At 34.9% G+C, this 72089-nt stretch overlaps 2 protein-coding genes across 2 annotated transcripts; one reads left to right on the forward strand and one right to left on the reverse strand.

Annotated features, from left to right (window-relative positions):
• Nucleotides 1–18084: 18084 nt before the first annotated feature.
• LOC131637843 (pectinesterase 2-like) lies at nt 18085–21471 on the forward strand. Its single transcript, XM_058908415.1, has 2 exons — nt 18085–19024; nt 20482–21471. The coding sequence occupies exons 1-2, from the start codon at nt 18175–18177 to the stop codon at nt 21162–21164; spliced, it is 1533 nt and encodes a 510-aa protein (XP_058764398.1). The 5' UTR covers nt 18085–18174; the 3' UTR covers nt 21165–21471.
• A 2652-nt stretch (nt 21472–24123) lies between these two features.
• LOC131637850 (uncharacterized) lies at nt 24124–25216 on the reverse strand. The gene is made up of 2 exons (XM_058908421.1): nt 25083–25216; nt 24124–24970 (listed from the first exon to the last, which is right to left on the reverse strand). Exons 1-2 carry the CDS (start codon nt 25214–25216, stop codon nt 24124–24126), a joined length of 981 nt encoding a protein of 326 aa, XP_058764404.1.
• Nucleotides 25217–72089: the final 46873 nt, after the last annotated feature.

Below are 72089 nucleotides of genomic sequence, written 5' to 3' on the forward strand. Positions count from 1 at the left end.
CCTTTCATGACTTCTTCATTTTCTTTGTTGGTAACAATGCACTCTTCTGTAGTGAATCTGACATACATTCATTCATCACACAGTTGGCTGATGCTTATAAGGTTTGTGGCCAGTCCTTGCACAGTAGAACATTATGTAAGTTAGGAACACCCTGACATTCTATCATGCCAACAGCTTTGATTTCTCTTACATCTCCATCACCAAGAGTCACATAGTTGGATCCCTCAGGTTTGAGGTTTACTAGTGAGTTCGTGCTACCAGTCATATGGTTTGAGCAGCCACTGTCAAGGTACCAATCTTCTTTGGTGGGCATTCTTAGAGCGGTGTGTGCTATCAGAGCAACATTCTTAGCTATCCCAGATTGCTTCCTGTTACAAGTATCATGATCAAGTTTGACTTGTTGAGTTTGGTCTGGATATCTAAATAGTCTGAAACAGAATGTCTTTATGTGACCAAATATTCCACAGTGATGACACCTCCACTTCTGGAACCTTTTCTTTGAATGCCTCCTTCTTATGTTTCCTTGATTTTGTGACATTTGGATTGACATCTGGTTAGTCACACACTTCTTGGATTCTATCCTCCTGAGTCCAGAGATTAATTCCTCTTTAGCCACAAATCCCACTCCAGACATATCTCCTGATCTTTGTCCAGATTCCAGAATTTCTTCTAGAGTATCAGATCCATTGTTCAGCATTTTGAATGACTTGTCATTTGATCAAGTTTGTGGTTCAACATGCTTACTTCACTACTGAGGGAGTCTATGGTTGCAAGATGTTTAATCTTCTCAGTTTCTAGTTCTCTTATGATCACCTCTTGCTTCTCCACTTGTTTACAGACTTCAGCATTCTCCCTACACAATTTCTTGTACGAGGTAGCTAGTTCATCAAAGGTTAGCTCATCATCACTGGAATCATCATTAGATTCATATATTCTTGTTGAAAATGTGACATGCTTTGCAGTTTCCTTTTCTGAATATGAGTCTTCGTCAGACCAAGTAACAGTCAGTCCTTTCTTTTGCTCCTTGTGATAGGTAGGACATTCGGCTCTAATGTGTCAGAATCCTTCACATCCATGACATTGAACCCCTTTCCCTAGATAGAGCTTCTCCTCAGCTTTGAACCTTTTTCTTGAGTCATATGTCTAACTGATGTCATAGGTGTTAGAACAATATTTGTTCTGATCAATTATCTTAGTTTTGATGATAACAATAATATGAATTTTGCTTAAGATAATATGGTACTCTAATCCAATGCAATTTCCTTTTCAGAAAATATATAAAGAGTATGCATAATTCAGCGCTCAGAAGCTTTGTCTCAAGGGTTCAGCATGCAACATCAGAACATGGTCTGGCAAGACATCAGAAGATGGTCGAAGCAGAATCAGAACATGGGTCTATGGAAGCATCAGAAGAACATAAGATCAGAAGCACTGAAGTTCTGATGGTATCACGCTCAGAAGCACTTCAAGGTCAGAAGATCAGAAGATGCTTTGCACCGAGCTGTTTGACTCTGATGATATTCAAACGTTGTATTCACAAACATCAGATCAGAAGGAAGTACAAGTGGCAAGCTACGCTGACTGACAAAAGGAACGTTAAAAGCTATTAAAGGCAACGTCAGTAGACACAGCGTGAACAAGGCTCGAGGTAGTTGACAAAAGCGTATAACATTAAATGCGATGCTGTACGGAACACGCAAAGCATTAAATGCACTCAACGGTCATCTTCTCCAACGCCTATAAATATGAAGTTCTGATGAGAAGCAAGGTTAACGATTCTGAATAAAAACAACTCATATTAACTTGCTGAAACTCTGTTCTACTCAAAGCTCAGAATCTTCATCTTCATCAAAGCTCACTACATTGCTGTTGTAATATATTAGTGAGATTAAGCTTAAACGTTAAGAGAAATATCACAGTTTGTGATTATAGCTTTTAAGAAGCAATTGTAATACTCTTAGAATTGATTACATTAAGTTGTAAGGAACTAGAGTGATCGTGTGGATCAGAATACTCTAGGAAGTCTTAGAGGTTATCTAAGCAGGTTGTAACTAGAGTGATCGTGTGGATCAGAATACTCTAGAAAGTCTTAGAGGGTATCTAAGCAGTTGTTCCTGGAGTGATCAGTGTGTGATCAGAAGACTCTGGAAGACTTAGTTGCTGACTAAGTGGAGAACCATTGTAATCCGTGCGATTAGTGGATTAAATCCTCAGTTGAGGTAAATCATCTCTGCGGGGGTGGACTGGAGTAGTTTAGTTAACAACGAACCAGGATAAAAATAACTGTGCAATTTATTTTATCTGTCAAGTTTTTAAAGCTACACTTATTCAAACCCCCCCCTTTCTAAGTGTTTTTCTATCCTTCAATTGGCATCAGAGCGCCGGTTCTAAGGTGCAAGCACTTAACCGTGTTTAGAAAAGATTCAGGAAGAGAAAACGCTTCAGTAAAAGATGGCTGATGAAACTGCAAAGTCTACATCTACATCTGGCTCTGCTGAGCAACACAACGGTAACAATGGTTATACTAGACCGCCGGTATTTGATGGTGAAAACTTTGAATACTGGAAAGATAAACTGGAAAGTTACTTTCTTGGTCTAGATGGTGATCTATGGGATCTTCTGATGGATGGTTACAAACATCCAGTAAATGCCAGAGGCGTAAAGCTGACAAGGCAAGAAATGAATGATGATCAGAAGAAGCTTTTCAGGAATCATCATAAATGCAGAACTGTTTTGCTGAATGCTATCTCTCATGCTGAGTATGAGAAGATATCTAACAGGGAAACGGCCTATGACATATATGAGTCCTTGAAAATGACTCATGAAGGAAATGCTCAAGTCAAGGAGACTAAAGCTCTCGCTTTAATCCAAAAGTATGAAGCCTTCAAGATGGAGGATGATGAAGACATTGAAAAGATGTTTTCAAGATTTCAAACTCTTACTGCTGGATTGAGAGTTCTTGACAAGGGATACACCAAGGCTGATCACGTAAAGAAGATCATCAGAAGCTTACCCAAAAGATGGGGTCCTATGGTGACTGCATTCAAGATTGCAAAGAATCTGAATGAAGTTTCTCTGGAAGAGCTTATCAGTGCCTTGAGAAGCCATGAAATAGAGCTGGACGCAAATGAGCCTCAAAAGAAAGGTAAGTCTATTGCATTAAAATCCAATATCATGAAATGCACTAACGCTTTTCAGGCTAGAGAAGAAGATCCTGAAAAATCAGAATCTGAAGAAGAAGATGAACTGTCCTTGATCTCCAGAAGGCTAAATCAACTCTGGAAGAACAAGCAAAGGAAGTTCAGAGGCGTCAGAAGTTCAAAGAAATTTGAACGTGGAGAATCTTCTGATGACAGAAGATTTGACAAGAAGAAGGTCATGTGCTATGAATGCAATGAGCCTGGACACTTCAAGAATGAATGTCCAAAACTTCAGAAGGAAAATCCCAAGAAGAAGTTTCATAAGAAGAAAGGTCTTATGGCAACCTGGGATGAGTCAGAAGATGATTCAGACTCTGAAGATGAGCAGACTAACTGTGCGCTGATGGCGACAGAAGATGACGGATCAGAATCTACATCAGAATCAGATTCTGAGGAGGTATTTTCTGAACTTACTAGAGATGAGTTAGTTTCCGTTCTAACTGAACTTCTGGAATTCAAGTCTCAGATTAGTCTCAAATACAAAGAGCTGAAAAAGCTATTTGAATTTGAAACAAAGAAGCTTGAGTTGGAGAATTCTGAATTAAAAGAAAAACTTTTAAAATTATCCAATAATGTTGGATCTCCTTCTGATTCAGAAAAATCCACTCCTAGTCTAAACCATATTCTGAAAGAATATGATTTAAGTTTCAGGAAGTTCTTATCTAGAAGTATTGGCAGAAGTCAGCTAGCTTCTATGATATATGCTGTGTCTGGAAACAAAAGAGTCGGCATTGGTTTTGAGGGTGAAACCCCATACAAACTTGAACCTGTTGATGAAATGAAATTCACATACAGGCCATTGTATGATCAGTTCAAGTATGGCCACTCCCATGATATTAGGCACACTTCACATGCTCAAAGTTTTCACATAACACACACCAAAAAGCATGTGACACAACCTAGGAAATATCATGAAACTCACATTAAAAATTATCATGCTGTTCCTCCTATTGCTTACAATGTTAAACCCAAGTTCAATCAGAACTTGAGAAAATCTAACAAGAAAGGACCCAAGAAAATGTGGGTACCTAAGGATAAGATTATTCCTATTGCAGATATCCTTGGCTGCAAAAAGGACAAAGCACAACATGTCGTGGTACCTGGACTCTGGATGCTCACGACACATGACAGGAAGAAGGTCTATGTTCCAAAACCTGGTGCTTAAGTCTGGAGGAGAAGTCAAGTTTGGAGGAGATTAGAAGGGCAAGATAATTGGCTCTGGAACTATAAAGTCTGGTAACTCTCCTTCCATTTCTAATGTACTTCTTGTAGAAGGATTAACACATAACCTCTTATCTATCAGTCAATTGAGTGACAATGGTTATGATATAATCTTTAATCAAAAGTCTTGCAAGGCTGTAAATCAGAAGGATGGCTCAATCCTATTTACAGGCAAGAGGAAGAACAACATTTATAAGACAGATCTGCAAGATCTTATGAGTCAGAAGGTGACTTGTCTTATGTCTGTTTCTGAAGAGCAGTGGGTCTGGCACAGAAGATTAGGTCATGCTAGTTTGAGAAAGATTTCTCAGATTAACAAACTGGATCTTGTCAGAGGACTCCCTAATCTGAAATTCAAATCAGATGCTCTTTGTGAAGCATGTCAGAAGGGCAAGTTCTCCAAACCTGCATTCAAGTCCAAGAATGTTGTTTCTACCTCAAGGCCATTAGAACTCTTGCACATTGATCTGTTTGGCCCAGTCAAAACAGCATCTGTCAGAGGGAAGAAATATGGATTAGTCATCGTAGATGATTATAGCCGCTGGACGTGGGTAAAATTCTTGAAACACAAGGATGAGTCTCATTCAGTGTTCTTTGATTTCTGCATTCAGATTCAATCTGAAAAAGAGTGTAAAATCATAAAGGTCAGAAGTGATCATGGTGGTGAATTTGAGAACAGATCCTTTGAAGAATTCTTCAAAGAAAATGGTATTGCCCATGATTTCTCTTGTCCTAGAACTCCACAGCAAAATGGAGTTGTAGAACGAAAGAATAGGACTCTGCAAGAAATGGCCAGAACCATGATCAATGAAACCAATATGGCTAAGCATTTCTGGGCAGAAGCAATAAACACTGCATGCTATATTCAGAATAGAATCTCTATCAGACCTATTCTAAATAAGACTCCTTATGAATTGTGGAAGAATAAAAAGCCCAACATTTCATATTTCCATCCTTTTGGATGTGTATGCTTTATTCTGAACACTAAAGATCATCTTGGTAAATTTGATTCCAAAGCACAAAAATGTTTCCTTCTTGGATATTCTGAACGCTCAAAAGGCTACAGAGTATACAATACTGAAACATTGATTGTAGAAGAATCAATCAATATCAGGTTTGATGATAAGCTTGGTTCTGAAAAACCAAAGCAGTTTGATAATTTTGCAGATTGTGATATTGATATATCAGAAGTTGTTGAGCCAAGAAGCAACGCATCAGAAGCAGAGCTTCTCAGAAGCAAAGAATCTGAAGATCAAGTATCAGCTTCTCTGGAGAATCTAAGCATTTCTGAAGAACCATCTGTCAGAAGATCATCCAGACTCATCTCTGGTCATTCAGAAGATGTCATTCTTGGAAAGAAGGATGATCCAATCAGAACAAGAGCATTCCTTAAGAACAATGCAGACTGTCAATTAGGTCTTGTATCTTTGATCGAGCCAACTTCTGTTGATCATGCTCTAGAAGATCCAGACTGGATAATTGCTATGCAAGAAGAACTGAATCAGTTTACAAGGAATGATGTTTGGGATCTTGTTCCTAGACCAGATGGATTCAATATAAATCGGTACAAAATGGGTCTTCAGAAACAAGCCCAGAATGAGAAGATGAGAAGTTCTTATGTATGAGTATCTTCTGAAATGAAATTTCTTTTATAAGAAGTTCTGATTGAAATCAATTAGAAATTGTGATTCAGTTATTACTAACGTTTCAATGTCTAAGCTGATTCAGAATCTCTTTAAAAGCAAAACAGCTGTAACTGGCTATACAGATGGTAAACACGTGTTCACTATTCCTGGACAAGCGTGCGTGCAGTTGAGGGGACGTCTACTTAGGTAACTGTGCAAATCACGTCTTTTGTCATTATTATCTCTCCTCACGTCACGTAACATTAAATGCTTTTCATCATTTACTCTCTTTCAGTTTTCTTTTTATATTCTTCAAACGTTTCTTTTCCCTCTTATATTTCTCTCACTTTGCATTCAGTTTCTTTTTCGTTCTCTCTCTTTGCATTCATATCATAAACCCTAGCAGTTTCCAATATCTGCAACTTCATCATGAATCCATCGTCAAGCTCTGGGAATCAAGATAATGATCGGAAACAAAAGAGAAAGGCAACTGCTGAACCAGAAACCAAACCAAAAAGAGTAAGGATCACCTATGACCCTCTCAAAGTGAACCCGTTTGAAGCTATGATGTCTGGAAATTACTCTAGACGTGTGTATCAACCCCTTGACGGTACCCCTCAATCACCTCCCTCTTCACATACCTCCACCACCTCTTCCTCCTCATTCATCCTCTCAGAACCACCTTCTTCACCATCTGATATCTCCTCTCCTTCAACCCATCCATCAGATATTTCTTCATCTCTCTCACACCCTTTTCCCACCAGAACACCTAACCCCTATAGTGTTGTTTTTCCCGACTCCAGGTTCACTGTCAACCCTCCAACTCCTACCACTCAATCATTTCTGGAGCTTTTACATTCTGATGTAAATGGCTGGTTGGAGATTCTGGGTGCTGCTCACCTTAACCATCTGGATGAGTATGCTACAAGCAACCTTTGGGATACCTTTCGTCAGGATTTTCTGGTTAGGGCTACAGACACTCAGAGAAGGATCATGTCTGAAGCTCCTGGTATTCGTGGTCTTCGGTTGGAAGTTGGTGAAAGCAGCTATCACCATCTCATCAGGAACAGAAGTGTTCTTGAGAAGAAGATACCTGCAGATGAGTTGGAAGAAGAAAATCTCTGCAGAGACATCGTGGTGTGGAAACCATGGTTTCCTGTGCTGACTGGAGATTTTCAGTGGCTGTTTAACTGGTTCAGAATGAACCCTTCTGAAAAAGCACCTCACATGGTCTTTCCAGTAGTGGTCTATCCTGCTGAAGTTGCTGGTCCTACTCCTCCAACAAACCTAGCAGATATTCTTCAAGCGCTGGAAGTTGGAACTTCTGAGCTGCCTGAACCAGAATATGCTAAGGCTACTTCTGAGTCAGACTCAGATGAGGAAATGGAAGATGCACAAGCTGAAGATCTCCCAGAAGATCACCCTGCTGAGATTGCTGTCCCTTTTGGCAGAAATTCAGGTGCCTCTTCTTCTGGTGAAACCTCAGTTCTGATGGAGACCTTGGAAGCTCTTCATCAGAATCAAGCTATGCTGGCTTCTCGTTTGGACGCGCAAGAAGTAGCCAATGCTGAGTTTCGCTCCTTCATGGCAAGGCAAGCTACAAGCACTGACGGGATTCATGATGTTCTGGCGCGGATTTTGCGTAGGCTAGGATCTTAGTCCTTTGGTCTTTGTAGTTTTCTTTCCTTGTTGCATCTGTTTTCCTGCATTCCTCTCTTGTAATCCTTTTTGTTGATTATCAATGAAAAGTTTCTTTGCTTTTACATTCCAGTGATTTTATTTGTCGTTTTATTCATCTGAATCTTTTGAAATATTCTTTTTGATGTTATGACAAAAAGGGGGAGAAGATAAATGATAAATGATTTGATTAATCTATCAGTTGCTGGGTAAAGCTCCCACACATTTACTAACAAGAACTGCAATTTCTATATGGTTTAAGTGTTTTGCAGATATAAAGAAGTGAAGAGAATCTTCAAAGCAAACACAAGAAGCAAAACCATAAGAAGTGTTATTCTGTAAAAAGAATAAGCTCATGGAAACTGAAGCAAGCTAAGTGCTATCAAGCTTCAGAAATCAGAAATCAGAAGAATGAATCAGAAGCACTGATAATAGAATTTGATCCATATTTGTCTATTTGCTCTGACAAAATTCTATTTGCTCTGATACATTATTTTAGCCTATATGGCTCTGATACATATCATGTGTTCTAATATACATTTTATGTTCTGACTCGTTCATGCTGACTTTTGTCGTTTAGTTTTTTGTTCTGTAACATTTCAGGATGTAGAGATGCTCTGATGATGCTCTGGTACATTCAACAATGTTCTGATACAAATCTAGCATGAAGTGATGATTGGTAGAAATTCAAGTTATGAAGCTGTCCTAAATGGAAGCAGAAATCAGAAGCTGTGAATGTTCTGAAGATCAAAGAAATTCAAGTTCTGAAGCTGTCCTAGATGGAAGCAGAAATCAGAAGCTGTGAGTGTTCTAGGGATCTAAAGAAATTCTAGTTCTGAAGCTGTCCAATGGAAGCAGAAGTCAGAAGCTATGAATTCTCTGAAGACAGAAGCTTATGTGATCGTCTCTACCGAAATAATCAGGGAAGTCTTTTATTAAAGTTCTTCGAGTATTTATTTCAGGGGGAGATTATTTATCTCAGGGGGAGATTGTTAATCTCAGGGGGAGACATATTCATATGCTTATGCTATAGCTGTGTAATTTGTCTTTTGCCGTCTGCTCTTTCTGATCGCAAATTCATATCATTTATATATGTTTTTGTCATCATCAAAAAGGGGGAGATTGTTAGAACAAGATTTGTTCTGATCAATTATCTTAGTTTTGATGATAACAATAATATGAATTTTGCTTAAGATAATATGGTACTCTAATCCAATGCAATTTCCTTTTCAGGAAATATATAAAGAGTATGCATAATTCAGCGCTCAGAAGCTTTGTCTCAAGGGTTCAACATGCAACATCAGAACATGGTCTGGCAAGACATCAAAAGATGGTCGAAGCAGAATCAGAACATGGGTCTATGGAAGCATCAGAAGAACATAAGATCGGAAGCACTGAAGTTCTGATGGTATCACGCTCAGAAGCACTTCAAGATCAGAAGATCAGAAGATGCTTTGCACCGAGCTGTTTGACTCTGATGATATTCAAACGTTGTATTCACAAACATCAGATCAGAAGGAAGTACAAGTGGCAAGCTACGCTGACTGACAAAAGGAACGTTAAAAGCTATTAAAGGCAACGTCAGTAGACACAGCGTGAACAAGGCTCGAGGTAGTTGACAAAAGTGTATAACATTAAATGCGATGCTGTACGGAACACGCAAAGCATTAAATGCACTCAACGGTCATCTTCTCCAACGCCTATAAATATGAAGTTCTGATGAGAAGCAAGGTTAACGATTCTGAATAAAAACAACTCATATTAACTTGCTGAAACTCTGTTCTACTCAAAGCTCAGAATCTTCATCTTCATCAAAGCTCACTACATTGCTGTTGTAATATATTAGTGAGATTAAGCTTAAACGTTAAGAGAAATATCACAGTTTGTGATTATAGCTTTTAAGAAGCAATTGTAATACTCTTAGAATTGATTACATTAAGTTGTAAGGAACTAGAGTGATCGTGTGGATCAGAATACTCTAGGAAGTCTTAGAGGTTATCTAAGCAGGTTGTAACTAGAGTGATCGTGTGGATCAGAATACTCTAGAAAGTCTTAGAGGGTATCTAAGCAGTTGTTCCTGGAGTGATCGGTGTGTGATCAGAAGACTCTGGAAGACTTAGTTGCTGACTAAGTGGAGAACCATTGTAATCCGTGCGATTAGTGGATTAAATCCTCAGTTGAGGTAAATCATCTCTGCGGGGGTGGACTGGAGTAGTTTAGTTAACAACGAACCAGGATAAAAATAACTGTGCAATTTATTTTATCTGTCAAGTTTTTAAAGCTACACTTATTCAAACCCCCCCTTTCTAAGTGTTTTTCTATCCTTCAATAGGAAGTGTTCTTGACATTGGGTCTGGACTTCTGATCAACCCTTTTAATAAGTCTGTTAAATTGCTTTCCAAGCATGGCTATGACGTCTGATAAATTCTCATCACTTACACCATTGATTTCTTTTGAATTATCACCTGTGTTGGTGACAAATGCAATGCTTTTGTTCTTCTTTTCAACAGGCTCACAGATGCTTGACTCAAAGGTTTGGAGAGAACCAAGAAGTTCGTCCAGCTTCATGTTGCTGATGTCTTGAGCTTCCTCTATGGCAGTTACCTTCATATCAACTCGCTTAGGCAGTGATCTGAGGATCTTCCTTACCAGTTTTTCTTCAGTCATTTTCTCACCTAAGGCTGCAGAGTTGTTTGAAATCCCGCGGACATTCATGTAAAACTCATAAATGGTTTCATCCTCTTTCATCTTGAGATTTTCAAACTTAGTGGTAAGTATTTGAAGTCTCGACATCTTTACCTTGGACGTGCCTTCATGTGCTGTTTTGAGAATATCCCAAGCTTCTTTAGCAAGCTCACAGTGTTGTACAAGTCTGAAGATGTTTTTATCAATACCATTGAATAATGCACTTAGGGCCTTGGAATTGCCCAACGCTAACTCTTCTTCAGATTTGCTCCATTGAGTTTTAGGAATTAGAACAGTGGTTCCATCTTCCAGAATTTTCTCAGGATGTTTCCATCCACTTTCAACAGCTCTCTAGGCCTTGCTGTCCACTGACTTAATGACTGCTACCATACGAGGTTTCTAGTAGTCATAGTTAGAGCCATCCAAGATAGGTGGTTTGTTTCCAAACACTAACAGTTCCTTCTCCATAGTACCAGAATTTTGTTATCCCTAGATCTCACCCAGATGTAAAGAGGCAGGGTGCCTGCTCTGATGCCAATTGAAAATTCTATAACACACGCTCGATGTCAAACTGGATGTTATGACATCCACAATTATGCAGCACAGACAGTAATAACAAAACAGCATAAAATAGTAAAGAACACACATAATTGTTTACCCAGTTCCGTTCAAACAACCTACTCTGGGGGCTACCAAGCCAGGGATGAAGTCCACTATCAGTAGTATCAATTCAAAGTTAAACTCCCTCGTTTACAACTTCTCACTTAATCACTACCCAATGACCTTTCTACCTAGGTTCTACCTAGATATGGAATATCTCCATTCCACTCCCCCTCAATCACAGCAGTGATTACACATACACAATAAACAATTACAGATAGAAGACACACTTCAAAACACACCTTGATCTGCTTAAAAGCTTCAATCAAGAGACACACTTCAAAACACACCTTGATCTGCTTAAAAGCTTCAATCAAGAGACCCACACTCGTGCTTAAAAGCTTAGAGTGACACAATAAAAACACAAACTAATTCCAACGCAATCATCAAAGATAATAGTGTGGGTCACACGAGACAGTTACAGAACAGCAGTTCTTCACAATACACAATCTTCTGTCTGCCTTCCAAATTAGGATTGCAGGTCTTTTTATATGCAGTCTTGGGCCTTGGGCTTTTTAAGAAACACATTAGGGTTAACAAAATTAACCTAATTCACACGCCAACTGTCTGTTACACAATGTGCTGTCAGTAGGATCTTCTGAACGAAATTTTCAGCACTCAATAAAAAGTTTCCTAAACAGATAAAAGTGATAAATCAGGAAACACAATTAATAAACACTAACAGCTCCTGCTGTCACACATGGATGTCATGACATCGATCATGACATTCACTACAAAACCTGTATTAGCTCCACACATATATGCAACCTGCATATACACAATCAACCAGGTATGTTTTACCAATAATGCAGCCAACATGCAAACACCTTCAGACATGCATCCGGGTGGGGTATTGTTTATGAGTCTATACCATAAGAAGAACAATCATTAACATAAATTGATAGATAAAGACGTAGAATGTTATATTTTTTTAACCACTTCATCCTTACATATTTTTTTAGATTGTCATGTCCCTTGTTTAACCACTTGACATGTACAAATCTCGTGCTTGAGACATTGAGGATCATTATGTTATAATCCAGGCCCAACAAGTGTTAATGTAGTCGATCTTTTAGCTCAACATCTCGTAAGTGGGAGTGAGAATACTAAAAAGAGACGAGGCAAGGTTGATAACGTGTCGGGCGTGAGGCAAGTCATCCGCATTCTCCTGCTATATAAGAGATGACTCATCAACCTTATTCCAACAACTGAGAGGACATTTGTGATCAATGTTGACTAATAGTCACGTCTCTCGTCATATTAAAGAGATGAGTCGCCAATCACGCTCTTTGATAGATTAAGGTCAAACTCTTTATGATCGAGTTTGTAACTAAAATACTAGCATTCCTCGTACAATTATCGAAACTATAAATATCTAACTAATATCTAGGTAAAAAAACCACTTATTCATGTACCACTAATTTTAAAAGTTGTTGTTTAGTTTATTGTAGACTATGTCACTTATATTGTATTCACCACAATTACATTATTAAATTTAAGTTTAAATACACTTTTGGTCCCTGTAAGTTAGTGAGTTTTTGATTTTCGTCTCTGTAAGTTTTTTTTGTATGAGTCCCTATATTTCACTTTCGCGTTCGTTTTAGTCTCTAATATCAAAATCCGCAGGAAACCTGCAGATTTTCCTGCGGATTTTAGCTTTAAGGACTAAACCTCAAACAAAAAGTAAGATATGAGAACTCAAACAAAAAAAAAACTTACATAGACGAAAATCAAAAACTCACTAAGGGACTAAAAGTGCATTTAAACCTTAAATTTATTATTACAATTATTAATGTGTATAATTTTTTAAACTTAAACTAAAATTGAGTTAGGCTAACATAGACATCATCGTGTTTCACATTGGACATGTTGGACAATAATTGATGATTTGATTTTTTTTTTTTTGCTATGTAGGCATGCTTTGACTATATTTTCCTACTAGTACACCATAAGTTTACGGCACCAACATGACGTGTATAAAAAAATTAACTAATTTAGTTTTACATTATTGTGTAAATAAGATGATTTTTTTTTCTGATATTTCTTTTACCCGGATATTAAATATTTTATCTATACATAAATTACAAATAAAGGACATATTTAGTTGAGTAAATTTGATGAGAAAAAAAAAATATGAGTCAAAACTTAACACTCTTTCTTCTTAAACATCAAAGTGAAAAGTGAAAAATGTAGATTTTAATTAGATAAGATAACTGAAGCAACACTAACCATCAATTCTTATTATTCTACTAATTGAGATATACTACATCATTAAATATGTCATAATATTATTGAAAATTATTAAAAAAATTAAAAAATTAAAAAATTAAAAAATTAAAGTTAAATATTTTTTATTCTTAATTATTTTTAATTTTTTAACATTATATTTAGATTACATATTAAATAATTTTAAAATATAAAGTTTTTGTTGAAAACATATTTTTTAAATACTTCAAGAAATAAAATGTTCGACTCTCAAGACAACATTTCTATGTTAAGCATAAATGTTAGATTTGTAAGGAGTTATGTCATTGGAATTTTTATTATTATTTTAAAATAATAAATAAATATATATAACTTTGTTTATAAATTAACATGAAATAAAAATAAAAAATAAAAAATGACTTAAATAAGTTAGATAAGATTATAGAAATTAATTTAAAATTATTCAATAACATTAATAATAAATTAAAATTGTAGAACCTAATTTGAAGAAATTAAAAAATAAAATAAAAATAAATATACCAATAATAGTATTCAAATTTATATAAAAAATAGTTTCTTTTGTCTTAATAAATAAAAGGCTTAATTATAGTTTTGGTCTTCTTATTTTAGCTGATTCTAGATATTACTTCATTTATTTTAAATTCAAACAATTTTGGTCCTCCTCTCACATTTTTCCACTTAAAATTGACGATATATTCATTTTAAATGACATTTCACTTATGACATATGACAAATCATCAGGTATGAACTATTTGTGAAACTTTATAGATAAAACATATTAGTTAAAAATGGACAACTCATTGACTTTCAATTCAAAAAAGTGACAGGGAGATCAAAACTTTTTAAATTTATAACTTTCCAACTAATTTCATGACTTATTTAAAATAAGGGAACCAAAATTATCCAAATCCTAAATGATAAAACTAAAAATGATGTATATCTAAATATTAATACAAACCCACAACTAATTAAAATGTAAAAATAAAAAAGTTATGATTATTGTCATCATGTTCTTTGTTCCTACCTCTTTCTTCCTACCTAAATTGGGGCCAAATTAAAATTGGCCCATCATAGTAATAAAATCATAGGTGTGAATCACGACTAGTCCAAACTAGTCTTAATCTTAGAAGAAGTTCAATTTAGCCACTTAAACTCAAAAAGAAAAAAATATTTAAGACAAGGGTAACATAAAGAGAAGAGAGGACAAAAGGTAGAATACCTATCTAGATATGGATCACGTAGAAATAAGGTTCTAGAACTTAGAGAGAAGATAATCAAAGTAGAGTCGTTAGATGACAGAATGGATTATAAGCTGACATTTGTCACTATGGAAGTTAATGATTAGAGCTAAAGGACAAGGATCAAGAGAAATTCTACTAAAACCCTTATATTAAGAATCATGGCTACATAAGTAAGGTACACAGTCTTGAAAAGGAAAATAACATTTCACCTTTTGTCTCCTTCATTAATTGTCTTAGACGACATAGTATTTTGCACGTACCACACCCATCGCTCCTCTAAACCGATAAAGAGCTCTCAAAATGATACATTACTTGACGTTTTCATCTTGTTTATCTCCAACTAGTACTCATTATTAGGAGTTTTTTGTCTAAGAGAGATTAGTGGCAGCGACACCGGAAACACTATATACAACATTCTTTTTCTTTTCATGATAAGATGATGCTTTTCGGGAGCATGAGTGATCCTGGTGGTCAAAAAACGAAGAACTATGATCCCCCGTTAACTAGACACTTGACCGATGGAAATACATGTCCACCTTGGAAGGAAAGAATGGATCCTCTCTCATCGGTTGTAAAGATTTACTATTAAACAAAACAAATAACCACATTCAAAGTCTCGTCATCGATGATTTTGGCATACCCCATAAAGAGAGGTGTTCCCTCCTCTCACAAGGAGATATGTCCCTAAACAAAACATTCCCACCATTGAAACACAACAACTCTCTTTCTACGACAAATAATTAGTCAACGGTGTCCCAAATCATTAGATAGTCATCATTATCATATTGATAATAGATGCTTGTAACGTTCAACGTGTAATGGTGGATCAGCGAAGCTCGTGTGAATTTATGTGCACTACGACATACTAGAAGTTAATCTTACATTTCATACTAAAACCATATTATATGAGGGAAATCTCCTAAAACCATATTATGGTGGAAATATATAAGGATTTGACGCGACAATCGAGAGACTCCTAGGATATGTGGAACTTTCGATAATAATTGAGACCGGTTGCAAGATGAGAATAACCAAGATAAAGTTCTTAATTATAGAATGTGACTCGGTCTACAACTGTATCATCGGGCGACCTTCACTGGAAACTTTAGGGGCGGTTTCTTCAAATTATTTAACTAGCTTTGACAATTAAGGTGTCTTTGTTATATACTATGCATGCTCCTCAAACATTCATAATATCCTAGCAAGTAATATTATGTGCTTTTGATTAAAACTTGTTAAGGTGTTCCTAAGTGTTCAAAATATAACAAGTACATCAAAATTGATAAAAGTACAAAATTGGGAATTTTCTTCATTTTCACAATTTATAAGGAGTCTTATTAAATATAGGTAAAAGTTATATTGGTCTTGAGGAGGAAATAATGTTTTTAGAATAAAAAGTAGTTTTCAAACTTTCCCTTATTGACTTGTCTCACAAAGAGTATTTGATTGATATTTTAATTAGGCATACTTCTCAAATGATTAAGCTTGTTAATCTCAATCTTGCATGCCCTAATCGTATGTGCCATATGTTCATTGACATAAGGTATTTCACCTATTGGTTTAGAAGGCAAACAATTTGATTTTATAAATTGTGTTTCTTCTAATACCACTAAATAGGACAAAGACATATGTTGTACTTATATCTTTAAAAGACTTTTGATTAAAGACTATATTATAACCATTGTCGCTTAATTGATTAATGTTTAGTTATGTATGAATCATTCAACCAATAAAACATTATTAACAAAGGGAAGATAATCGTTAACATCGTGAGGCATTGGAATATAAGTCTTTCTTCTATCACATGTCATGAGCATCCGTTTTCCAGATACCACGAATAATCTGTCAACTTTATTTTTAAATAAATATTCAATAATATATAATTTTGTATTTATGTACCCAAATTTTCTTTGGCCCTCTTTAGTTAGTTCTTAGAGGTTTCCTTTATTTCTATGTTTTTAGGACAGGACCAGTTCTTTCATTCTGACCTCCTTTCAAAAAACAAATGTAATAAAATATAAGGATCACAAGCTTTAATTATTGGATCACAAACATATCCTAAACCTATCTTTTAGTTCCTACGAAAAAAAGAGACACCATTGTTTAGCAATAGACGAAACAAAGAAAAGTCTCCACATGTAATTTTCTGTCAAATCTGAATATATCTAATGCCTAACTAAACAAGAGAAACACAAATGAAAAAGTTAAACTAAAGTGTAACTTTATTAATTTATTTTGCTTTATAATTTATTTATTAAAAAAAAACATTATTAAAGTTAATTGTCAATATTTTTATAATTTCCAATCAAACTTTAAGACTTTTATAGTCTTCATCGTTTTCTTTTTGAATAAACTTTTAGTCTACATAACTACCTTATAACAATTTCTTTTCTCAATTAGGCGTCTCAAGTTTTAGTTTCTTTCTTTTGACATTTCAAATGTTTATATTAATTAAGAAAATTAAGAAACAATTAACTATGATATTTATCAATGTTATGCCGCATGCTGAATGGCATTAAACAGCTACTACAAATCAAAAGCAAAGTTTGTGTCCATCTGTAGACCAACTAGTAAACAATTGACAAGTTTAATTTCATCTTGTAATACTAAAAGTTGGTATCTAGAAGAAGAATAATAATAATATTGAATTATTCTCAATATGATGAGTGTTGTTGATATATAATTTTGTTAGAAAAATCAAATCAAATCGAATTAATTATAATAAAATATCACTTGAGTCGAATTAAATAATTTTAATTTATTTAAAATCAAACTGAATCAAAAATATTAATTTCGTATATTAGTTTCAAATTTTAAAATTTACAAAGCTGTTAAAAGACAGTTATTCTCAATTGTTATATTTTCTATAAAATTAAAAAAAAAATTTAACTTTTAAAATTTTTTTTCATTTTCGATTTCAGATAGATTTTAATTTATATTATATTTATTTATTATTTAATTTGATTCAAAAACTATAACAGATGTTCAGTTCACTAACCAAATATTATATTTTGATTATTTTAACTTCATTTTAATTAGGTTTGACAATTTTTTTAATAATTTAAAATATGAATATTGAACAAAGGCACGAATAATGCAAACGGAATATCAAATACGTTTTTCAAATTAAAGATTAACATTGAATTATTTTTTTGGTAAACAAAAGAAACATTGAATACTTTTTTATGTGAACAGAATATGGAATATTTTATAGCATGCGTTTATTCAACTTATTAAACAAATATTTTAACGTGTTTCATTATTGGTTGAAAAATGTCGTTATTAGGTCTAGTCAGCCTCTTGGTAAGGTCAAATAAGACAAACATTATCCTCTACCAAATATTTTTCTCTAATATTAATAAAATATTTCTACCAACTCAAATATTATGCATTAAAATTTTCAAAAGTTGTTGCTCCTACAACAAGACGTGCATGGAAAATCATCACAAATCTATAAACTAAATTTGAAAAGTAAGACATGGTGAGCACATAGTTTATACAACCTATAACCACCTCTTATTTTTTTCTCTATATAAAGACACCAAAGTTTAGGACATAAACATCACAAACCAAAACCTCAAAAACCAAAACCTTAAAAAAACAAAAACCTCAAAAACAAAAACCTAGTATCATTTTTCAATGGCTTCACTTCCTTTGGTAACAACTCTTTTGATTTTGTTTCCTTTTCTTTTCTCAACTATTGTTTATGGTTACTCTCTAAGTTCCATAAAATCATGGTGTAACCAAACACCTTACCCTCAAACATGTGAGTATTATTTAACCAACAATGCTTTCAACCAAACTATAAAGAGCAAATCCGATTTCTACAAGGTTTCGCTTCAACTCGCGATCCAACGAGCACAAAAGGGCGAACAAAATACTCATTCTCTTGGCCCGAAGTGCCGTAACGCGCAAGAAAAAGCCGCTTGGGCGGATTGTATTGAACTCTATGATTTTACGGTCCAAAAGCTTACTCAAACAACCAACCCTAATTGCAAACATACCGATTCTCAAACATGGCTTAGTACCGCTTTGACGAATCTCGAAACATGCAAGAGGGGATTCTATGACCTAGGTGTCACAAACTATGTCCTACCTTTGATGTCCAACAATGTAACAAAGTTGTTGAGTAACACCTTGGCTCTCAACAAGGTTCCTTTCCAAAAACCTAGTTACAAAGATGGATTTCCGACATGGGTTAAGCCCGGTGATCGGAAGCTTCTTCAAACTTCCTCGGCCGCCTCGAAGGCGAATGTCATCGTTGCTAAAGACGGTTCCGGTAAGTACACGACCGTGAAGGCGGCGACCGATGCTGCGCCGAGTGGTAGTGGAAGGTATGTGATATATGTGAAGGCTGGTGTTTACAATGAACAAGTTGAGATCAAAGCAAAGAATGTTATGTTGGTGGGAGATGGTATTGGGAAGACTATAATCACAGGTAGCAAAAGTGTTGGAGGTGGCTCCACTACCTTCCGTTCAGCAACCGTTGGTAAGCACTTATAGTAACACTTTAATGCATCATTATTTGCTTGCAAAAGTTTTTATAACAAATATATAAAAAAAACCAACAAACAATCAAAAGTCATCCGTCACCGTTTATGTTATTAGGTCAGATATCACGTTCGAACTCAGAATCTCACAATACATGTGAGTTTTTGCGGTTGTTATCACTTCGTCTAGAAAAAAAAAAAGATTTTTCAACTATTAGATTAATACAATAGTAGGTGTTTGGTTGGAGATGCTAGTTGCAAATGATCCAAAATGAACTTCAATGATATTTATTAATATTTATGGAGGAGTAATTAGTTATTGGTTAACTATACACATACATACATATTGGTATAGATAACTAAAAATTTATCCCTAGTCTATTTATACTAACTATCGTTATCATATTTATTACTTTTATTAATTACAAATTTCATACATGCTGTTAATCAATAATTAAACTATCAATATGTTATTTTCAAATATTAAATATTCTTTTCTTGCTTTGGAAGTTAGCCGGATTATTTCAAAGTAATAAAACAATACATATTAATTTATATTTTTTAAATATAATTAACTATTTATTTATTTCCAAATTAGGTTAAACTAATTTTTAATATTATCATCGTAAATATTTTTTGGAGATTAACTATATAAATTTGTTGTCTCTATCAAAAACTATAAAAGAGACGTGCCGACAATAATCTATATTAATATCTCATAAAACAAAATAGAAAAAAAGACAATCTAGATTAATATTTTTCTTTCACAAGGACCACACATATATAGTTTCCTATGTGGTAACACATTAATTTCATCAAATAAGGGCCCACTTTTGAAGTACTTTAATTTAAAGAAGAGTATGAAATATTAGGTGCTTAAGAAACCATCTATATCAAAATTAGTTTATAACAGTTTTAAAAATAGATAGGTCATAATCATAATCTGTTAGAATGTCAATTTACATAAACAAGATAGGAACTAGAAGTATTATATATTTTATAATGAATATTTCTACTAGGGTTTAGTTTTGAAAAATGTTCATAGAAATTAATAGTCAATGGAACTTTTCTTTAATATGACTTTTTCATTTCAATACCTTGCACTCCACTCAACTTAACCTAGTTGATAGAATGTTTTGTCCTGTGTTTTAGGATGTCGATTTTGATGTTTCTCTTAGTGAATTCTGATCGGTTGATAGTTGTTATGATAATTTGAAAGCGAAAATTTTAATAATTGAAATTTTTTGTAGTGTTATGAATTTTTGAGTTCGTTACAGTAGTTTTTTATTCTCTTTCAACTTAATTATGTGACACATTTTTGTGCGATTTGATAATTTTTATTGTGTATTTTGGTGATTTTTTTCGTATATTTCTATTATATTATTTTTGCTATTAAAAAAAATATCTTCAAATATAAATTTTTTAATTTAATATTTAATATTTTTATTTTTTTCAGCTGCGGTTGGTGATGGATTTATAGCTCAAGACATCACATTTAGAAACACAGCAGGAGGAGCAAATCATCAAGCTGTTGCATTCCGTTCCGGCTCCGATCTTTCGGTATTTTACAAATGTAGCTTCGAAGGTTACCAAGACACACTATATGTTCATTCCGAGCGACAATTTTACCGTGAATGTAACATCTACGGAACCGTCGATTTCATCTTTGGCAACGCCGCGGTCGTGTTGCAAAGTTGCAACATTATCGCAAGAAACCCGCCACAAAAAACAATCACCCTCACCGCTCAAGGACGAACCGATCCAAACCAAAACACCGGAATAATAATTCACAACTCTAAGGTTACGGCCGCGTCCGACCTAAACCCTAGCTCGGTTAAATCGTACCTCGGTCGCCCGTGGCAAAAATATTCAAGAACCGTTTTCATGAAGACCTCTATTGATAGTTTTATTAACCCTGCTGGTTGGTTGGAATGGAGTGGTAACTTTGCTTTGGATACTTTATATTATGCTGAATATGCTAATACAGGTGCAGGTGCTTCCACTTCAAATAGGGTTACATGGAAAGGTTACCATGTTCTTACTAGTGCTACTCAAGCTTCACCTTTCACCGTTGGTAATTTCATTGCCGGAAGTTCATGGTTACCGAGCACCGGTATCCCTTTCACCGCCGGACTCTAAGTGTTTGTGTGGAATCACAGCGAGTTTATCAGAATCAGAGTGAAACTCTGATTTTGTTAAATTCGCTGTTTATCCATACATTCATAATTTATCATTGGAATTTATGTTGCATTATTATTTGTTGAATATAATTGTGTTACTAATTAATTGATTGGCTGTCCTATTGTAATATGAAAATAAAATAATTTAGCATGGCCAATAAATTAATTGTATGGTTAGTTGTATTGCTTTATTTTGAAGAATTATTGGTCTTTTTGTTTAATTGTATTTGAGTAAAGAAATGAATAAAGATGAAAGTTTCATTAAATTTTTTGTCATTTTCTATTTGTTTATGTTATGTTATGCAAGAATCACTATAGGTGGTTGCAAAATTCTTGCTTCTTTTAGAAATTGGTTTGATTTTCTAATGATGATGTATGAGATGAGAATGGAATTAGGTTCATGTCACGGGGTTTTAAAAGTTAGAAGTTGAAAATTAATTTGAAGTGACTTTGAATGAATAATTAATTTGGAATATATAATTAGATGCCAACAGCTAGTTTGTAGTATAGTCCATGTATATCAATATCATTGACTTCTTGACAAGACAAAATGAACATTTGTCACCTCTTGTACACATAATTAATTAAATAAGCCGCACAATTATCTCATGATTCAATCGGGTCAACTTTTGCTCGTAAGCTATAAGATTTCTAGATATGTAATACTAATAGGATAGGTGTTTCAAATAAAATAATAAGGGTAACTTGTGTTTTGAAAACACATGTTAAGAAATTCAAAAAAACAAATTAAAATATTAATAAAAAAATTTAACTAAAACTTTTTAATAAAATCAACGTACAATTTTCATAATAAATTGTTTATATATATTAGGACACACATTAACATCATACATAAATTAATAAATATGTGAATATTTTTTAATTTAAGATTTAATATGATTTAAAGCAAGGTAATAATGTTCTCTTTTGGCATAGTTGTTGGTTGGTCGATCAACCGCTCCGTGTTTCTTTTCCGCACTTGTTTGATCGTACAACCAACAATTTATGTGTGGTGAAGGATATCCTTAATCCGAACAATGGTGACATTTTGTGGAATTGGGAAGTCATCTTCGGTGATGAGGTTTTGATTTATTTGGTCCCGAATGCCAATTTAATCAACTTGTCCGTAACGAGCAAGGCAATTGGTGACGAACTTAGGGATTTAATTGTGCTTCTTCAAGGAGTTGTGTTGGACATAACGGCTAAGAATGATTTCCATTGGAATCTCACCTCTAATGGAGCTTTCTCGGTGTCTAGTGTCTCGCACTTGATGTCTAGTGCAAAAGAGATAGTTTGGCCAAGCTCCACCATCAAGTTATTGGATGTCATTTGAAAGACAACCATTCCGGCAAAGATCAAGATTTTTTCGTGGAGATTTCTCATCAAAAGACTACCGCTAAAGGATTAACTTGTTAATAAAGGTGTGCCTATCTTACCTTCCATTGATTGCCCTTTTTGTTCTAATTATCCGGAATCTTTGGATCATCTTTTCTACCAATGTCATGTAACAAAGGAGGTTTGGAATAGAATTTATTTGTGGTTGGGTGATGATGCAAATTTTTCTAATGAGGAATTCAAGAACTTCGGGAGTATTCAAGAAAAGGTGACAAACAACAACATCAAAGCTATTATAAACACAATATGGATAGCTTTAATTTGGTGTACTTGGAACATGAGAAACACAATCATTTTTGATAGCGGTTCTTTTAGTCATGACGAGGTGATATCAAATATTTTGTATTTTTCTTGGAGATGGGTTAGTAGGAGGGAACCTTCGAGTAGGATCGATTTTTATGATTGGTATAAATTACCATTACTTTGTAACATTACTAACTAGTGTGTTCTCGTTGTAAAGGTTGCACCCCTAGTGCGATTTCTTATATTCAATTGCTTATTAAAAAAAAAGATTTAATATGGTTTAAATATGTTCTTATAAAAATAATAGTGGATGCAACCATAGTTGTAATCTTATCTAAAATATTAAGTTTGTGGAAAAAAAATTCAAAATTATTAATAAATGTATATAATTTTTTTTTTTGGGATTTTCTCCTAAAAAAATATCAACATTTCTTATGTTCGATTATTGTCCTACTTTTTAAAAAAAATATATACAAAATCCATTACTAATAAATAATCTATAAGAGTTTAACTTTTTTTCTATATAACATTAATGAAGTATGAATAAATTAACTATCAATTCCATCTTTTATGTTTTTAAACATGCAATGTCTTCATAAAAAAAAGTAAAATAACATTATCAAGATATTAAAATTAAATTAGTCTAACACTACTATAAATAATTATTTAATATCATTTTTTTTAATCAATAAAAAATTGGATTAATTCAAAAACCATTAATACAAAGGTGATCACAAATGATCCAACCTAGCATAGCTCTATAACAAGAGGTTAGCTATGCACTTTCTATATTTCCTATTATACCAACTCCTATGAATGATGTTTTCTTTGATATTATTTACAATTGTATCTCTATCATAAGTATTTCTAAAGCAAGTATCATTTCTAAGTTTCCAACAAGAGTAGATAGTTTTAGCAATTGCCATCTTCATCATCTCACTCTTCTTTCCTTTACCATTGCAATACTTAGTGATCCAGCTCATCTCACTTGACCAATGCCGAGGGTGCCTATGCACTTGCAACCACTACAACACTGTCTTCCAGATGTAGTTCATGATCTCACATTCCAAGAACAGGTGCTCTAAGTTTTCCTCCTTTTGACAGAAGCAACAGGTAGGGTCTATCATCACACCAAATTTGTGCAGCCTTGTTTTGGTCGCAAGTCTCTTATGGCAGGCCAACCAAAGACAAAAGATTGCACGCGGTCTGGCTATATTACCCTTGATCAAAGCATACCATTCTACATTAGGTTCATGGCTCAGCATCTCCTTATAAAAATCTCACATTCTGAATCTGCTGCCATCCTTTGTCTTGTCCCAGGTCTGCTGTACACTATGTATCGCATGCCTAGCACTAAGAATGCCTTTACTTATCCAGGAGTTGTTGGTAGTTACCTCTATACTCATGAGCTCTTTTCCTTTTAAGAAATAGGTGTGCATCCATTTCACCCAAAGGCAGTCATTTTTCCTATTCAGACCCCATAGTAGTTTCATCATAGTGATAGTGTTCCATATCTCCAAATTCAGTATGTTAAGGCCCCCTTTATCCATGGGCTTGCAGATGGTATTCCAAGAGATTGGAAACTTCCTGCTGGGAGCAGTTCCTCCAGTCCAAATAAAGGTTCTACAAGCTACTTGAATGTTCTGCAAGACACTTTTTGGTATGGGATAGCACTGCATCCAGTAGTTGGCTATAGCAAAACCTACAGCTTTCACTAACTGAACCCTACCAGCATAACTCAACATTCTAGTGCTCCAGTGATGTAACCTGCTCAGAATTTTCTCAACAAGGGGGAGGTAATAAGCCACTGAAAGTTTCTTGCAAGTTAGAGGCACACCAAGATATCTGAATGGGAGTTTTCCTTCTTTAAAACCATTCACCTGAATAATTTGCTGCTTTGTTGTCTCCTCTATAGCTCCCATGTAAACCTGACATTTTAAAGGATTCACAACTAGCCCTGTTGAATCAGAAAAAACCTGCACGGTTTGGTACATAAGACTAACAGACCCTATGTCACCTCTTGAAAAGAGCAGAATGTCATCAGCAAATGTTAAATGAGTGAGCTCAAGCTTTTTACATTTGGCATGATGTTTGTAGTTAGGATTCAGCTGCATTTGGTACAATAACCTGCTCATATATTCCATAACAAATCACAAAAAGATAGGGTGAGATAGGATCACCCTGTCTTATACCTCTCTCAGCTTTCATCAATTTGGAGTGCTCCTCATTGATACTATACCTGTAGGTGACTGTGCTCACACCATTCATGATCCATTTCACAAACTGAGTTGGGATGCCTATCTCATGAAGAATGGTGTCTAAGGCTTTCCAATTAAGCATATCATATGCTTTTTGCAAATCTAGCTGTATCATGCATCTAGGTGTCACACCCCAAATTTGCCCGCCTTTATATATGTTGCAATATATATATATATATATATATATATATATATATATATATATATATATATATATATATATATATATATATATCATTTTTATTTTTATTCTATTAAGCAAAAAAAATATAAATAACGTTTTGATTTTATTTATTTAAGTTATTAGACGCAATTTTAATTTTAGGTATAATTAGTAACTTTTATAAATATTGAAGTTAGTATTAGCATTTTAATCTATACTGTTACTAGGCTTATTATTAGTTTTTTTTATATACTATTCCATATTATTATTAATACTATCAGGAACATTATTATTGTTGTTATAGTTTAAATTAGAATATTAGATTCTTAGTATTTTAATATTAATTTTCATTATTATAATTATTAGTTTCTGTTTTTTTTTGTTATTATTAATTTTTCTAGTTTGTTATTATTATTAGAAACCCAAAGTGACTATTTAATTTTTTTAATATTTTAAGGTTTAGTATGAAGTAGATTTTTATAGTGATCTTATTACTAAAACACGAAAAAAAAAAGAAAAAAGAAGGAATGTTAATTCTAATTTTTTAGGAGTTAGTTTTATAGTTCTACTGTTGTCATTTAAGGAAAAATCAAAAGAATTAGAATGGGTAAATCAAATATTCCATGTTCCTGTTATTTTGTCACAAAAATTCCATATCAAATCTTGGAAAAAAAAAATAGTAAATCAAACAAATCCAAGATCTTCAAGTCTCCAAGAATCACGTAGAAACCAAATATTCACCATAGTTGCTCCAAAAAAAACATAAATTAGTTCTCCAAATCTTCCCTAATTAGCATTGAACCCAATCAATTTCAAACTCATCCCAAATCAAAATCTAATTATCTCCAATCAAAACACAAAATAACAGTAACAAATATTAAATCATTCCTAAACAAGAATCAAATTTTAACTCATAACCTAATTCAATCATATATAAGTGAACAAACAACTGCAGACAAGGGAAAATTGGAGGCCGATTGATATCATCCCAAGTCTCTGAACCGAATGCTCATGGTGTCTCAGCCGTAAATAGATCTTTACCTTCAAGCAGACCAAGCCGCAGCGTATCGCTGTGTTCATATTCGGTGTCAAACATTTTTATTTGAACTCATTCATAAACGCATGATTAATCGTGTTTGATTGCATATTTGTGTTCATAAACCTGTTTGCAATCTTTCTGATACATTTAATTCAAGGTTTGGTGCAGGTAGAGTAATCCACCATTGCTAGGTCTTCGGAGTTTCAAATTGGGATCTCCCATTCTAGGTTGAATTAGACGAAGATGGTGGTATTACTGCACTCAGGGAGCAATTTCGGGTTAGGCCATGGTCTTCTTTGCGATTTATCGAACATGTGTGTCGATTCGGATTCTTGCAGAGGGCTATGGATGTTTCACTTTCACGTATTTGCAGAAAAAAAAAGAAGAAGAAAAAGCCACGCGAGGAAGAAGGGCGCGCTGGTTTTTTTATTTTGTTTGCATTCTTTTAAAACAACGTTTATTTACATTTATGGTGGTATGTCTAACAATAAACACAGCTGATCCGAGTGGCAAAAGCAAGATGATGATGACTCCCCAACCGCCAGTTCGAACCTGGCCAAGCTCAGTATATTTTTACAAATTATTCATTCGTTGATCAAGTACGCCAGCTCTTCACGCATCCACGATGTACCTCATCATCATAGCCGTCAGATTAAGCAAATACAAGATCCCACGCACCAAGACCGAGTCATATGCAATCCAAGCCCTGGTTTTCTTAATTGTTTTTATTTGTTTAATGGTGTAATTTAATTAATATATTTTTATGGTATATAGTTTAATTGTTAAATTAAATTGATAATATAATTAAATTAGGGTTAGGGTTATAATTAGGGGTTTAGAATTATTTATTCGATTATTTTGATTATTCGACTTAATTGATTTAATTATTTTTAATTAATATTAAAAATCACAAAAATCCTAAAAAGGTTTATGACTATTAGGGTTTGCCCAATCCTACTGCCCATTTGGCAAGAAAACGTTAACTAATTCTCTTCTCGACCCGACTAAAGCTATTAGTCGCATTAGACGAGAGATAAAAAATAAAACATTAACCCTTAATTAGTTCTCTTCTCGACCCGACTAAATCTATTAGTCGCATTAGACAAGAGATAAGAATACAAAATTAAAACACATTTAATTTGCTGCCCGCGACGATCGAATCTATCGATCTGAGTAACCAGCAATGCCCCATTAATCCGTTAGCTATACTGACCAAATCTATTGGTCATCGCATCTAACGGTGACATATCAAATCAGGGTTGTACGCCCAAACACTAAAACATCTCAAACACACTAAACCACGATACTACGGATTTACATCCTTTCAAACACTGCGATGTTCACAACTACGATAAGGTAATTCAAAATACCTTCAAACTTCGCATTTCAAAACAACTTCAAAACCACTTCAAACACCTCCATAATCAAATTCAATTCTAAGGCGTACAACCCTGTGCCCGAACTACGTTGACTCTGATTCTCCATAAGGAGATACGTAGGCACTTGGTAACAAGGCGAGTCTCCCCCCCCTAAAATCTCAATTCAGTTCAAATCTCTATTTTTACCCTTTTCAATTTCTTAGCTATCAACCTTATATTTTAGCCATAAAACCTTTACCTTAGATTCAAAGCCAATAGGAAAGGGTTGAGGGTGCCTAACACCTTTCCTCAACCTGATTATAATAACTTACCCTGATCTCTAAACTGCGTAGGGTTTCCTATTCGCCCTTCAGAATAGGTGGCGACTCTAATCTTTAATTTTTTAGGGCAGGTTGCTACAGCTGGCGACTCTGCTGGAGAAACATTATAATGGTGAATTATTATGCTCCTATAGGTTTAGACAAGGTTTAGGTTTTTGGCAAACTTTTAGGTTTTTGGCGAACTTTTTAGGGTTTGGCTAATTCGCCAAGATTAGGGTTTGGATTAGGATTTAGGTTTTCATTTTTTTATTTAAATATTTAATTTTTTTTAATTGTTTATTTATTTACAATTCCCGTTCACAATCATTATTTACAACAATTTAAATGAATATTTGTCTACGTTAATATTTATTGTTGTACTGCATTTTTGGAGCTACAAATGGCAGATTTGGAGATCAGGTTCTTTTAAATATTTAAATTTTATTTATTTATTTGCAATCTTATTTATTGTCTGCAACTCATTTTTTTACCGCAATTCAATTAAATGTTTATTTATTTGAATATGTGTTATTTTATCGCATTTTTGGGATATATAAATTGTTGTCAAACCTAAGTGTGAGAATTATATTTAAGACCAGAGGGGAAATACATCGCCTACGAGTCTTATTATAATTCCACTCAGAGTGGGTTGAATATCCGGAAATGTCTGATACGAGGCTTGACCTTGTTGAGGGCTGAACTTGGTATTTGGTTGATCTCTCTAGGAACCTACCCCTAAAATTCGAACCTCATGGATCAAATGAGTTGTTCTAAAATCCAAAGAGACAAAAAGTCTCGGCGGCTACGAACGACCCCATGAGACCTTCTAGAACATACCAATGGGAAGGGTAGGCACCCTAAGCTGTTACGTCGAACCTATGAACCTAGGGCTTACGTGCTTACGTGCTTACGTGCTTATTATATATGCAATTTATATATAGCGGATGTCTTGCAATTTTATTTTTGTAGGTATACCTACGCGTTCCCTGGTCTGCAGGTGTAAACTCGGTTTTTGCGAACTGACTCCTTGCTCTTTTTATTATTTTTTTTATTATTTTTTTTATTTTTTTTTTATATTTTTTTTTGCAAGAGTCGCCACCGACTTTTATTTTATCCAAAAAAGGAAAGGCATAAAAGAACAGGAAAGACCTTTTGACAGATTTTGGGTTCGGGGGGTTGGTTATACAAAGGGAAGGTTTTAAGCACCCTTTGTATCCATGGTTATCCATGGGCTCTTAATTGCTTAGCTCACTTTTTTAAATGCTTTGTTGATTTGAAAATAGAAGAAGTGAAGATGGACAATAGGTCACATAGGTCTCTGAAGAGTTTCACCGGGAATAATGCCCTTCAAATACCAGATGAAAGTTTTGAAAATAGATGAGAAGTTTTGAAAATACGTTGCTTGAAAATGGAAGTGTTTGAGCAAGCAATTAGGAGTTACTTACTCTTAATTTATAAGATCTTTCCTGTACGTTAGCAAAATAGACAAATAGAAAATAGCAGAAACATAAATAATATGTCCAAATGGACAAAGAGAAAATAACAGAAACATAAATAATACGTCCAATTGGACAAAGAAAAAATAGCATAAACATAAATAATACGTCCAAATGGACAAAGAGAAAATAACAGAAGCATAAATAATATGTCCAAATGGACAAAGAAAAAATAGCATAAACATAAATAATATGTCCAAATGGACAAAGAAAAAATAACAGAAACATAAATAATATGTCCAAATGGACAAAGAAAAAATAGCGGAAACATAAATAATATGTCCAAATGGACAAAGAAACAAAGAAAAAATAGCGGAAACATAAATAATATGTCCAAATGGACAAAGAAAAAATAGCGGAAACATAAATAATATGTCCAAATGGACAAAGAAAAAATAGCAGAAACATAAATAATATGTCCAAGTGGACAAAGAAAAAATAACAGAAACATAAATAATATGTCCAAATGGACAAAGGAAAAATAACAGAAATATAAATAATATGTCCAAGTGGACAAAGAAAAAATAACAGAAATATAAATAATATGTCCAAGTGGACAAAGAAAAAATAACAGAAATATAAATAATATGTCCAAGTGGACAAAGAAAAAATAACAGAAATATAAATAATATGTCCAAATGGACAAAGAAAAAATGACAGAAATATAAATAATATGTCCAAGTGGACAAAGAAAAAATAACAGAAATATAAATAATAAATAATAAAATAAAGCATAAAGCAAGAAATATAAAGAACAATATAATAAAATGCGGAAATTAAAGTCAATTGTTAGTATGTTAGCACGTGAATCATCTTGAAGCTAGTCAAGTATATTCACGATGTTAGTGAAGATCGATGGTGAGTGAATGATGATCTCGGATTTAAAATTAATGAAAATTTATCAGAAGCTTGATAGAATCATAGCGACTACACGATAAATTTCCAAAAGTCTTAAAACAACTGCATACAATCTCTGCCATATTTGATCTTTTATTCTGATTCGGGACAAAGGAAAAAGATAAGAAACAATATCAAATAATATACAAAAATAAATATAAAACAAATTAAACTTAATTCATTCTTTTTGTGATTTTTTTTTGGAATTGATTTTAAGTTAATTAACAAGCTAATTAAACAAATAATTATACAAATAATTAAACTTAACAAGAAAAATATTATTTTATATGTCAAAAATTAGATTATAAAAAAAATATAAACCTAAATCTAAAAGGAAAATATTTTTGGAGTTTTTTTGATTGGTTAAAAATAATTAAAAAGCAATATTTACATAATTACTAATTAATTAAGAAATATAAATTAATTATGAAAAGAAATAAAATATTTTTATGTTAAAAATTAAATAAACATTTTATCAACTTAAAACTAAAATTAAAACATTTTTTTTTGAGAAATTGAAAATATGCATAAATATGGAGTTTTTAATTCATGAACTCCTAACACTACTACATATTAAAAATTACATTGTACTTACTCTATGATGTTCCAAGAGTGGAATAGAGTGATTGAAATTGATTGAAAGTGGCTATTTGAATGAGCCTTGATTTTTACAAGTTTCTTGAAACTTTTGAAAAATATAAAACTTATGCTATGCTTTTGGAGTGTGTTGTTATTCTTCTCTTGTTCCTCCTCCTATTTTTCCTCTTCTTGAATGAAGAAAATGAAGCTTTATTTATAGGCAAAGAGTTTGATCTAGGAGGCCAAGCAAGTGGAAAAAATAATGATTGATTTTGTGGAAAAAGAATGGAATATTCTTTTATGCTAAGATAAAAAACTTAACCATGGTTTAATCACTCAATTATTATTCTTTCCAATCTTGCAATCTTATCTTTGATGCTTTGAATATATCATTGCTTGTATCACATGAAGCTTCCTTGCATTATCCTTGAATTATCATTGAATTATCCTTGAATTATCTCACTTTAATTAAACTTTAAATGAATAAAATTTAATTAAAATGAAATAAAAATGTTATGGATCATGGATGGGTCGTGGATTCCCCTTAGACATATGGGAATCAAGATTGAATCACAAAAGAATTGGCCTTTTTGAAAAAGAATCAAATTTTGGTCATTACTTGTTTCATGCATTTTTCCAAAAAAGGTCAACTTCATCAAGGCATATCTCCCTCAATTTTGATCCTATGAAAGTGTTCTTTAACTTTTTGGAAAGCCCAAGATGTCCTCTACAAGCCACTTTGGAAGCGTTTTTGCATTTGGAGAAGTTATTTTGATGATATGGGCTTTGACAAAAAACTGCTTTTTGTTGACTTTCAAAATGACCCGTAATGTTTTGGCTTATATCTCTTAGGCGGAAGCATTTCTTGACCTTGGTCCCAACATCAAAGTTGTAGAGAATTGAATTTCCTTGAGGATGAGCTTTGGTTGGAATTTTTCTGATAAATTATGAGAGAGTTATGGTCGGTCAAAGTTTAGTTGACTTTTAGGTAAAAAACTCTAATTTTGCAATTTTGAGTTTTGTCGATTTCTGAACTTTTCTTGATGAATTATGATCAACCATTGATCACATGATGAATATTTTGACAAAATATGGATGTTGACAAAAAATTGCATTTTTGACTGTCTGTTGACTTTTTGGTCAAACTGGTCGTCTGTTGACTGTTTGAGCTGTTGACTGTGCGTCTGAGCGAATCGAAGTTTGAAAATTTGTCTGGTGGTATTTTGAGACATATGGAGATCCATGAAATCCATTTGAGGTCTCAAAAACTCGTTCTCCTGAAAAAAAAAAACAAAAACCCTAGTTAGGGACTGTTTGTGTAGGAGACAGTTAGGCGTACCTGATTTTTGTGCAGTGTTGAGTCTCTGTTGACCACGTGATTATCAGAAGACTTCTAGAACAAAATCTTGGAAATTTGAAGTGCAAAAAAATTGATTTGGCTGATGGTACAAACACGGAGAATTGCGCTGATAGCGGGTTTGACTGGTAACTAGCTGTCCGGGTATTAACGTAACAGTTAAAGTGAAAATTCAACAGTTTAAAGTTAATTTTTTTCTTTTTTTGTTTTTGTTGTGTTAATGGTGAAAAATTTATTTACCTGAGCTGTTAGAAAAACACAAACATAATAAATAAATAAAATATACTGTACGCGAACGAAAATACCGATAATAACCTTGAAAAAAAATATTTAATGCACAGAAAAATAAATATTTAACACACATAATATTATCTTGATAATTAAACTACCGTACGACAGATAGTACAACATTTAATACTAACAGTACAAATATTACATAATATAATGAACAGTACGATAAATAAAATAAACGGTACACTATTTGAAAGCGACAGATACAACAAACTTTTAAAAATGACGATTAATAATCCATGCTATGAACAACAGAAAATAGATGATCGGAAGTGTAACCATCGCAGGTCCGCATTTTTCAGGACTATGCAGACAGAAGAAGGACATGATCACCGTAAAAATAGTGATGACTATAAGAAAAAGTGTATCCATCCACTTTGCCATTTTTGCCGAGGAAGAAGAGAAAATAATTATGAGATAGAAGTTTGAGAAATTTGGGAGATGAGTGAAATTTGATGTGAGAATTTATGGAAAAAATGAGGAGTATTTATAGAGTGAAAAGAGAGAGATAGAGTCGTTGGGAGTGGAGTGTTACCGTTTTGAATAGTAGTAGGATTTGAAAAAAAGTATGGTAGGTTTTGAAAAGAAAAGGGGTATAGAATAAAGCTAGGATTTGATTTGAAAGAAAAAGAAAGGAAGATATTTGAAAAGAAAGAAAGAGATTTTGAAAAAATAATATAGTATAAAAATAAAAATTAGTGGGAAATAAAACCAATAATAATTTAATTGTTACCAGTATAATCTGAAACCCGGACTCCGCGCCTGCAAATTTTAATTCTGTACCAACTGCGTCAGCATTATTTATCTGAAAATAAATCTCAAATAAACAGTGTATGAAGTGATAAACAGTATTTGATGTTTATGTAAGAACAAATTTAACAGCGAACCAAAATACTGTATAAAAAATTCTAAAAATTGAATATTTATAAAATCAGGATATTTATGAAATAAAAATCCAAGATTGTATAAAACTCCAAATTTTTAGACAGAAATCTGTTGACTTCTCTTTTTTTTAAAAACGCAGGCAAATTTTGGGGTATAACAATAATGATCATAACACTTAGAAAATGATGGGATCTCAGAGGTCAAAAATTGGGGTGCAACAGATGCCCCTATTTAAGTTTCTTCTATCCGGAGACACGATGATTGTAAGTCTTCGTTTCGACGTGATTGAAGAGACTTAAATATATATAAAAACACAATTTTTGAACCTGAGATGCAATGTAATGCTTATGATTATGAATTCACATGATTTCTACGAGATGGAAACAGGACACCAATGGGGAGAAGTAAACAGACTCCGCTAGGGAAAAGGTATACGTCATCTAGGAATAGAATCAGACTTCACACAAGAAAGAAACGGTTGACAAAAGCTTTCAAGATAAAACATGATTGAACTTTGAGAAGAGAATATCTGAGGCATACATGAATGTGGCTACATAAAATGAACATCAAGGTAAAACATGATTGGACAACATCAAATGACAATCAAGGTAAAACATGATTGGGCAACATCGAATGACAATCAAGGTAAAACATGATTGGGTAATCATCAACGGACAATCAAGGTAAAACATGATCACAGGTCCCTCAAGGTAAAACATGATTGGATGTCATTAAGGATAATCAAGGTAAAACATGATTGGATAATCATTAACGGACAATCAAGGTAAAACATGATTAGATAATCGTCACAGATCCATCAAGGTAAAACATGATTGGATGTCATTAAGGGATAATCAAGGTAAAACATGATTGGATAACATCAAATGACAATCAAGGTAAAACATGATTGAAAAATACCAAATGACAATCAAGGTAAAACATGATTAGAGAATACCAAGTGACAATCAAGGTAAAACATGATTAGAGAACACCAAGGTCAATCAAGGTAAAACATGATTTGAACTTTAAGAAGAAAATATCAAAAGCGTTTTAAGATAAACCATGAATGAAGCAGCATCAAACGACAATCAAGATAAAACATGATTGAACTCAGAGACATTCAAGAGTGACATTGAATGAGGTAATAACACTTTATTGGGAATTGGGACATCCATAGAAGCTTTGAATAAAAGGTGACAAAGTTCTGAAAAATTGTCAGAACAAACAAGACATATCATGAAGAATATCAGATAGATACAGACAAAACGAATCAAAAGGATAAATTTGTTTGGGTAGGTGCCAAGTAAGTTGGACTTTGATCTCAAGGTAAGATGTTGACAACAACAGGACCTTAGAAGAATGTAAATGAGCATGATTTTGTTTTTATGCATGATGTTAAAGTTTTCTATGCATGATGAATGCTCAATGCAATGTAGTTATTCATGACGACTGGGATTGACTCTTTTGTGAGGCAAGATTGGAGCTTTGATTCCTCAACACAGGAACTCTAAAAAAAAATCCGCTTGGGAAGAAGATGCATGAACAAACTTCTTGTCACACTGATAACTGTATCAAACAAATGATCCTTTGAGAATAACTGATAAACTAGGCTTGAGTATTGCTGAAGAAGATTGCCCCTGATTGAGTAATTGTTGCAAGTTAACTGATCATGGCTTCAGTTGAACTATGTTAGGGATGAACTGATCACGGATTCAACTCTTGAAATGAATGTTGGGAAGACTTGCCATAGTATACATCTTGAAGAGGATATTCTGATCAACAAATCTTGATTAAACATCTGAACAACAGGATCTTGAAGGAACGTGCTCCTGATAGGATCACTGATCAAGTTTCTCGACTGTTTGAACTTCCCGAAAGATAAGTACTTACTTTCAAATAAAGTGTTCATTCAAGAATGGTAATTTTAATGCAATGCTCAAAACATATTTTTGAAATCAAAATCACTTTGTAAAGAAAATGGAATCACTGGTTAAAACATAAAGGTTAAGACAATCAACGTGAAAGATAAAGCAAAGATATGGTATCAACATAAATGATTGGTAAATCTCTTGGGAGTCAGCTTACGCAACCTTGTTGTAGTATGCTTTCAAAATAAACCTTGCTTCAATTAGGGCTTTTGAAGGTTGTAACATGGTCAGGTTCACGGTTTAAAAAAATAAAAGGTATAAGGCTCAAAATTTTTGTAACCCACCCCATCTCCGTGATGATCTTCATTCCTAAACTCAGTTAATTCAAAATATGCATTCAGGTTCTAAGAGACTTCTGCAATTTTATCTGTTGTAATGATGAAAGTTCACAAGCCAAGAAAACTTAGTGATGGCAGTCACTTTTTCCTTTTGATAGTCACAACATTTTGTGGTTCAAGAGTTTATTGACTTATCTCTTCTTTTTTCCTTCTTTTGATATCCCTAACTTTTGCCTGAATTGTTTATTTTGAACTTACAGTCAGCGGGATGCCTTAATTTTTGCCTAAGTCATTTTTTGATTTTGACTTAGCAGGCTTTTCTTTGATTTTCTTTTTTGATACATTTTTTTTGAAAGATAGTGACTATCCTGCTTAATGATTATAATGAACCATTATCAGCTTTTGATTGGCATCTCCAACATTTCTTTGATGTAAGCGGAGGAAAGTTTGTGATTAAAACACTTGTTAAAAGGTGCATTGAATGATTCTCTTAAAGTAGAATGCACAACCAAATTAACTGGGAACTACCCTGCCCCGGGTTAAAATGTGGGTTATTTCGTACAGAAAGAAACACCAACTTCTAGGCTCAAAGGGGTTGACGAGGGATTAACTTCCTTATTTCTCCAGTGTTTGGAAATTGAAACAATGCCTGTACATCGTCAGCAAAGTTTTATTTGAAAGCATACAGTTCAACAACCTGGGTACTTCGTTGTCATCATCCTCCCTCCAATCTTTGCATAAAACACAATTTTGATAGGGAAAGCAAAATAGAATTTTTTTTTTGTAAAAGAAGCATAAACATAGACATAGTAGATGAAAATGAATTCAAACATACGATGCTCATTTCATTAAAATTAACATTCTGGAATGAAAAAAAAAAGTTTAAATACAACTGAGGAAATGCAAACAGTAGGGAAACATCTTTCTAAATCATGGCCCGCTGCCCCTTGATGGAAAGGACAATGAAAATCAGACCTAAAACCTTCTGGAAGCGGATTCCGAGGTGGAAGAATCAGCTCGATGGTAGACAGACAACTTCGAAGATGGAGACAGACAATGATAAGTTTCATCGATGACTTGGATGTATGTATGCAAATAATGCAATTCTTGTTTATATTTTTTTTGAGTTTCAAAGAACTTAAGATATTAATTTGCAAACATTCAAGCATTGGATTAAAGCATTGATCAAGTTATCATCAAAATCAATCATCCATTTTGGTGGATTAGAGTTTTCACCCCATCAACACCCAAGATCCATTGAGTTTGATGAAACTTACGATGTTTACAAAAAAGACCTCTAAGTTCATTGGAAATCAAAGGAAAAGATTTTTATGAATGTATGAATGCATGAATGCCACATATACAGAAATGGTAACACAAACATGGTGCACATAAGATAGGTTCAAAAGTTCAACGTCACGAGCATGAGGTCAAATAACCAAACATGGGATAGTACTAGGGTTTAATCACCTGCACAACATGTTCTACTGATACGTCAGAGTCCACATTCTTCTTTCGGATATTACCGGCTTGCACAACTGAACTTGTGAGCCAATAATATTCTCAAGAAAAACTCGTCTGAGTGTGGCTCTCCGCATGACAACTAATCCAAGTCTTCACCTGAATAGTTTCTGCGCCACAACCTAATAAGGCCAGGATGGGTTGGGGTTCTACGGCCAACTCAGCTTCTACAGTTCAATGAAAGCAATAATGTCTTCGCTACGAAACATGCTAAACATATATTACCAACAAGGAACCTCCACTGAGCGGAAGGATTCTCACGTACGCCTGTACATGACTATACCCTCCACCTAATTCTTATGTGTACTTAATCCGGGTTAGGATTTGTCCATAATGTATCACTTGTAACAGAACCACACATATATCCAGAATAGCAAAAAAAACACAAAATAAACAAAATAAACAAATATGAGCAAATATTAAAGTGATATAAAACTCTAAGGTAACCCCTCTTTTAAAAAGATTTTTCAAATCCCCAGCAGAGTCGCCAGTTCTGTAAACTCGGTTTTTGCGAACTGACTCCTTGCTCTTTTTATTATTTTTTTTATTTTTTTTTTATATTTTTTTTTGCAAGAGTCGCCACCGACTTTTATTTTATCCAAAAAAGGAAAGGCATAAAAGAACAGGAAAGACCTTTTGACAGATTTTGGGTTCGGGGGGTTGGTTATACAAAGGGAAGGTTTTAAGCACCCTTTGTATCCATGGTTATCCATGGGCTCTTAATTGCTTAGCTCACTTTTTTAAATGCTTTGTTGATTTGAAAATAGAAGAAGTGAAGATGGACAATAGGTCACATAGGTCTCTGAAGAGTTTCACCGGGAATAATGCCCTTCAAATACCAGATGAAAGTTTTGAAAATAGATGAGAAGTTTTGAAAATACGTTGCTTGAAAATGGAAGTGTTTGAGCAAGCAATTAGGAGTTACTTACTCTTAATTTATAAGATCTTTCCTGTACGTTAGCAAAATAGACAAATAGAAAATAGCAGAAACATAAATAATATGTCCAAATGGACAAAGAGAAAATAACAGAAACATAAATAATACGTCCAATTGGACAAAGAAAAAATAGCATAAACATAAATAATACGTCCAAATGGACAAAGAGAAAATAACAGAAGCATAAATAATATGTCCAAATGGACAAAGAAAAAATAGCATAAACATAAATAATATGTCCAAATGGACAAAGAAAAAATAACAGAAACATAAATAATATGTCCAAATGGACAAAGAAAAAATAGCGGAAACATAAATAATATGTCCAAATGGACAAAGAAACAAAGAAAAAATAGCGGAAACATAAATAATATGTCCAAATGGACAAAGAAAAAATAGCGGAAACATAAATAATATGTCCAAATGGACAAAGAAAAAATAGCAGAAACATAAATAATATGTCCAAGTGGACAAAGAAAAAATAACAGAAACATAAATAATATGTCCAAATGGACAAAGGAAAAATAACAGAAATATAAATAATATGTCCAAGTGGACAAAGAAAAAATAACAGAAATATAAATAATATGTCCAAGTGGACAAAGAAAAAATAACAGAAATATAAATAATATGTCCAAGTGGACAAAGAAAAAATAACAGAAATATAAATAATATGTCCAAATGGACAAAGAAAAAATGACAGAAATATAAATAATATGTCCAAGTGGACAAAGAAAAAATAACAGAAATATAAATAATAAATAATAAAATAAAGCATAAAGCAAGAAATATAAAGAACAATATAATAAAATGCGGAAATTAAAGTCAATTGTTAGTATGTTAGCACGTGAATCATCTTGAAGCTAGTCAAGTATATTCACGATGTTAGTGAAGATCGATGGTGAGTGAATGATGATCTCGGATTTAAAATTAATGAAAATTTATCAGAAGCTTGATAGAATCATAGCGACTACACGATAAATTTCCAAAAGTCTTAAAACAACTGCATACAATCTCTGCCATATTTGATCTTTTATTCTGATTCGGGACAAAGGAAAAAGATAAGAAACAATATCAAATAATATACAAAAATAAATATAAAACAAATTAAACTTAATTCATTCTTTTTGTGATTTTTTTTTGGAATTGATTTTAAGTTAATTAACAAGCTAATTAAACAAATAATTATACAAATAATTAAACTTAACAAGAAAAATATTATTTTATATGTCAAAAATTAGATTATAAAAAAAATATAAACCTAAATCTAAAAGGAAAATATTTTTGGAGTTTTTTTGATTGGTTAAAAATAATTAAAAAGCAATATTTACATAATTACTAATTAATTAAGAAATATAAATTAATTATGAAAAGAAATAAAATATTTTTATGTTAAAAATTAAATAAACATTTTATCAACTTAAAACTAAAATTAAAACATTTTTTTTTGAGAAATTGAAAATATGCATAAATATGGAGTTTTTAATTCATGAACTCCTAACACTACTACATATTAAAAATTACATTGTACTTACTCTATGATGTTCCAAGAGTGGAATAGAGTGATTGAAATTGATTGAAAGTGGCTATTTGAATGAGCCTTGATTTTTACAAGTTTCTTGAAACTTTTGAAAAATATAAAACTTATGCTATGCTTTTGGAGTGTGTTGTTATTCTTCTCTTGTTCCTCCTCCTATTTTTCCTCTTCTTGAATGAAGAAAATGAAGCTTTATTTATAGGCAAAGAGTTTGATCTAGGAGGCCAAGCAAGTGGAAAAAATAATGATTGATTTTGTGGAAAAAGAATGGAATATTCTTTTATGCTAAGATAAAAAACTTAACCATGGTTTAATCACTCAATTATTATTCTTTCCAATCTTGCAATCTTATCTTTGATGCTTTGAATATATCATTGCTTGTATCACATGAAGCTTCCTTGCATTATCCTTGAATTATCATTGAATTATCCTTGAATTATCTCACTTTAATTAAACTTTAAATGAATAAAATTTAATTAAAATGAAATAAAAATGTTATGGATCATGGATGGGTCGTGGATTCCCCTTAGACATATGGGAATCAAGATTGAATCACAAAAGAATTGGCCTTTTTGAAAAAGAATCAAATTTTGGTCATTACTTGTTTCATGCATTTTTCCAAAAAAGGTCAACTTCATCAAGGCATATCTCCCTCAATTTTGATCCTATGAAAGTGTTCTTTAACTTTTTGGAAAGCCCAAGATGTCCTCTACAAGCCACTTTGGAAGCGTTTTTGCATTTGGAGAAGTTATTTTGATGATATGGGCTTTGACAAAAAACTGCTTTTTGTTGACTTTCAAAATGACCCGTAATGTTTTGGCTTATATCTCTTAGGCGGAAGCATTTCTTGACCTTGGTCCCAACATCAAAGTTGTAGAGAATTGAATTTCCTTGAGGATGAGCTTTGGTTGGAATTTTTCTGATAAATTATGAGAGAGTTATGGTCGGTCAAAGTTTAGTTGACTTTTAGGTAAAAAACTCTAATTTTGCAATTTTGAGTTTTGTCGATTTCTGAACTTTTCTTGATGAATTATGATCAACCATTGATCACATGATGAATATTTTGACAAAATATGGATGTTGACAAAAAATTGCATTTTTGACTGTCTGTTGACTTTTTGGTCAAACTGGTCGTCTGTTGACTGTTTGAGCTGTTGACTGTGCGTCTGAGCGAATCGAAGTTTGAAAATTTCTCTGGTGGTATTTTGAGACATATGGAGATCCATGAAATCCATTTGAGGTCTCAAAAACTCGTTCTCCTGAAAGAAAAAAAACAAAAACCCTAGTTAGGGACTGTTTGTGTAGGAGACAGTTAGGCGTACCTGATTTTTGTGCAGTGTTGAGTCTCTGTTGACCACGTGATTATCAGAAGACTTCTAGAACAAAATCTTGGAAATTTGAAGTGCAAAAAAATTGATTTGGCTGATGGTACAAACACGGAGAATTGCGCTGATAGCGGGTTTGACTGGTAACTAGCTGTCCGGGTATTAACGTAACAGTTAAAGTGAAAATTCAACAGTTTAAAGTTAATTTTTTTCTTTTTTTGTTTTTGTTGTGTTAATGGTGAAAAATTTATTTACCTGAGCTGTTAGAAAAACACAAACATAATAAATAAATAAAATATATTGTACGTGAACGAAAATACCGATAATAACCTTGAAAAAAATATTTAATGCACAGAAAAATAAATATTTAACACACATAATATTATCTTGATAATTAAACTACCGTACGACAGATAGTACAACATTTAATACTAACAGTACAAATATTACATAATATAATGAACAGTACGATAAATAAAATAAACGGTACACTATTTGAAAGCGACAGATACAACAAACTTTTAAAAATGACGATTAATAATCCATGCTATGAACAACAGAAAATAGATGATCGGAAGTGTAACCATCGCAGGTCCGCATTTTTCAGGACTATGCAGACAGAAGAAGGACATGATCACCGTAAAAATAGTGATGACTATAAGAAAAAGTGTATCCATCCACTTTGCCATTTTTGCCGAGGAAGAAGAGAAAATAATTATGAGATAGAAGTTTGAGAAATTTGGGAGATGAGTGAAATTTGATGTGAGAATTTATGGAAAAAATGAGGAGTATTTATAGAGTGAAAAGAGAGAGATAGAGTCGTTGGGAGTGGAGTGTTACCGTTTTGAATAGTAGTAGGATTTGAAAAAAAGTATGGTAGGTTTTGAAAAGAAAAGGGGTATAGAATAAAGCTAGGATTTGATTTGAAAGAAAAAGAAAGGAAGATATTTGAAAAGAAAGAAAGAGATTTTGAAAAAATAATATAGTATAAAAATAAAAATTAGTGGGAAATAAAACCAATAATAATTTAATTGTTACCAGTATAATCTGAAACCCGGACTCCGCGCCTGCAAATTTTAATTCTGTACCAACTGCGTCAGCATTATTTATCTGAAAATAAATCTCAAATAAACAGTGTATGAAGTGATAAACAGTATTTGGTGTTTATGTAAGAACAAATTTAACAGCGAACCAAAATACTGTATAAAAAATTCTAAAAATTGAATATTTATAAAATCAGGATATTTATGAAATAAAAATCCAAGATTGTATAAAACTCCAAATTTTTAGACAGAAGTCTGTTGACTTCTCTTTTTTTTAAAAACGCAGGCAAATTTTGGGGTATAACAATAATGATCATAACACTTAGAAAATGATGGGATCTCAGAGGTCAAAAATTGGGGTGCAACAGCAGGGACCCCATTTCTAACACCATGTCCTTCCCACGAAGGACACTTCCATTTACGCACGTTGATTGGCTTCTCGATAGCCATGAGACTTAGTGACTGTCATGAACAGTCACCCCGTGCCTACTCCTACGTACTCCCTAGCCTATAGGGACTTTCTTTTCTCGTCCATGTGTTTTCACAACGACTTCGTCCTTCCTCTGAAGGACATCCTCATCAATGCACGTCGATTGGCCTCACGATGGCCATGAGATCTAGTGACTGTCTTGAACGGTCATCCCGTGCTTGTTCCCGCGAACCCTCTAACTTGTAGGGTTTGAATTTCCATTCATGCGTCTTCAATCCCTGGCCTGTAGGGATTTCACTTCATTCAATATCGTCCTTAGATAGGTTGTGTTCCGCATAGAGAACCTTCCCACAAGGGACAACCTCATCGGTACAAGTTGATTGGCCTCTCGATGGCCATGAGATGTGGTGACTGTCTTGAACGGTCACCAGCCGCTACCTTCTGCATACTCCCTAATCTAAGGGATTTCCATTGGTGTGTCATAGCATCTATCTTGCAAGGATTTCGCTAGGGTCTAATGTCGCCTCTAAGGCTATCCCTAGGAGTACATGTCACACGTTTGCATTTCATACAAGGAGTTACAATAAAAAGGAGTCTTTTACATACGCATGCATTCGCATTTTCATGTATCCATACATTCACATTTGCATTCATACCTTCGCCCGCACCCACACTTACCGTGCTAGCCGATTTACCTAGTTTCGTGGAGAAAAAAACTAAAGAGGAGAAAGAAGGAGGATAAACAATTAAGAATGATCTTATGGAAAAGAGGACGCCTTTCACCATGCCATCCACATGTCCACGCCTTGTCGTAACAGGATTGTGAATGCAACAAAGGTTATTATTGAGCAAGGATTAGTTCAACAACGAAGTTCCCTCATAGATACACTCAAGGGGTATCTAGTCATAAGGGGATTCATCTACGAACATAGCAAAATTACAAGGACGTTCTACGATAACCTGGGGGCAAGGATTAATCCAACTGGGGCAATACCCTGAACAAAAATGCGTGACTACGATGGAGGGAATGCGACATATGCTAACTCCATACCAAGGGGCAAAAAGGCCATAGGTTTTTCTATCAATCTACAAACTTTGAAGGCTGCAAATGGTGTGGTGCTATCCTTAGAAAAAAATGGCAAAAGAGGTTCGGTTAAAGGAAACTCATGAAGTTCCGATACGACGAAAACCCACCGCTTACAATTATTTCCGACAGGTTCGACGTGCCCAAGGAAAATTCGAGGTTGACCTTACTTCTACAAGTCTAAAGAGCTAAGGAGTAAAACAAGATCAATGGATTTATAAAGGAGATTGTCCCTAGGACTAATAGGTGTTTATCATGTCAAAATTTCAACCCTTACGATCGCTAAGTGTCACTCAGGATAAAAGTTGTACCTTCGGATTAGCAATTCTAATGGGATGACCACGCAGGTTTTGGAGTCAATTCATTCACTCACTGCTACGAGTTTCCACTCACGCACTTCTGTGCCATTCTCAATTTCACGGTTAGGATTTATTAACAAACTTAAGGGAGAATGACGAATACAAATAACTAAGTCCAGCTAGACATATGCTTTCAAGGTAAGACCGAACCGACGATGTACAGGCATCGTTTCAATCCCCAAACACTGGAGATATAAGGATGTTAATCCCTCGTTACCCCCTCGGGCCAGGAGTTGGAGTTTGTTTCTACTTTTCAGTTAAACCTTGATTTCAACCAGGGGCAGGATAGATTTCAATTAATTCAATGGCGTACTTTGGTTGTCAAGAGAATCAATCAATCCGAGCAAGGATTCAAGCAAAGGTTCGTGCATAAGGTTTAAGCACATCTTCTTCCTCGTATTCATCCAAGAATGAGGAAGTAATGGAGATAACATTCACAACAATTCTCTTCCTCATTATATCATTCAAGATCGAGGAAGTTTCAAAGGCGAAGCTTACAAATTAAAATAGACATGGCAGTCACAACATTCAACATCCAAGAATTAATATCTCCAACAGAGTATAAAAAAAAGGAGAAAAGCGCCCGCTAAGTCAAAATTCCACGAAAGAAAAGAAAAGCGACTTAGGCAAAAATCAGGGCATCCCGATGAATCAAATCCAAAAGAATTGGTTCATGCAAAATAAGGGATAAAAAAACAAAACAAAGGCGAAATACAAAGGATAATCTTGTGACTGCTGAACCATCAAAGCTTCACATCAATGCTTGGATCTTTACAACATCTTTTATCGGAGCTTGGATCTCAACCAAGGCTTCTGCTCAATATCAAAACTGAAACGATTCTCTTACAAACAAAGCGCAATCATTGGATTAGGCGAATTCTTAGGATAAGGAGAACATCAAGGAGAAAGGGGTGGGGTAAATAAACTTTGAGCCTTATATCCATTGTTTCTTAAAACATGAACCAGGCCAAGCTACAACATTTAAAAGTCCTAATTGAGGCAAGGTTAACTACGAAAGCATATAAAGCAGGATTTTGTTATACTGACTCCTATGTTTGTTAAAACTATTCCTAACCACAGCGCTTCTTCAAGCATTCATTTCCAATCACCCAGTCCTAATTCATAACGGACTTCGATTTCAAAACTTGCACACGCATCGCATTGGAGTTACTTCTCAAAGGGTACAACATCATCTATGAATATACGCTTAGCGTCGAGGAAATCTCGAAACTGGTTTAATCAAAGGCGATCATTTCGAATAAAGACTCTGGAATAGGGGGAACCACATCTAGGGGGTTCTCCTAAACAGGGGCAAATTTCAAGGATCGCAGGGGCATACAATCAAACATCCTATTTACTAGGGACATTCTTCCTAAGGTTCAATCGACTTGGGGGCACATCTCGAAGCAATAACAAATAGGGGCATGTCAAACATGGGAAGAATTCAAAAGGATAGAACACTATGGATAGCCCTCCATATCTTGGAGATCATGGGCATACCCTTCAATCTATATGTCGGAGCATATGACGAGGTTATTTCTTGGAGCACTTCCTTCATAGCTTGGAGATCATAGGCATCTTTTTCCACTAAACTGGGGCAAGGCGCACAACAAAAGGAAAAGGCGTTCTCACACTTTACAACATCGAACGAATCTTTCTCCTAAACTACGATCTTCAAAATTCAAAAGCGTGGAGTAATTCAAAGGGTCAAACCGGAGCAAAACCTACAACTCTAGCAAGCTATATACGCTTTGGTTGACAACAATCTATCATTGGAACATCATATAAATCATGCATTACATACATGGGTTGATTCATTACACCACACCTCTTCAGGTAGTCTTCTTTAAGGCATTCGGTTTCTAACAACCTTTTCAGGTAGTCTTCTCTAAGATAAATCTTACGATCCTTTCTAGGAACCTTTTCAGGTAGTCTTCTTAAAGACATTCCTCATCCGTTGCTAAAAATCTTTTCAGATAGTCTTCTTTAAGACAAATCTTCATACCCATTCCAAAAAACCCTTTTCAGGCAGTCTTCTTTAGGACAAATCATACCATCCTTTTCAAGAACTTCTTCAGGTGGTCTTCTTTAAGACATTCTTTTTCCAAGAACCTCTTTAGGTAGTCTTTTAATACATCTTTCAACCTTTCAAACAGTCTTATCTAAGATGACTGTTAGGTGCCAAATATTGTTAATATTTAGTTTAATTAGTGGCACCTTTGAACCGATTTTATCGAGTATGCTTTTAATTCTTTGAAGTTTTAGATAATTATTTATAGTTTACAATTTTTAGCTTTCATTTTATGTTAATTTGTGTTTTTAGTCTTGATTGTGTAGGTTTTGGCCAATTTTGGGATGTTTGGAGCTTGTTTTGAGCTTGGCAAGAGAGTGCCTGGCAGAAGTATGCGCGCGTCGCGCGGGCATGTGGGCGCGTCGCGCCCTGGGCAAGAGATTTTGAAGCTTCATCCAGAGATCTGCGCGCGTCACGCGCATGGGCGGTTTATATTTTATAAGTGTAATGGCGCGTAGCGCGCTGGAGGGCGCGACGCGCCCTGGGCAGATTTCAGAAAAACTATATAAAGAGGTTTTCAGATATTTTGTTTTGGTTGGTTGATTTTGAGAGCTTAAGAACACTTGTCTACTGTAGCAAACATAGAGTTGAAGATTGGAAGCCTTGATCGTCGATTAATCGCCTTTGATGCTTGTTGATCTTCATCCTTTCCTTCTTGTGCAAGTTACCATTCTCATGGATAGCTAAATCCCTTTTGTATCAAGATAAGATGTAATCTTCCTAGCCTTTTGTATGTTTTTCTTGTGAATATATGTGTATGAACAAGTGATGATCAATATAGATGGTTTAGTTTGTTTATTAAAGCTTTTCTTTGGTATAAATGTTAGAGACATCAATGTTTGTATCTAGACCTAACTCATCATCTTTCAAACTATAATTTGCAGACATGGATTTAGAGTTTGATGTTTACTAAGTATCGGTTTTAAAACGTTATTTGTATTGTTTAAACGGTGGAGAAATCGTCGGTTAAACAATACGGTAAATCTAGCTATATCGTTGCGGACACGAACGATATAGGTGTCGGTACGTAATTACATTGATTGTTAGCAAGTTCATAAGCGTATATTTATAAGGAAACATACAAACTTAGGTCGATGAAATCGAATCTTGATGCATTTTCTTTAACTTAGAACTTTCATTAATTTACTCTTTGCTACTAAAATTGAATGATCTTTTGCAAACCTAAAACTAAAGTAACATTAACTTAAGACAAAATAGGCTATAGAACGGCGGTGATATCGCAATAATCCCTGTGGATATGATATAAATGAAAAGTACACCACAATACTCTTTCAACAAATTGGCGTCGTTGCCAGGGATTGTTGTTTAGATATTGCAAGCATTGCAATAGTTTATTTTGTATTGAGTCTTATAATTAATATCTTGTTTCTAAATTTATTTTCCTTGTGTTTGTTAATTTGCTTGGTTAGTTTTTCAGATTACAGTTTATGCGAGGACGTATACCTGCAGATCAACTCCTTTTTGATCCTGAGATTGAGAGGACTGCTCGTAGAGAGAATAGCAAAACTCGTAGAAGGAGACAACTAGCTAGGGAAAGAAGACAACAACAAGAAGCATCTTCTTCTTCAACTCCGGTTGAAAACTTGGTTGAGGAAGAAATGGCTGCGGATCCTCCAGCTCGAGGGCCATGTGTTAACAGCCCTCGTCTCAATGCACAATTTGCTCGTGATCAGGCCAATGGAAGAAACTCCGAAATGAAGACGGGGTTACTTCAATTATTATACCAAAATCCGTTCACAGGGGCAGATCACGAGGATCCATTTACTCATCTAACAAAGTTCTACGAGATCGCCGGAACAATTGGTGCTCCGGAAGACCAAGAAGAACAGGTGTTCAGGAGACTCTTTCCTCATTCCTTAATTGGAAAAGCTAAGGAATGGTACCTTGATCAACCAAATAATGTCATGACAAATTGGAATGAGTTAGAAGAGAAGTTCTTGGATCGGTTCTTTCCTCACAATAGGTTCATGGAAGCGAAAACTTCTATTGCGGTGTTCTCTCAAGGTTCGAATGAATCTCTCAATGAAGCATGGGAGAGGTTCAAGTCCATGGTTAGAAAATGCAAAGGTCATGGGTTTGATTAATTGTCTCAAATCCATATCTTTAGGAATGGACTCCAACCTCAACCAAAAACTCTTTTAGATGCTACCGCGGGTGGTTCGTTGATGTCAAAAACAGCTGCTGAAGCAATTGCTATCATTGATAGGATGGCTTTGAATGATCATCAAGGGCAACACAACCGTAGTGCATCGCAAAGAAAACCAGGAGTTCTTGAATTGAATACTAGTGATGCAATACTTGCTCAAAACAAGTTATTGACACAACAAGTAGAATTGCTCACTCAACAAATGTTAAAACTCCCTCAACAAATCAAAGAGATAAATGGGAGCCCTTCTAAAAATCAACATGTGATGTGTTGTGAATTGTGTAGGGGTGACCATCAAACAGGTTTTTGTCCTCCACCAGGTGAAGAGGTGAATTATGTGTCTAATCCTAATCAAGGATATGGTGGGAGACAACAACAACCTTACAACAATAACCAAGGTTACCAACAAAGAGGTAATCAAGGTTATCAACAAGGATGGAGGCCGGATGCGGGCCCATCGAATCGTCAAAATCCTTATCAAGGAGGTTACAATCAACAACCTTAACAAACAAAGCTTTCAATCGAGGACACTCTTAGCCAATTCATGCAATTGCAAATTGCAAGCCAAAAGAGTACGGATGCCGCAATAAAGAACCTTGAAACTCAAGTCGGGCAATTGTCAAAGCAACTTGCCGATCAAAACAAAGGTCCTTTTCCGGCTACTACACAAGAAAATCCTCGTGAGCATTGTAAGTCAATTCTAACTCGTAGCGGTAGAAATATTGATATGGGTGTAGGAGAGATAGTAGAGGAAGAAATTGTTGAGAGTGAAAAAAAAATAGGGTGATTGAAGTAGAAAAAAATGTTGAGGGTGATTTAGTTGAAAATAAGAAAGAGAAAGAATTAGTGGAAAAAGAAACTCTTGAGAAAGTTGTAGAAAAAGAGAGAAAAAAATTGAGTGTGAGTGAGAAGGGAAAGAAAAAGGTGGAAGATTCTATTCAAGTGAAGAAATTACCTTACCCTCCCGGTCCGTCAAAGAAAGAAGATGCAAAGCACTATGCTCGGTTCTTGGACATTTTTAGCAAGTTGCAAATCAATGTTCCTTTTTCTGAAGCATTAGAGCAAATGCCGCTGTATGCAAAATTCATCAAAGACATCATCACCAAGAAGAGAAGATTCTTGGATCCGGAGGTAGTAACGGTGAGCTCTTGTTGTAATGCGTTAATTCAACGCACTACTCCGATAAAATCAAATGATCCTGGGCGGGTAACCTTACCGGTGTCTATTGGAAATGTTCACATAGGCAAAGGTTTGGTAGATACCGGTTCTAGCATTAATTTGATCCCATTGTCTATGGTGAGAAGATTAGGAATCAACGATTTGAAGCCGACAAGAATGACATTATCATTAGCGGATAAATCCACAGCTCATCCTCATGGAGTTGCGGAAGACTTGCTTGTCAAGGTTGACAAATTTTGGTATCCTGTTGATTTTATTGTCATAGACATGGAAGAAGATCCTGAGATTCCATTGATCTTAGGAAGGCCTTTTATGAAGACGGCCCGAATGATGATAGATATTGATGATGGCTTAATGAAATTAAGGTACCAAGATGAAGAATTATGTCTTGATCTCTTTGAAGCCATCAAGCATCCTAGTGATGAGGATGATTGTTTTAGAATCGATGCTACCGAAAGGGCTATTATGAAAGTGGAGAATCAAATGCACTTGTTGAATCCTCTTGAGAAGACTTTAATGGAAGCTCTTGAAGTTCTCACCAAAGATCAAGAGAAGGAAATTGAAGATTGCTTGAGAAATTTAGAGGCTTGTGATGAGATGAATCCATTTGAAACTCAAATTGAAGAGTTGAAGGATGAACCTAAAGTTGAAGAGCAAAAGGTGGAGTTGAATGTGTTACCGTCTCGCTTGAAATACGTGTTTCTCGGTGACAATTCTACTAAGCCGGTTATCATTAATAGTGGTTTGTCTAACAAGGAAGAGCATCGATTGAAGGAAGTGTTGACAAAGAATCAAGAAGCAATAGGATGGGTTTTATCCGACTTGAAGGGTATTAGTCCGGCCTATTGTATGCATAAGATTATGTTAGAAGATGATTTTCGACCCGTGGCACAACCTCAAAGGCGATTAAATCCAACCATGAAAGAAGTTGTTAGAAAAGAGGTTGTGAAGTTATTAGAGGCGGGGATGATTTATCCCATCTCCCATAGCGAATGGGTGAGCCCGGTGCATGTGGTTCCTAAGAAGGGTGGATTGACAGTTGTGAGAAATGAGAAGAACGAGTTGATTCCTTCGAGAGCGGTGACCGGGTGGCGTATGTGTATTGATTATAGGAGGTTGAACCAAGCAACAAGAAAAGATCACTTTCCATTACCTTTTATGGATCAAATGTTAGAGAGGTTAGCCGGAAGAAATTTCTATTGTTTCTTGGATGGTTATTCGGGATACAATCAAATATCAGTGAATCCGGCGGACCACGAGAAAACTGCTTTTACATGTCCTTTTGGCGTTTTCGCATACCGAAGAATGCCATTTGGACTATGTAATGCTCCTGCAACATTTCAAAGGTGCATGCAAGCTATCTTCTCAAATTTGATCGAGAAAAGCATTGAGGTGTTCATGGATGATTTTTCAGTGTACGGGTCGTCATTTGACTTGTGCTTGAAGAACCTTGATGTGGTGATGGAGAGATGCATTGAAACAAATTTGGTTCTCAACTGGGAGAAATGCACTTTCATGGTGACGGATGGGATTGTTCTTGGCCACAAGGTTTCTTCAAAGGGGCTTGAGGTCGATCCTGCAAAAATCGAGGTTATTGAAAAGCTTCCCCCTCCGGTGAATGTGAAAGGCATAAGGAGCTTTTTGGGACATGCTGGGTTCTATAGAAGATTCATCAAGGATTTCTCCAAGGTCGCAAAGCCTTTGAATAATTTGCTCAACAAAGGTATGGAATTTAATTTTGATGAATCATGTTTAAAAGCTTTCCTAGAACTTAAAGAGAATTTGACCACCACACCCATAATTGTCGCTCCTAATTGGTCGCTTGAGTTTGAACTCATGTGCGATGCTAGTGACTATGCGGTTGGTGCGGTCTTAGGCCAAAGGAAGAACAAACAATTTCATGCTATACATTATGCGAGCAAAGTTTTAAATGAGGCACAGGTTAACTATGCCACTACCGAAAAAGAATTGCTCGCAATTGTATTTGCATTGGAAAAGTTTCGCTCTTACCTCATTGGTTCTAAAGTGGTGTGTTACACTGATCATGCCGCAATCAAATATCTTCTCACCAAGCCTGATTCAAAACAGAGGCTTATTCGGTGGATTCTTTTGCTTCAAGAATTTGATCTTGAAGTGAAAGATAAGAAAGGTACAGAAAATTTGATTGCGGATCATTTGTCTCGGTTAGTGAATACCGAGGTGACAAACAATGAAAAAGAAGTGAGGGAAGAATTCCCCGATGAAAAACTGTACATGGTACAAGAAGTTAGACCCTGGTTCGCAGATATGGCTAATCACAAAGCATCTGGCTGGATACCGGAGGATCTAACTTGGAATCAAAGAAAAAAGTTTTTAAACGATGCTAATTTTTATGTTTGGGATGATCCTCACTTGTTTAAGTTGAGTAGTGACAATCTTTTGAGAAGATGTGTCGCGGATGAGGAGACAAAAAGCATTTTGTGGCATTGCCACAATTCGCCGTATGGTGGTCATTTTAATGGTTTGCGTACGGCCACAAAAGTCCTTCATTCGGGATTTTGGTGGCCTACTTTGTTCAAAGATGCTTACCACCATGTTGCCTCATGCGACAGTTGTCAACGAACTGGTGGAATAGGGAAAAGAGAGGAAATGCCCCTCCAAAGTATTGTAGAAGTAGAAGTATTTGATTGTTGGGGCATTGATTTTGTTGGACCATTCCCTTCCTCAATGTCAAATGAATACATCTTGGTAGCTGTGGATTACGTGTCTAAGTGGGTGGAAGCGATTGCTTCACCCAAAGCGGATGGTAAGACCGTGATAAAGTTTTTGAAGAAAAATATATTTTCGCGGTTTGGCTCGCCAAGAGTGATAATTAGTGATGGTGGATCTCATTTCTGTAATGCTCCGCTTGAAAAAGTGTTGGAGCAATATGGAGTAAAGCACAAGGTAGCTACTCCATATCATCCACAAACTAATGGGCAAGTTGAGAGGACTAATAGAGAGATTAAGAGAATTCTTGAGAAAACTGTGTCTAGCTCTAGGAAGGATTGGTCAATGAAGTTAGATGAAACCTTATGGGCGTATCAGACCGCTTTCAAAGCACCGATCGGTCTTACACCATTCCAAATGGTGTATGGTAAAAGTTGCCACCTTCCCGTAGAACTAGAACATAAGGCATATTGGGCCTTGAAGCTTTTGAATTTTGACCACAAGTTGTGTGGAGAGAGAAGAAAAATCCAACTTAATGAGTTGGAAGAGATGAGATTGCATGCCTATAAGTCTAATTCGATTTACAAGGAAAAGACCAAATTCTATCATGATAGTAAGGTTAGAATGAAGGACTTTAAGGTAGGGCAATTAGTTTTACTCTTCAATTCCCGGTTAAGACTTTTTCCGGGAAAGTTGAAGTCTAAATGGTCCGGACCGTTTTTGGTCAAAGAGGTTAGAAGCCATGGGGCTATTGTGATAAAGGACCAAAAATCAAACCAAGAGTGGGTAGTAAATGGTCAGAGGTTGAAGGTTTATCGAGGAAGCGATTTTAATCGTGAAACTTGTGTTTTATCATTTGGCGATCCTTGATTGCCTTTGACCGTCGAGCTGACCGACGTTAAACAAAGCGCTCTTGGGAGGCACCCCAAGTTGTATATATTCACTTGTATTTGTGTTCTTTGTGCAGGTGGGATTTTTGAGTTGTCGTCGAGCCAGAAACGATCTACCGGTATTTTTGGGCGTGCTGAAACAATGCAATTTTTCTGTTGTTTCTGGTGTAGCGCGCGTCGCACCCATATGCGCGCGTCGCGCGCTATGTGAACTCAAGGACCCCTTCCAGGCAGAGATGAGGGCGCGTCGCGCGCTGTACGTATTTTTGAAAAAAAAATAATTTTGATTTGGGCCCACCCATGCTGGGCCCGACCCGGTTTCGTTGGCAGAAGGTTTAGTTAGGGTTTTAGAGGTCTTTGCCTCCATTCCACCCTTTCTCCTCTTTGTTCCAAGAAAAGAAAAAACACAACACACACTTGTTCATTTAGATTGTTGCATTTCCTCACTATTTTTGTCTCTCTACCATCATCAATCATCAAGGTATGTTCTATCTTCTTCTCTATTTCCATTAACTTAAGTTTTAGAACGTCAAGTTTTTAGATTTAGGAATTTTTGATAGATTTTGAAAAACTAGGGTAGGAAACAACCTTTTGTTGTATCTTTAGCCTGCTGGAACCCTTAGAGGGAAGGAGAAGCAAGTTCTTCTCTTCTGTTTTGCAGAAAAATGAAGTTCTTTTCTGGGTTTCGCAGAGCGCGCGTCGCGCCCTGTTCAGTGCGCGTCGCGCCCTGGGTTAAACTTTGAATTTTTTTTTATGCATTCTGTGAAGTTGTATAGGGTCTGTTTTGTGATTGATGATGAATGTGGATTGATGTAGGCTATTAAAATAGAGGTTATGCTAACTTTGCTTCAATTTTTGTGTGTTTTGTTTGATTTGAAATTGTGCAGGAATGGCACCCTTTTTGAAGAGAAAGAAGACTGGTTCTGGTGAGGGATCTTCCTCACAAGCTGGCAGGTTTGATCGGACGAAGTTTCTAGGTCCGGAGCAAGAGGCAAGGTACCATGAGCTCGAAAGCCGAGTTGTGTGGAGTGAACGCACTGTGGTTCCTATTGACCATGGCCTCTTCCAAAGGGCGTGGACTGCTTTGTCTGAAACATGCTGGGACAAGTTGTTCACTCCACCAAAATTCTATCAGGTGGAGATTGTCAGAGAATTCTACGCAAATGCCTTGCCTCCGAGCGGTTGGTCAGGTACTGAAGCTTACCCGTTTAAAACATGGGTGAGAGGTAAGGCCATTGATTTTAGCAAATAGGCTATTTTTGATTTTTTGGATAACCCTCTTGCTTTGGTAGAAGAGTGCCAGTACCATCCCAGGTTGAATAGAGGAAACTGGGACGTGGAGAGTATTAGGGAGAGGATTTGCAGGACTGGTTTCACCTATACTCTGACTAAAGCTGGGCTGCCAAAGACTTTTACTCGTAGTCAGTTGACGGAGGAGGCTCAGTTGGTGACTTCGGTGGTCCTTTACAACATTAGGCCACGGAGTCACACTTCCTCCCTCACCATTGATACGGCAGGTTTGGTTCAGGGTATTTTGGAAGGTGATAACATTGACGTGTCTCGGATCGTGGCAAATGAGCTGAAAAGAGTCGCCCTGAATGGGACTCTTCATGGAGATGGGGTGAAATGTAGGTTGATTTTTCCTGGTTTAATAATGGGTTTGTGCAGGAAGGCTGGTGTCCGGTTCCCATCTGGTGGCATGATCCCCATGGATGGTGTGATAGATGATATTTTTGCTAACAGGTACTGTTTGCCTGGAGGTCGTCCTTTTGGTGTTGCTGCTAATACATCTGACCTTCCCGATGCTTCTCAAGCTGTTCCGGTTGCTGCTGCACCGCCTGCTGGTCCTCAGTATGGTGATGCAAGTGATTGGAACTATCAGATGCATATGGCGCATCAGAGAGCGTTTATGTTTTTGCAGGATTCTATCCGGCAGCTTTCTCTGCAGCGGCCTGTTGGTTCCAGGGATGATTTATCTGCTTATGCTTCATGGCCTGAGGGCAGGCCAGATCCTGAGGAGGGGATGGCTGATGATGATGAGGATACTTCTGATGAGGAGTAGTTTTGCTTTACTGTTTTATTGTTATTTTTATTGTTTTTAGTTTTATGTTAGAACAATTTTTACTTTGTTTTTAATTTTGTTCCATCCTGGTGGATGAGGTACTTTGAAAGGCTAAGTTTACGCCTTTGGATAGTTAACACCGGTTTGGTGTGGTTTCTTCTTATATATATATAAGTTCAGTTTACTTTATTTATCGCATTTTTTTTTAGTATTTATATTTAAGATATAATTAATTTTGATGAGTTGTCCTGATGATTAATTAGCTGGAACACAACTTTTTGTTGTCACAATGAATTTGGGTGATGCAACGCAATTTGAGTGGTGATGATATAAGTTGAAAACTGTACGTGCAAGGTACATCCTTTATCGTTTTGTTTATCAAGTACCGTTGATTCTGATGCTTTTAAATTGTACAAATTAGTTGTCATTAATTTCTGTTGATAAAATTAGTTCAATTGTGAATCATTTTAGCCTAGCTGTAGTTGTGAGGAGACTTTCCACTGTGTAGATATATAATAAATTGTGCTGGATACCAGCAATGTGCGTTTTAACTCGTTTTTATTATGATTAATCTTGCATTTATTATTAAATTGTGTTAAGCATGAAAGTGATCAAGGCGTTTTGTTCTGCACTGCGAGTATAACTTCTCTACCATATATAACCTACCCGGTGAGTGTGTGTGCATTTGATATCCTTTTTGAGCCGTTTTTGCCAAGATTCAATCGGTATCAAGTCCTTGTCTATATTTGCCGATTTTTGATCTGAATCTTGATGATTTTCTTTCAACCTTGAAGAGCACCATTAATTGTGGTTAGGAATGATTCCTTTTCGCCTTAGAATAGAGAGCATTCGTGATTATGTGGAGGTAATATTCAAGTTGGGGAGAATAAAAAAAATTTTGGTTGTATTGGTAATGAGAAGTAAATAAGTGATTGGTCAAGAAAAAGAAAAAGAAAAAAAAAGGAGCTTTGTATATAGCTAGTCCTTTAAAATAAAAAGGTGAACTCTTGAGCAATAATGTTGTATGATCTGTTGATAAAAAGGTGTGGATGTAAATGTATTTGAATGCTCTCTTAGGTATTGACCCTTTCGATTCAATGGCCGTGAGATATGACACTTCGTTGTTAACCAAGCCAAGCTACAACCCGAAAGTCCTTAGTGATTCATGCTTATATACTTTTTATTTATTCTGTGCCTAGATGAGTTCATAATTAATTCGGTATGTTTGCGTCACTACCTGGTGAGTGTTAGGATCCTCCATTTTTGTTCTCTCAGAGGGAAGTGCGTAGGTGTGATTCATTTTTGAACTTCTTTTGCTTATGGAATTATTTTGACATAAAATTTGTACATGGCGATTAGCATTGTTATCATGGTGCTTCGATGGAAACTGGTAAGAATTGATCTTTCTGTACTGTTGGAATTTGAACCACTCAATTGTTCTTGTTCTGCTTGATTGTTTCATTTGTGAAATTTTGTGTTCCCGGTAATTTATCATTGTTTTGTTTGAGGACAAACAAGAGTTTAAGTTGGGGAGAGTTGTTAGGTGCCAAATATTGTTAATATTTAGTTTAATTAGTGGCACCTTTGAACCGATTTTATCGAGTATGCTTTTAATTCTTTGAAGTTTTAGATAATTATTTATAGTTTACAATTTTTAGCTTTCATTTTATGTTAATTTGTGTTTTTAGTCTTGATTGTGTAGGTTTTGGCCAATTTTGGGATGTTTGGAGCTTGTTTTGAGCTTGGCAAGAGAGTGCCTGGCAGAAGTATGCGCGCGTCGCGCGGGCATGTGGGCGCGTCGCGACCTGGGCAAGAGATTTTAAAGTTTCATCCAGAGATCTGTGCGCGTCACGCGCATGGGCGGTTTATATTTTATAAGTGTAATGGCGCGTAGCGCGCTGGAGGGCGCGACGCGCCCTGGGCAGATTTCAGAAAAACTATATAAAGAGGTTTTCAGATATTTTGTTTTGGTTGGTTGATTTTGAGAGCTTAAGAACACTTGTCTACTGTAGCAAATATAGAGTTGAAGATTGGAAGCCTTGATCGTCGATTAATCGCCTTTGATGCTTGTTGATCTTCATCCTTTCCTTCTTGTGCAAGTTACCATTCTCATGGATAGCTAAATCCCTTTTGTATCAAGATAAGATGTAATCTTCCTAGCCTTTTATATGTTTTTCTTGTGAATATATGTGTATGAACAAGTGATGATCAATATAGATGGTTTAGTTTGTTTATTAAAGCTTTTCTTTGGTATAAATGTTAGAGACATCAATGTTTGTATCTAGACCTAACTCATCATCTTTCAAACTATAATTTGCAGACATGGATTTAGAGTTTGATGTTTACTAAGTATCGGTTTTAAAACGTTATTTGTATTGTTTAAACGGTGGAGAAATCGTCGGTTAAACAATACGGTAAATCTAGTTATATCGTTGCGGACACGGACGATATAGGTGTCGGTACGTAATTACATTGATCGTTAGCAAGTTCATAAGCGTATATTTATAAGGAAACATACAAACTTAGGTCGATGAAATCGAATCTTGATGCATTTTCTTTAACTTAGAACTTTCATTAATTTACTCTTTGCTACTAAAATTGAATGATCTTTTGCAAACCTAAAACTAAAGTAACATTAACTCAAGACAAAATAGGCTATAGAACGGCGGTGATATCGCAATAATCCCTGTGGATACGATATAAACGAAAAGTACACCATAATACTCTTTCAACAATGACCACCATCATTTCCAAGAACCTTTTAAGGTAGTCTTCTTCAAGACATTATCTTACACCACACCTATTCGGGTAGTCTTCTTCAAGACATTTTTTTTTCTAAGAACCTCTTCAGGTAGTCTTCTTTAAGACATTCTTTTTCCAAAAAGAACTCTTCAGGTAATCTTCTGCAAGACATTTCTTTTTCTGAGAACCTTTCTAGGTAGTCTCTTCTAAGACGAGCATCGTCATTTCTAAAAAACCTTTCCAGGTGGTCTTCTCTAAGATAAAATTGCTATCATTTCTAAAAATAAAAAAAAAACCTTTTCAGGTAGTATTATAGAAGACATTACTTCGCTCCATTCATTACATCAATCAGCATAGGCATAAGCATAAGCATGATCCACATACATTAACATTACCAAGCCGGCATAAGCATAGCCGTGACATAGGGGCAAACATGGCTTCAACATGTTCAATAGGCTTAAGGAGATAAAATCTTGGGATTGCACAGCATACATGCATACGCATATACATGGGTCATATACATTCATTTTCAATCATACAAGTTAACTTTTGCGTACAATGCGCAACATCAGGTTATTAGGTTCTCATATTTCTAACAGTCCGCGGACATGTCAATAAATTTATACATGTGAGTTTGCTATAAACATATCAAATTATCCTAAATGGTGCAGGTGAGTTTGCTATAAACATAGCAAATTATCCTAAATGGTGCAGGTGAGTTTGCTATAAGCATAGCAAGTTATCCTAAATGGTGCAGGTGAGTTTGCTATAAGCATAGCAAATTATCCTAAATGGTGCAGGTGAGTTTGCTATAAGCATAGCAAATTATCCTAAATGGTGCAGGTGAGTTTGCTATAAGCATAGCAAATTATCCTAAATGGTGCAGGTGAGTTTGCTATAAGCATAGCAAATTATCCTAAATGGTGCAGGTGAGTTTGCTATAAGCATAGCAAATTATCCTAAATGGTGCAGGTGAAGTTTGCGATAACCCTCGCAAATGACCCTATTGATACAGGAGCCTTTCTAGGCAGTCTTCTTTAAGACGTATTTCATCCCTTCTAGGAGCTTTTCCAGGCAAACAGGGTTTTACAATGGATTTTACAACAAGGATCTACAAAAGGGTTTCTCAATTGGGTTTTTTATCACGTTAGTCCCTCGACAGTGATATCTTTCAAAACATCATCAATAACACGCAAAGGTTTTATCTTTCTTTTCAGAATTACTAACATACTTCAACTAACATAGTTAACAGTCATGCATCATTCAAATTACATACTCCATTCATACATAATGCATATACATACATCGCTCTCATTTATTTTGAGAAGCTCACTGCATCATACATCGCATGCATCATAACATGACATAAAATTCAGGTTGCCTTTTCAGGCCATGCTACAATCAAAGCACCTGGTTCCTCTCAAAAGCATTTGCTTCACATTCTGAAAAAATGGTATTTACCTTGGGTGGCATCTTTAAGCCCATCTCCCACGGAATTTCTTCCCGACAAATGCAAATTTCAGGGCATTTCAGTGTTCAATCATCTTCTACCTTTAATATCACGATAGGCAGACGTGCCTATCTGACTCTTCAAGGTTTAAGAAGATTGAACAGGGGCAACTGTCACACCCCAAATTTGCCCGCCTTTATATATGTTGCAATATATATATATATATATATATATATATATATATATATATATATATATATATATATATATATATATATATATATATATATCATTTTTATTTTTATTCTATTAAGCAAAAAAAATATAAATAACGTTTTGATTTTATTTATTTAAGTTATTAGACGCAATTTTAATTTTAGGTATAATTAGTAACTTTTATAAATATTGAAGTTAGTATTAGCATTTTAATCTATACTGTTACTAGGCTTATTATTAGTTTTTTTTATATACTATTCCATATTATTATTAATACTATCAGGAACATTATTATTGTTGTTATAGTTTAAATTAGAATATTAGATTCTTAGTATTTTAATATTAATTTTCATTATTATAATTATTAGTTTCTGTTTTTTTTTGTTATTATTAATTTTTCTAGTTTGTTATTATTATTAGAAACCCAAAGTGACTATTTAATTTTTTTAATATTTTAAGGTTTAGTATGAAGTAGATTTTTATAGTGATCTTATTACTAAAACACGAAAAAAAAAAAGAAAAAAGAAGGAATGTTAATTCTAATTTTTTAGGAGTTAGTTTTATAGTTCTACTGTTGTCATTTAAGGAAAAATCAAAAGAATTAGAATGGGTAAATCAAATATTCCATGTTCCTGTTATTTTGTCACAAAAATTCCATATCAAATCTTGGAAAAAAAAAATAGTAAATCAAACAAATCCAAGATCTTCAAGTCTCCAAGAATCACGTAGAAACCAAATATTCACCATAGTTGCTCCAAAAAAAACATAAATTAGTTCTCCAAATCTTCCCTAATTAGCATTGAACCCAATCAATTTCAAACTCATCCCAAATCAAAATCTAATTATCTCCAATCAAAACACAAAATAACAGTAACAAATATTAAATCATTCCTAAACAAGAATCAAATTTTAACTCATAACCTAATTCAATCATATATAAGTGAACAAACAACTGCAGACAAGGGAAAATTGGAGGCCGATTGATATCATCCCAAGTCTCTGAACCGAATGCTCATGGTGTCTCAGCCGTAAATAGATCTTTACCTTCAAGCAGACCAAGCCGCAGCGTATCGCTGTGTTCATATTCGGTGTCAAACATTTTTATTTGAACTCATTCATAAACGCATGATTAATCGTGTTTGATTGCATATTTGTGTTCATAAACCTGTTTGCAATCTTTCTGATACATTTAATTCAAGGTTTGGTGCAGGTAGAGTAATCCACCATTGCTAGGTCTTCGGAGTTTCAAATTGGGATCTCCCATTCTAGGTTGAATTAGACGAAGATGGTGGTATTACTGCACTCAGGGAGCAATTTCGGGTTAGGCCATGGTCTTCTTTGCGATTTATCGAACATGTGTGTCGATTCGGATTCTTGCAGAGGGCTATGGATGTTTCACTTTCACGTATTTGCAGAAAAAAAAAGAAGAAGAAAAAGCCACGCGAGGAAGAAGGGCGCGCTGGTTTTTTTATTTTGTTTGCATTCTTTTAAAACAACGTTTATTTACATTTATGGTGGTATGTCTAACAATAAACACAGCTGATCCGAGTGGCAAAAGCAAGATGATGATGACTCCCCAACCGCCAGTTCGAACCTGGCCAAGCTCAGTATATTTTTACAAATTATTCATTCGTTGATCAAGTACGCCAGCTCTTCACGCATCCACGATGTACCTCATCATCATAGCCGTCAGATTAAGCAAATACAAGATCCCACGCACCAAGACCGAGTCATATGCAATCCAAGCCCTGGTTTTCTTAATTGTTTTTATTTGTTTAATGGTGTAATTTAATTAATATATTTTTATGGTATATAGTTTAATTGTTAAATTAAATTGATAATATAATTAAATTAGGGTTAGGGTTATAATTAGGGGTTTAGAATTATTTATTCGATTATTTTGATTATTCGACTTAATTGATTTAATTATTTTTAATTAATATTAAAAATCACAAAAATCCTAAAAAGGTTTATGACTATTAGGGTTTGCCCAATCCTACTGCCCATTTGGCAAGAAAACGTTAACTAATTCTCTTCTCGACCCGACTAAAGCTATTAGTCGCATTAGACGAGAGATAAAAAATAAAACATTAACCCTTAATTAGTTCTCTTCTCGACCCGACTAAATCTATTAGTCGCATTAGACAAGAGATAAGAATACAAAATTAAAACACATTTAATTTGCTGCCCGCGACGATCGAATCTATCGATCTGAGTAACCAGCAATGCCCCATTAATCCGTTAGCTATACTGACCAAATCTATTGGTCATCGCATCTAACGGTGACATATCAAATCAGGGTTGTACGCCCAAACACTAAAACATCTCAAACACACTAAACCACGATACTACGGATTTACATCCTTTCAAACACTGCGATGTTCACAACTACGATAAGGTAATTCAAAATACCTTCAAACTTCGCATTTCAAAACAACTTCAAAACCACTTCAAACACCTCCATAATCAAATTCAATTCTAAGGCGTACAACCCTGTGCCCGAACTACGTTGACTCTGATTCTCCATAAGGAGATACATAGGCACTTGGTAACAAGGCGAGTCTCCCCCCCTAAAATCTCAATTCAGTTCAAATCTCTATTTTTACCCTTTTCAATTTCTTAGTTATCAACCTTATATTTTAGCCATAAAACCTTTACCTTAGATTCAAAGCCAATAGGAAAGGGTTGAGGGTGCCTAACACCTTCCCTCAACCTGATTATAATAACTTATCCTGATCTCTAAACTGCGTAGGGTTTCCTATTCGCCCTTCAGAATAGGTGGCGACTCTAATCTTTAATTTTTTAGGGCAGGTTGCTACACTAGGAGTCCCATGTTTCCTATTATAACCTCGTATAAGTTCATAAGCTAAAAGGATGTGCTTATGTATTTGCTGCCCTGGGATGAATGCTGCTTGATTGTGCCCTATGATTGATCCTTTGACCCTGGTCGGTCTAGCAGTTAACACCTTGGAATACAGTTTATAGACTATAGAGCAGCATGCTATAGGTCTATAATCCTTAACACATTTTGCTTCAGTAGTTTTGGGAAGGGTGCTGTTGAAGCCTTTGAACATAGTGTTGTACTTAAACCAATAGGTCACTGTTCTAACTACATCATGCTTGACAATATCCCAACAGCTCTTGAAAAACTTTGCATTATACCCATCTAGCCCAGGTGCCTTAGAGTCACCAATGTCCATCAAGGCTTCATAGATCTCTTTCTCTTGTATGTCTTGGATCATAGTTTGTCTTTGCTCCAGGGTGAGTTGCCTACCCTGTCTCATAACACTAATGTTCACCTGTTGTAAAGATCTATCTTCCTTGCCCATGAGGTTACCATAGTACTGCAAAACTTCCTCTTCAATGTCTTCATTGGAAACTGTAGCAACCTGCCCTAAAAATAAAGACTTAGAGAGTCGCCACCTATTCTATCAAGGCGAATAGGAAACCTTTAATGGTTACGAGATTTAGGGTAAGATACTATATTCGGGTTAAGGGAAGGTGTTAGGCACCCAAAACCCTTTCCTAAAGGTTAACATTGTAAAGATAAGGGTTATGGCAAAAACATAAAGAAGGGTGACAGATAGTTAATAGGGTTAAAGGCTTAATTATGGACATGATTAAGATTTGGAGGAGGGGGACTCGCCTTGTTGCCAAGTGCCTACGTATCTTCTTATGGAGAATCAGAATCAACGTAGTTCGGGGACAGGGTTGTACGCCTCAGGATTGAATTTGTGGTTTGAAATTGATTAAAGGCTTTTTGAGTGGCCTATTCGCAGTTTGGAAATTGATTTGAAAGGCATTTTGAGTTGCCTGATTGAAAGGGATGAAAATCCGTAGTTTGTGGTTTGATGTGTTTTAAGTATTTTAGATTTGGGCGTACAACCCTGATTTGATTTGTACTATTAATCGCGATGATCAATAGGTTTGACCACCATAATTAATAGATTAGCGGGGATTGCTAACAATTCTAATCGATAGGTTCGATTATCACTAATAGCAAATAGATGTGTTTTTTTAGAATTTAATTATTAGTTACCCCTCATAATATAGATTTGATTACAAATAATAACGAATTTGATAAAGAGGAAATGCTAATCATCGTAACCAATAGATTTGGTTAAAACCATTTAGCAAAATAAGTTTATTTGAATTATATTAATTAATTAAATAATTAATTGATTATTACCCACCGTGATCAATTGATTTAATCAAAGCGAATAAAATTCTAAGATTGGTTGGCTAAAGGCTAAGTTGGTTAGAAAACCCTAATCCTAATTTAATATCCTAATCCTAATTAAATAATATTATTTCAAGAAACAATTATTAAAATAAATAAAAAAACAAAATAAAAATAAGTTGTATATAGGGAGTAGCGCACCACCCTTTCATGAACCATGTGAAATAATTTTAATCACTCTTTTTTGGCTTTTCAAATTAACTTATGTGCCACTAAAATTTTGACATGTGGCATGTAAAAATTAAGAGAGAAAAAAAATAAAATAAAAACACATATTTATGATGGCATACGAAGAGAATTGTTTCTCTCTCTCAGGATGATACAGCGGACAACAACAACACATATTTTCTTTCTTATCTTACACCTTCTCTTTTTTATTTTTATAACATAACATAATCATAAGCATAACACACAATCACACAACAAACAAAAGAGAAGAGGTGATACCTTACCGAATGCGAGGGCTTCAGATCGAATCGGCGAATTCCAACAGCACTTTGAGATACTTGATCGCCTCCTCTCCTTGATTTCTTCCACTGTTCTGGAAACGATTTGAATTGTGGAGTGGATCGTCGAAGGTTCAATTGCTTTTTGCGGTTTTAAGTTGTTGGAGTATCGGCGTGATGGCTTTGCGGCGTATCAGAGAGTGGCTGTGATGAACGTAGAGCGGCGGATATGATGCAGTAGCAGCCGGTGAATGAAGTTGTGATCGGCAGGAAGTGCATCGGGTCAGCACAAGGGCATCGTCCGGTTGCGTATGCGTAGAATTTCTCACTACTTTTTATTCTCATTGAACCCAACGCTTTTGAAGTTTTAGTTTCTGGATGGTTCGTGATGCAAGGTTGGAAACTTATTTGCTACAATTTATGTTACGGTAATGATGTAGCGTGAGATTTGTCTCTGAATGGGTATGGTTTTGTGGTTGTATTTTGGAATAGGGTGATGTAGTTTTTACTGCTATGAACAAAATAAGGTTTTTTTAATAGTGTGTAGTGATTTCTACAGTGCATATATACATTCAACATATGTGAGAGGTCAAAGCTTTTTTTTTTGTGTGGTGTAGATACAAAACGAAGACTAGAATATTCGGTAGAAAATTGCTCACCAGCTTTGGTTTGTACGTGAACAAAAGTATATAAGGGTTAGGAAAATTGATGAACTCTATACCTGAAAAGGTGTTTTTTCGGTGTCTCTCCCCTCCCCCCTAATTGATAGAATTAGTCCCTATTTATAATGTTTGAATTAGGGTTTTCTATATCTAACGGGCCTATTGCCCAATTAACTATGTAATTATACAAAATAATAATAATAATCCTATAATCCTATAATCTATAATACTAAAAGTTAATATTAATAATAATCCGCAATGATACAATATTATTAACAAGTTTGGAACTAATATAATTAACCCCTAATTAATTAATAACAAAAAAAAGTTAATAATAATCTTATTAATATTAATAATAATAATTCAAATAATAGCTAATAATACTATTAGTTAGCAAGATACCAATATAAATGATAATAATAAAAATAAGTAAATACCTAAATTATAATAGACTATATAAAAACAAATGAAAGAACCCTTAGAATGAGATATATTGGCTAATATTTTTGGGCTCAAATTCCTGCTAACCACACATCTTTATTTAATTAAAGAGAGTTTTATAAGAGGTCAGGTTTAAAAATAGATATGTTAAACCCCGTAGCCCTTAATTTTAACACCTTTAATAAATTTAAAAATGCGAATTGTATCGGGTAAATTTTAGGGTATGACAGAAACCAGTTCAGTACCATCAGTATTTTTTAACTTCATCAGCCTCTTGGAGTCATTTTTGGCTTTTAGGGTAGCATGAAAAAATTTGTTGTTCCCATCACCTAATTTGATCCAGTCCACCTTTGCCTTTTGTTGCAGCACTTTATCTTCTACCTCTTGCCATTTGATAATATCATCAGTTTTCTCCTTGATTTTGTGGATGATGTCAGTATTGAAGTGATCATCTTCTAATTCAAGTTGTAACTGCTTCAGTTCCTCTCTACTGGCTGTGTTATTCCTCTGGACATCAGTAATAGGCTTACTAATCTTCCTTATAACAGTTCTGAGTCTCTTGAGCTTTTCCCAAAGAGCATAGGGAGGACTACCATTGATGGGTTCCGCCCAACTTTAAGCCACAGTATTGTGAAAGCCCTCAATCTCTATTGTGTAGTTAACAAATTTGAAGTAGCTCTTTTTTGGCCTAGGGTGGTTTACCTTGCATATATGAAGAATGACATGATTTGAGACACTAGGTGGCAAGTGCCTAAGGTTCACATCCATATTTTGAAACCAAGCTACATTCCCAAGCACCCTGTCAATTCTGGAAAAAATTGGATCTTGTTCCTGTTTGTTGTGCCATGTATAGTAATCCCCTTGATTTGTCATTTTTGCCTAGTGACAAACATCTATCATAGACTGCAGATCAGAGTATTCATTCTCATGAACCATATGACCTTCAATTCTATCCCTGCTTCTAAGTACATTATTGTAGTCTCCAATAATGCACTAAGGGTCCTCCTCATGTCTGTCCAGTTTGCTTATATCCTCCCATAGTTTCCTCCTTTTATCTAGAGTGTTGAGAGCATAAATTGTAGTCATGTTGTACCTAAAGCCTCCATTAGGATCAGTTACCCTGCAATGGATGTATTGCTCAAAGCTACTCATTACAACAATGTTGGTGGACTTAGAATTCCAGCATATCCATATTCTACCATTTTCATGGTGATTATAATTGTCAACAAAACAGTCATGATGTCTCAATTTATTCCTTATAGCAATAGCCTTGGATCTCTTAACTCTAGTTTCCAACAAAATACAAACCTCTGGCTGTAAACTAAAGAGATGGGAGCTTATCTCTCTCAACTTACCATCCTTATTTAGCCCCCTTACATTCCAAGAAATCAGCATGGATCCAAGTCTTCTTGCCCTAAGGGGTCAATCCAATCCCCAAGAGCATTGAAAACATTGCTGCACTGAATGTGTGAGGCGTGCTTCTTGCCTCTGCTATTGACATGTCCTCTACTTCCTTCTTTTGGTGTGGACCATTCAATGACTCCCTCATTGTTTATCACTGCCACTCCTTTGGGAGTTTCCTCTGCTGTTCTAATTTCTGGCAATTTAGATGGCTCAGCCTCACCATCTGGTTTCCCTTTCACTTCCAGGGGTTTATGTTTTGGCTTCCATTGTGGCACCATAGGCTTGGTAGCACAATTATGCCCAAACTTTTGACACCTTCCACAGAACTTAGGTAGCCATTCATATTCTACAACCTGCTTGACCTGTTTTCCTTCATAGTTCTGTATGGTGATTTCCTTGGGCACTGCTTTTGTGGCAACAACTTCTATAAGCATCCTAGCATATGATGCTCTCCATTTCTGCGCTGCACATTCATCAGTGACCATAGGTGTGCCTATAGCACTTCCTATTTTGTTCAAACTTCTAACTCCCCACATTTCCATAGGAAGTTGTGGCAGTTTCACCCATATTGGGATGGTTCGCAGCATTAAAACACTAAAATCAATTTAATCAAATTTGTTTAACATCAGCAACGAGAAAACTAAAAAAAATTAAAAATATTAGGATATGCTTAATTACATAATTTTCATAATAATACAGACTTTAAAATATCAATTGATAATAAATAAGAGAAAAAAAATTCAATCTAACCCTTTTGATTTAAATATAGTTGATTTAAGAATTTTTTTTACACAAAATTATTTAAGTAAATTATAGTTTAGAAATACTTTAGAAATTAATTATATATAAAAAATAAGCAATTTAATATAGTTAAAAAAATCAATTTAATTATTATTATTCACTATTTATTATTGGAACATTAGAAATAAAACAACCCAATATGTTCTAAAAAAACACAACCTAGTTTTTTAAAACAATTAAAATATCGGTTACTTTAAAGTGGTGCATTGGCACCCTTCTGCCCATAGCTGTCAAAATGGGTCCGGACCATTGGACTGGCCCACGAGTTCTATATTTTATTTTCGGTCGGGCTGGAAAAACCTTTAAAAAATACAATCTTATTTTTTTAGGCCAGTCTACCGGGCTTCGGGCTTATGTTTTTCATGCGTTGGACCGGGCAAGCGGAGTTTGGGCTGATCCATTAAAAATTAAATTTTAAAATAATTTTAGTTAACTTTAGAGAAAAAATATTGAGCTAAGGTATAATTGCATAAGAGTATTTCAATTGAGAAAAAGTTAAAGAGGATGAAGATATGTTTCAAGATAATATGGTTAAAGAAATAGTTGTGAGATAAAGAAATTTTTTGATAAATATTAGAGATAATATTCAGTTTCTCTCTACTTTTACATAGATATCTTCGTGAGATTCGTATATATGGATGTTGATTTCATGAATATTTTAAATATCACTTATCTAAGTTTATCATTACTCTCTACTTATATTATGTAGCTTTTATCCTTTACATCATTTTTATAAATTTAAAATTATAATATTGAAATAAAGGATCGGGCTGGCCCACCGGGCCACAGGGCCTATTAGTAACTGGGTCCGGATCATTTTTGGCAGCCCATTAGGTAATCTGGCGGATCCACTTCAGTCCCTTTATATATTTGCCCCCCCCCCCCCCCCCGGGGCCGTCCCATTTGACAGCTATACTTCTGCCCTATGCTCCTTCTCCACTCATCAAATCAAATGCTGGACAAAATTAAGATAGCAAATGAAGTTGTTGGCGAAGCTAAGAGGAAAAAGAGGGAGAGTCTTTAAGATTGATTTTCAAAAAGCTTTCAATTCTATGGATTGGGACTACTTAAATTTTGTGATGGAGAAAATGGAGTTTCATAAAAAATGGAAATGTTGGATAATCACTTGCCTTAATTCTACAATAATATCGATTCTAGTTAATGAAAGCCCTACTTCGAAATTTAGAATGGAGAAAGGTCTTAGGCAAAGCGATCCATTATCGTCGTTTTTGTTCTTGATTGCGGCAGAGGGATTCAATGTTCTAATGAAACAAGCACTGGAGTTAGGCCATTTTAAGGGCTTTTAATTTGATGGCTATGATGATCAAATCTCGCATTTACAATTTTCTTATGATAAAATCGTTATTCGCGGAAGGAGTTGAGAGAATAATAAAAGCTATCTCAAAACTATTTAAATCACCCTCCGGTCTTAAAGTGAATTTTCATAAAAGTTCTCTTTCAGGGTTAATGTAAACCATTATTGGCTTAAAGAGGCGGTTGACGATTTAAATTGCAAAGTGGATTGCTTGCCTTTCAAATACCTCGGTCTCCCTATTGGGTCAAACCCTAGAAGACTTGCTACTTGTTAACTTGTTTTAGACTCAATGAGAAAAATATTATCAAGGTAGGCGAATAAAAATCTATTTACAGAAGGAAGAGTGGTCCTTCTAAAATATGTCTTGTCTGCACTTCCAGTCTATTTTCTCTCCTTCTTCCAAGCTCCTTTAGTATCATCTCTATTCTAGAATCTATCTTTAAGCAATTTCTAAGGGCTGGGTGTGAGGCGAGCAAAAAGATAAATTAGGTTAGTTGGGATAAATTTTGTAGTAATTTAGAAAAGGTATATCTAGGGATAAAAAAAGTTGAACATTTTTAACGCTTCTCTAGTTGGAAAATGAACTTGGCGATTAAAATTAGATTATAGTGGTTTGTAGCGTAAGGTCCTAGAAATTATATATAGTAACCTATCATACTCGTTTTTGGACCGTACTTCTTCATGTTCCATTTGGTGGAGATATGTCATATTTCCAGATAATGGCGGTTGGGGGTTAAGGGCAAAGTGGTTCTCGAGTAGGCTAGAGCAACCAAGTGATTGCAACTGGCGTTGGCTCGATATTGATTTAACCAATTACTTGGTTAAGAGAGCATGCCAAATTCTTGATAAGGATGGGAATTTGGATCAGTTTCAACATAATAGACTAGTCTTTAATGGAATCATCTTTAATGTGTTTCTATTTTCGTTTAGAGGCTTTTGCAAAACAAACTCCCAACTAAAGAGAACATGTCCAGCAAAAGAGTCTTGAGGAAGGATAACTCGAGATGCGTGTTTGGAGGCATCGAAGTAGAATTGACTAATCATCTTTTTTGAAGTTGCACTTACACAAATTAAGTTTGGTGCCACATATTCCAGTGGCTTAGAATTTCATCTAACATCCATGCAGAAGTTGCCAATTTCTTTGTTAATTTTGCAGGTATTCTTGGTATCGATGCATCTTTAGCCAAACTTCTTTCTTGCATTTGATCAGCAACATCTTGAAAGATTTTTAAGGAAATAAACAACAAAATCTCCAGTAATCTTGACCTGCACATATATTACCTAATCGAGGAAGTCAAAATTCTCTCATAGAGGTGGTTAAAATACAAATCTACAAGATTTAATCACCCTTTAGGTTTATGGATGACATATCTAAGAGCTTGCATAATTAACTGAAATCAGTAAGGCGGTAGTGGTGTATGTTTGTTGTTGGTGTTAGCAAGGGGGCTTCACTTTGTCACTTATTTTTGTTGGCCTTGTTCGCTTCTCTCGTTGTCTTTGAATTCGTCGCTACCAACCGCTTCAGTGGATCCTTCTTTAGTTCCCAATCTGTGGGATTTCTTCCTTTCTTTGGTGCTTTAAAAGCAAGGATTTTTGGAGGTCTTACTTTTAATTTCTGATTTTTGGGGGTGGTGTTTTCTTCAGTTCAAAGCCTTTTTTTCATCAGTGTAATATTATTCTAGATAATCATCATTTCCTTCCAGGTGTGCTTAAGGTTTTCTTTGTTCAGTGGCATTGTTAGGTTCTATGTCGTCATGCTATTTTCTATTTCTATGATTGAGAAAATAGATTTGTGTGAAGATTTGGTGGTGTTAGGCGTGGTTTCAGTATCAGGCTCCAGTTTGTTAGTCTTTTTCATTGGAACGAAGTTGATTTTTTATGTTATTTTCTTGTTATTATTGTTGGAAGTTGCATCTTTATTTTTAGTTTATGACTCAGTGTTATCGTCATAGCAGTTTGGGGTTGTTGCTTCTTATTGGAATTCTTTAAGCTTCAATTGTTTGCAGTTCTGGTTCGCATGTCGCTTAGGTTAGGTTTGGTGGCTTTAATGTCTTCGGCGACGCTGAGCTTCTACTCAATGGCAGTGTTTTTGTTTCTATGTTGGTTGTGTGGAACCTTGTTTTCCAGGTTAACCTAAAGTGTTATATCCTTATGGACATCAACATTTGATGATAACAGCTAATGTTTAAAGGTGACAACCAAAAAGTCTAAAAATGACTAATGTCAAGCATAAGAGGTTAAAGATGAAAACCAAACTATTAGGGCTTGATAATATACTTGACTCTCTGATGATGGCAACCCAAATAAAACCTAACTTAAGTCTCATCTCAAGTAAAATCAACAGTTAGTTGGCAGTCGATGTTACAGTCTACAGTGGCACTCTCAACTACGGAAGCCGAGTACATGACCGTAGCAGGAGTAAAGGAAGCATTATGGCTGAGGGGTCTTCTACGTGATCTAGGTGTTAAGCAAGAATGCGTGAGACTGATGCGTGATAGTCAAGGTGCAATTCATTTGGCTAAGAATCAGGTTCATCATGCTCAGATCAAGCATATTGATGTAAGGTATCATTTTGTACGGGAGGTCGTAGAGGAAGGTTATATTTCTCTTACGAAGGTACATACTGATGATAACCCAACTGACATGTTAACCAAGTTTGTGTCAGGTAGCAAGTTCCAACACTGCTTGAACTTGCTAAACATTATTCCATATTCATCTAAAATTTGAATGTTTCAAATTATGCACGAGGTGGAGAATTGTGGGAATAATTAGTCAGTTATGGAATGATGCAACATTACTCCGATATAAGTCAGGAGAAATAATAGGAAAATAATGGTTTATATTTGTTTGTAATATCATTCAATCATTTTATAGTATGTAATTACTATATAAGTAGAAGCAAGTGAAAAGTTAGAAGAACAACATAAACAATAAAACATATATTTACAAAGTATTTTTTTTCTCTTATAAATTCAATCTTTCTTCTTAGACATTTTATTACTTCATACAAATTTATTTTTATAGCTACAATATTTCATGAACAACTTTAGTGAGGGTTATATTTCATATCATTATTAAAAATAAAATTCCACTGCGACTCCAACACACCTGATGAATGTTGAAGCGGTAAAGCGGTAAGCAACAAAAGATTTGGAAATATTTATTCGGAAAATTATCGTCTCCACAGGGACTAGTGCATTGAACTGCCGTTCAACAATTTCCACAGTTATGAGTTTGGATTGAATAGGTAAAAAGTAAATGTGGGAATTAAACATATGAACAAGAAAGAATACATTCTTTGGAGAGGAGAAACTAACAAGCATGAATTTACATTAATCAAAATAAACTTAAACATATCGATAAGTCGCACTCAACATACAATACTCA

This window comes from Vicia villosa, unplaced genomic scaffold (genome assembly GCF_029867415.1).
Source record: "Vicia villosa cultivar HV-30 ecotype Madison, WI unplaced genomic scaffold, Vvil1.0 ctg.002098F_1_1, whole genome shotgun sequence".
Classification (NCBI taxonomy): domain Eukaryota; kingdom Viridiplantae; phylum Streptophyta; class Magnoliopsida; order Fabales; family Fabaceae; genus Vicia; species Vicia villosa.

Excerpts from the sequence above, each read along its gene's own strand:
- LOC131637843 (XM_058908415.1), top strand. The coding sequence starts at position 18,175 with ATGGCTTCACTTCCTTTGGTAACAACTCTTTTGATTTTGTTTCCTTTT. Across the intron at positions 19,025-20,481 it reads CTTCCGTTCAGCAACCGTTG|CTGCGGTTGGTGATGGATTT; the intron begins GTAAGCACTTAT and ends TATTTTTTTCAG.
- LOC131637850 (XM_058908421.1), bottom strand. The coding sequence starts at position 25,216 with ATGATACAGCTAGATTTGCAAAAAGCATATGATATGCTTAATTGGAAA. Across the intron at positions 24,971-25,082 it reads GTGAGCACAGTCACCTACAG|GTTATTGTACCAAATGCAGC; the intron begins GTATAGTATCAA and ends ATATATGAGCAG.